This window comes from Calypte anna, chromosome 11 (genome assembly GCF_003957555.1).
Source record: "Calypte anna isolate BGI_N300 chromosome 11, bCalAnn1_v1.p, whole genome shotgun sequence".
Taxonomy (NCBI): Eukaryota; Metazoa; Chordata; class Aves; order Apodiformes; family Trochilidae; genus Calypte; species Calypte anna.
The window spans coordinates 10,112,522-10,184,610 of NC_044257.1; the positions used below are offsets into that span (position 1 = coordinate 10,112,522).

The 72,089-nt window shown below is 40.8% G+C and overlaps 1 protein-coding gene across 1 annotated transcript; it reads right to left on the reverse strand.

Moving 5' to 3' along the window:
- Nucleotides 1-5,744: 5,744 nt before the first annotated feature.
- On the reverse strand, nt 5,745-37,941 carry SLC7A10 (solute carrier family 7 member 10). The gene is made up of 11 exons (XM_030458011.1): nt 37,800-37,941; nt 17,978-18,182; nt 15,246-15,397; nt 14,417-14,542; nt 13,279-13,432; nt 11,654-11,777; nt 11,455-11,558; nt 10,268-10,364; nt 7,041-7,190; nt 6,514-6,691; nt 5,745-5,869 (listed from the first exon to the last, which is right to left on the reverse strand). The coding sequence occupies exons 1-11, from the start codon at nt 37,939-37,941 to the stop codon at nt 5,745-5,747; spliced, it is 1,557 nt and encodes a 518-aa protein (XP_030313871.1).
- Nucleotides 37,942-72,089: the final 34,148 nt, after the last annotated feature.

Sequence of the window (72,089 nt, forward strand, 5' to 3'; positions counted from 1 at the left end):
GGGTCTTGTTTTGTTAGCATTTGAAAACATTTTTGGTACATTCCACTCTGGAAGGCCATGTACTGTAGTCATTACACTGTCAGGGTTGTTTGCATCTAAGTTTGCACCTACTTGCTTAGGTCTATTTTTTTTAATTTTTCTTTTGCCTACAGGTAATTTTAAATGCATAGAATTCTGTGTAAAGTAGTTAATTGTAATTGAGAGGGAGATTATATTTTAAGGTTAATGTTGTGCAGATGTGAAGGACCTTAGAAATAAGTCTGTATTTAATTCTGTTACAGAAATTTATTTCTATAATAAAATGTTGATCATCTTATGCCTTAAACTAACACCACTGTAAGGCTCTTAAAGATGAAATGTGTACTTCAGGATACTGCCATATTTTGAGAATAACCCCAAACAGCTAGCACTGTATTTCATTTTAAGCTGTGGAACTTCATAATTTCTCATTTTGTGTACTCATCCACTTGGTAACTCAGTGGAAGTTTCACAGAGAAGGTTTTATTTTTTAGAAACTTTAAACATCCAGTCTAATGAAAATTTGCTGCTTGAAGTGTATGGAGATGTTCACATCTCTCACTGCAGGAGTTTGTAACCATGCATCGAGCTACACAAGTCTGGTGCTCTTTGTGAGTCTGCAAGACAATATTCTCTCAGCTCCCCTAGCTCATTCCTCGGAGGGGATGGTCACAAATATACTGTTAATTTTGCAGAAGAAATCTCTGTCTGCAGTTTGAGTGCAAATAAGTGCATTGCAGTGTCCTGGAATGTTAATACCTGAAAAAACCACAAAGTCTGCCTTATTATTCCATGTCTGCCCTTCCTTCAGGTCATGTTAATGTCCTCAAAGACACCTAAGTTCTGTTTCATGTAAGCTGCCTCCTTGTATTCAGAGCTTTGTAAAATTAAAAACAACACAAAACAAACAAACAGATGCCACAAGAAAGAAAGAAAGAAAAAAATAAAACCCAAACCTACCAAAACCCCCAAAACCAGGGAAACTGCTACTATGCCAGATGTGAACAGGAAAGTTTAGTTGTTACATTTGTTTGCTTAGTGGAAAGCATCATGTTTGAATTACTAATCATACTAAGGTTATCAGCTAACATGTTAATTTCTTGTTATTTTAATAATTCTTTTCTGCACTCCTTGAAGAATTTTGTAGACAGAAGAGAAACAAAATATGTAAGCTAGTTTTGTTTTTTGTTTGTTTGACTGCTTAAAACAGGAGAGCTCTGTATCTTAAGAAAAAAACCCTCCCTAAAAAAATTTCTGAAGAGAGAATACCTGCAGTGTTTAAAGAAGAATGCAAGATCATAGGTAGGATTAAGGAAAAAGCAATGCCTATAGGTTTTCTCTCACTGCTATGAAAACATGAGCTGTATTTCTGTTTGGAGTTCTGACACCTTCCAGCTTGTGTATGATTCTGTAACATTCCTTAACTGTACCTGGTTTTCTTTTCTGTTCTCCTATTTGGATTTTTTTCTTTTGTTCTTGTTTTTTAATTTTTATTTACATGTTGTATATATTCATTGAGATATACAATTTTTACAGTAAAATATGTACAGTTATATAGTTCAGGGATGGCTTCATGGTTGCCATGTCTGCTGGTTCCTGGACAATGATACGAAGTGAGTAAGATGCTGGGCATCATAATACTCTGCTCATGCTTTGGATCTCTTAATTTTTAATAAAATTTCATGTGCCCAGAGTCTATGGGTTTCTGACTGTCACTCTTAACACCAAAGTTCAAGTGTGTCTAAATTGTACTCCTGTGGCCTTTGTATGACCTTGTATATACCAATGCATGGCTCAATACATTGACATGAATATGTAGAGTTTATTCAGGTTTTTTTTGTTTGGGTGGGCTTTTTTTTTGTTTTGTTTTTAATTATCTGCTTTTTCTAGTAGCTGAAACTGTGGAGATGCATTACTTTTTTTTGTACATGTGAAATCTTTCCACTAGTAATTCAGTGTTGTATATAGCTGCCTTTAAAATGCATGTATCCATATACCCCAGGTAATGAAGCTCTGAAGTGTGTGGCACTTAAGGTAGTTTAAAACAATAATAATTTCTGAACTGCAGCTCTTTCCCATCAGTGAGAGCAGTGCTTGTTTTGCTGACATTTCCTCTTCTCAGGCTTTTTGGAGGGCTCTGTCCTGCTGTTTTTGAGTAGAAGGTGGAGGTCAAGTTATTCTGTGTTGAGAGGGATTTACTCTAGAGGCTTGGAAATTTTTATTTGCATTGAGAGAATTGGATAGACTTTATGGTTGTCCAGATTTATCTGTAGCCATGAAGGATGGGAGGATACAGCTTGATGCAGAGGGATAATACCTTCTAACCTAGTAGAGTGAGTGTTTGCTTTGCTTTGTCATGAAGTGATGATTCAGCTGCTATGATAGTGACAGAAGCAGGAACACTGCAAACCATATCCTAATGTAAGTGATGTTCCATAAAATGGAAATGGGCTAATAAATTATACCTTTGCACTTGCAGCAGAATTTGTTGTCAGCTCATCCAGGCCAACAGATATGGCGTGTGGCAAACCAAGGAACTAGCTTGAAAAGCCTTGAGGGAATTATTATTTTTTAATCAGGTTTTTCTCCATCAGGGAGAAGAACTGCTTTTACTTAGTTTTTTTCTGTTACCCTGGCAAACTGTTCAATAAGCCATCCTCCCCTTGCTGATTCTGTCTCTTGTGTTCCTGGCTACAGGGATTACATGATGACCAAGGCTGATGTAAGTGGTAGAGGTTTATGTTTTGTTCCCTCTTAATTTTGTTTCCTGCCTTGTGATGCCACCTAGGTCTCCTTTCTATCATTCTCTCTCACCTTAGGACTTTAAGATAAATTTCTATTTGGCCTCTTGGCATCTCGTGGCCACTTTCTAATCCTTTTCTTTGGATTTTCCTTTTTCATGTATCCAAGTGCAGAATTTTCTCACTGAAGTTGGAACACTGGTGAGAAGTGTCCAGGAATGATGAGGAGAGGTTTAGAAAGCCAAGGAGGCTTTGTCTGCGTTAACAAATGGAGCCAGGTCAAGTGCATCCTTCTGAGACAGGGCACACCCACCTGGACTATGAAGATTTAGAAAAAGATGGATTCCAGCAAGGTGCACTGTATTTTAATTTTTTTTTTTAATTTTTATTTGAGACATGCACTTCAGTATATCTCTTAAAACTCCTCAGCCTCTGAGTAAAGGCTGACTTCCTGTCATTTGGTGCTTGGTGCAAAGGGGCTAGAATGGAAACGAGGTTGGTTTTCAAGGTTTCAGGAATTCAAAAATAAGGGAGTGAAACATGAGAAATGGATGCTGCATATGAGTTTATCTTTCTAGTTAGAAACTGTACACATTAGAAACCTGCTTTTGCAAAGTCTTTGAAAAATAATAAACATAATATTGGGAGCACAGATGAAGCAGTTCCTGAAAATGAAATAAGACATCATGGGATAGCTTTTTGGGCTTGATATGTAATTTGAAGATGAGCTCTACTTAACTGTCCTGTTTTAAATTCAGCCTTCTCATTTAAGGCCAAATGTTGATTGTTTTGAAGCATGGCAGTATAATCAGGAGAAATTTGAACCAAACCTAATGGTTTAATGACTATGAGACAATTGGTCCTTTAATTTTGCTTTTGATTTCCTTAAACAACAGCCAAGGAAAGGCCTTGGTAGCAGTTACAGCACATTATTATTATTATTGTTGTTGTTATTATTACTCTTACTACTACTACCTTTCTCATTACCATACAGACTTGTTTTCTCAAGAGCTGCAAAGTTTCCATGGTGGCTGATTTCCATAACTTAATTATTTACAAACAAAAATAAAACCACACTAAATCATAGTAGTTCTGAAAACAATCATTATTGCTGGTGCTATAATGCATTTAATTTTCCCACTAGATAATGAGGTTATTGAAAAAAATTAATCTGTTGGAAATTATACCACAGAAAGTGGATTCTGAACCATGGAAATTAAGACTCAACCACAAGAGCCTCTGACATGGGTTAAATATTCAGGTGCTTCTTTGCCAGTAGAAATAAGGGAGGTGTGCTGTGATTTAAAAAACAAACAAACAAAAAAAAACCAAACCCAAGCTGAATATATATGATTTTCATTAGCAAACTTTATGTAGTCATAACATTTTTTAGAATATGGAATGTCTCTTTTCATGTGTGCATATGCACACACAAAACCACACCTTTTTCTTTAGCTAAATACATATTTTAATCTCTTATGATTAGCAGCTTTATACAAAGAGAAGAGTATAAGTTCTGTTTCTTTTTAGTGTCTACCATCTGGAAGTTCAGTGAGAGATAGATAGGTATTTAAAAATAAAAATGCTTCTGAATAATGTATTGTGGTGGAAAGATAGATTCCTTGAACTTGCTCCTCATTTTGAGTCTGTTCTCAAATCTTTGTAGTGTGTGTGTGGTACTTGATAATCTAAGAGATAACAAATCCTTCATTTTTGTACCAGGGCCTGTGACACATGGGAAGATGTTTTTAAAATTGGCTGTTACCAAGGCTACTGAGCATGATAGGTTTTGTTTTCAAAAGTTGCAAAAGAATTGCAATTCAAAATATTGCTAAAAGCTGTTCTCACATTTTGCATTTTCAAAAGATTCTTTGGTGTGAAAGTGGCCATATTGCTACTGCAGCAAATCTCTATATATTAATTAAATACACGACTAGATTTTTTTCTAGGGTTTGCCACAAATAAAATATGCAAAACACTTTCTAGAGAGCATCTGATGTGAGAACGATTTAGGCTTGCTACTTGGCTGAACATAGTTGAAATGGGGAATTTGTCTCTGAAGCAATGTGTGACATCATCTGGTACCTCAAGAAAAAGGAGAAATGTTGGGCTTGGTTCCACTGTTTCCCCAAGTTCCCACTGCTGAGCCCACTGAAAACCCTTCCCCATCTCTTGTCACCTGGGTGGTGCTGAGTTTCACTCCAGAGCTCCTGGTCAGTGAATGAGCTCCATCCCCACCTGGCACACAGAAACCCAGCTTTGCCTTTGCAAAAATGCTTTGAAAGTGAGAGACTTGTGATTTTATCTCAACTTCTGTATGGTTTTTTTCCTCTGTGTCACCAAATGATGTCTGAATAGGCAAGCAGCCTGTTGGTTTTGTGCCTTTATCCTGAGGTCAGCCCAGGCTGGTTGGTGGTCGGTGCAATGACCCTGCCCCGGCGAGGGGCGTTTTGCTCTTGCGGGTGTGTACAAGGAGGATCTTTTGGGTTGTAACTTTGAAGCCTCATGTGTTACATGCAGATTCACCCCACCCAGGGACAGCAACAGGAATTTTTCTGCTGGGATGGATGTCAGAGGGTCTAATTTTTCTTGATTTCTGCACTTTGATTTTGTCTTGGTAGCCGCCCTACTTCTGAAATGCCTCAATGTTTGTGTCTGATGGACCCTCATGGCAGCTGAAGCTGATATTTCAGAGCTGTATCTGTGCTGCTTTCCCTTGCTGAGCAAGTACACTGCCAGAAAAAAAACAATGAACAAACCAATATTTTTTTTTCCCCTATTTTTTCCTTTTTTTTTTTTTAGAGAAAAACCTAAAAGCTACAGATGTCATAAAGGACGTAGCTCATTTTCTGGTCTTCACTATAGGAGCACTAAAACTTTTTTTCTTTTTTTTTCCTTTGTTTTTTTTTCTTTTTTTTACAGAAAAACTTTTTGCAAAAATCAGCATGTAAACAAGAAGCCACTTCAGCCCCGGAGGCTGCATTGTTATTTCTTTGCTGTGGTCTCTCCTGCTGGTCCCAGAGAGCGGGCTGAGGGTGTCTCCTCCTCGGCAGCTCCCCCCTGAGGGTAGACCACAAAACACAGCTTCTGTCCCCAGAACGTCAAGGACTCTGTGAAGAGCAAACACACGGGTGGTTAACTGGGATCCTTAACACTTCTAAACAGAAGTGTGGTGCTGGGACCCTGCAATGTGAGAAGGAGCCTGCAGCCTCCCATAGTGCATCCTCAGAGCAAAACAATTAAAACCCAGACAAATAAAATAGAAGAGTTGGGTGCAGTTTTAATTTTACATAAGTAAGGCTTTCTTTATTATTTGGAAAAAATGCATTGTGCCATGCGGGGCTTGTGCAGCATGACTTGCTGGTGGCACAGTGACAGGAGGAAGGCAAAACTCTCGGCCATTTATTCATTTAATCTTCATATGCTTAAAATTATACCCCTGTGCATCTGCTCTGGGACAAGCTGCCGTGAGTGACCTGAGTGGGTGGGGAGATGCCCAGAGCCATGGAGGGAGGCAAATGTGCCCAGGAACAAAAGAAGCAGTTGCTCAAAGGCAAGTGCTGTCTGATCCCCAAAATGCCACTGAAGCCAGAGGTGCTTTGTGCCCAGGGATTGCTCAGGGCGATGGTTGGACTCGCATCCCAGAATCAGGTGATTCTGGGTTGTTCCAGTACTGATGCATCCATCAAATGTTAAGCAGATCCCTGTGGAGCCATGGACAACCAGTGGCCCCAGGAGCGCGGTGCTGCCTTACCTATTAGCTTATTTACACACTTTGGTTTATTTCTCCAGTAGACTCCAAGAAAAAACACTGGCACTCCAGTTAAAATGATGATGAGTCCAACTCCACAGACGATTGGCTCAGAGTATAAGCTGAAGATCAGCAGAAATGCCCAAAATGCCAGGTAGGTGATGGGGATGAGGAGGTTCACCTGCCAGGAGAGAGCAGAGCAGAGCACAACTGTGCAGAGCACCAGCAGTGGCCGACGGGCCACGGGGGCTCTGGGCAGTGCTGCAGCCTCAGGACCCCACCCTGGGTTGTGCCCTTCTTCCCTCCAGTCATCCTTTCTGCCCATCCCAGCAAATTTACAAGGGGCCTGCTTGTGTATTCTGTTTTTATACTGACGGCACTTTGGGACATGTTTTGGACCTTATAGTATTACCACTACATCAAAAAACCCCACAACTGTTCTTCAAAATGAGAGGATGGAGGGCTTGGTGTGCCTCTCCTGCTCTTTGTGCTGCTATGGTAACCATGAGATTTAGCTTTAACATTGTCACCTTGATAGGTCTGAAGATTTTGGGCTTCTTCCAGCGTAACACGATCAGGCCTATAATTGTCACTCCATAGCAGAGGTAGTTAATAAATGACACGTAGTTGATTAGTGTGTATGTGTCTCCAACCAGCATGATGATAAGAGTGGCCAAACACTGCAAAGAGAGAAGCATTGTCTTACTTGGGTAAAAAATGAGCTTAAAAGCTATAAAACCAAGCAAAGAACCCATAAAAGCAGTTAAACTTTTGTTTATGGCCCCTGCTAGGCATTTGCTCCCTTCTGCAATTTGATGAGCTATTCCTGAGCTGTGCCTGGGGCTGAATGGGGGTTTGGGGTTATCTGGAGCATGCCAAAGTCTGAGACCAGCAGGTCTGTTTATAAATACCCTGGGGTGCTGGCAGAGGTGGCTCTGCTGCCCGTGGCCAGGAAGGCAGGGCTGGCAGAGCTCCCTGTGGCCCTATTCACCCATTTCTGTTGCATGTTATTTTAAAATCTCTTGAACCTTATGGTGAGGACTTGTGATAAAAGAAAGATTTCTTGCAGACTGATGTGTTGTGGTCAGTGCAGTGCATTGTTGCAGGTTAGCTGTATATTATAAAGAATAAGAGCTTTGCCCTTTCCCCCTGCCAGCCCACATCTCATGCTGCGGATGATCAGCATCATTAATCTTTTGAGCATTATTGGAAATTGGCAGGGAGATGGGGACATTTCCATGCCTAGTCTTGCTTGTTCATGCTGTATTCTGCATAGTTCTGTAGAGACACTAGAGCTGGCTTGAGGAAGGGGTTGCTCCTCATGTCCCACACCCCTTCCCCTCCAACACCCAAGGAGCTGAGCCCCTGCCTGCACCATGGGTGCTACAAACCTTGTCTGCTGCTGGCGAGAGCCTGAGGGAAACTAAACATCTAGATCTCTCCATGTAGCTCTCAGGATTTGAGACTGTATTACTCCATGCTCTCTTTTTGCTTATATTCCTTTATTTTAATTAGCTGTTTCAACAGCAAAGTCCTCTCAGGAGGGAGGGCTTCAGCACCACCGGCAGCAGGAGTTATGCTCCACTGCAACCAAAAAACCCTTTGGTCCCTCTGTTCAAAGCATTGCTGGCTTGGCAGGGTTAGGGATTTCAACACCTTCAGCAGTCTGATCCCCAAACAGATATACTATAGGGACAGTGTTTTGTATTGTTGTGCTGTAATATGGCCCCTGCTTTCCTGTGGCCAGCACAGGGTGTTGTACACACACACGACCCTCTCCTGCCACTAACAGGTTTTGCAGCGATGCTGCTGGGAGCAGTGAGATTTCCTGTGTAGGTGACACTGATGTGTCAGATCTGCTCCCAGCGTGGGTGTGATCCCTGGCTGGTATGAGGCTGCTGAGGAGGTGCTGCTCCCCCCATCACCTGGCCACAGCCAGAGAGAGAGAGCCTGCTGCTCCCTGCTATCTCGCAAAAAAAATCCCAGTCTGTTTATTCTACATCTAATTTGCTCCCTTGGTTTTTGAAAAGATTAGTAAAAGTGTAGGTCTGACTGGTCACATTAAAAAGGCCTTTCTCTAGGTACAAAGAACCTTTCTGCATGCAAAGAGGTAGGTGTGGGATTCATTGGAAGGGAAAAAGGAACCTGATGTGTTAATTAGGTTTGCCTGAAGTCTGACCCAGTTTGCTATTGTAGCTGCCTACAGTACGTTTTTATATTTCTATTTGTTAAGAAATTAGTATTTCTTCACAGCATTTGATATACCCTGTGTTGCATTAAAATGCCTTTGGATGATGAATGGATGTGCAGTGTTGGCTCTGTGGTTGGTAACTCAAGGGGATGGTTTCAGCAGAGTGGGGGTTGGTGTACGTCTGATTGATCATGCCTGAGCAGCCTGCTCCTGTCAGGGCTGTTCCCCAGTGGAACAGCTTCTGCAACTCGACTTATTACTTCAGCTGATGCCCTTTTAAGGACAGAGGAGTTCTGCTTCCTCGGCACCAGCAGAGCTGAGCTGCCTGGCAGGATGGGCTCTCTGGATGCTCAGGACAGGGCAGATCTTGGGCACTTTACCCCAAAACCCTGCATGGGTAACATGTGAGATGTTTGTGGTCAGGCACTAAGCCAGGGAATGCCTCAGCTAGATAGGTACTTTCTCATAAAAGTGGAATGTGTAGGAGGATTCTTGGGTGAAATTCGGTCTGGGTGTATTGTGCCAGGATTACTCTTAGAGCCAGATGATACATAAGTGTGCACCTTCCTAGTGCATCTGGGGTCAAACCCTCACTGTTTTGGTATCAGTGCCAAATCTGCAGTTGGCAGCAGTTGATGTAGCCGAAGTTTCAAGCAAATGCCATCCAGGGAATTCCCTCACTTGGACCATGTAGTCAGGGATGGCAGCATAAGGAACAATTTCAGCATCTTCTATGCCACAGTAAAATGCATCATACATTCACTATTGGTAAAACTGTATAAAGCTCTTTGTTTTGAAGAAAAACTTCTTAAGTCATTAGTATAATTTATGCTGTATAAAAAGGTAGAGAAGTCTTCCTGCAGGGGCACACTGGCAACCTGAACAGTCCCAAGCCCACCAAACATTTGGGCCTGTTGGTTTCTGATGTTTGTAGGTGGCTTCTTGTCTGCCTGATGGATTATTCAGCAGAGGCTTTATTCAGGGCTATTGTAATCATTGTCCCCACTTGATTTTTTGGCGCACAGAAAATAAATACCCCTGGTCATCATCCCTCACAAGATGCTTTGTTTGTTTAGAGCACTTTTAGAACACTTTGCCCTCTTCCTGGGACCTACCATGTCTCTGCTTTTGCTGGTGGGATCTAAACCTGCTCTGCTTGAGTGGGATTAGCAGTGGTCATGGACATTTCCAGACGTGTGTGGAAAAGTGGACAAAGTTAATCACTAGAGCTCATATTTTCATAAATGAAGTATCTCTGTTTCAAAAACCAGTCTCTGTCTTTGCTGTGGGTAGGACAAGGGGTGATAGGCTTATATTGCAGCTCAAGTTAGGTGTGAGGGAAGCCCTCTAAGTGTTGGGAGGGACTAAGAGGGATGATTTTGGAGGCTGAAGGCTGCTCCTCTCTGGGGCTATCAGAGCTGCTCAGCCTGCACCCACCAGCAGGCCTTCAGGACAGCTCCCTTCTCCTCCTTTGGGGTAAGAATAACTTTTCCCACTCTTCTCTCTGGGATTCAGTATTTCTAAAAGCAGGTTAGAGGCCAGCAGAGCAGGAGCAGTCAGACTTACACAGACAAGCAGCGCAGGGATGGGTGTGCAGTTCTTGACATGGATCATGGCAAGCAAGCTTGGCAAGTGGCCTTCTCGGGCACCAGAGAAACATAACCTGGAAATAAGAACAGTAACACTGAATCCAATGAGTGTACAACAGCCTTTTTAACATCTAGTCATATAACATCTCTAATCTCAATGGCACCCCTTGGTCTTTTTGTGGAAGGTGGCTGTGGCCAGTGGGTTCTGGGCTGTGACTGGGAAAACCACTTGAGATTCTGTGCAACCTGGAGCAAGTTACTTTAACCAAACCCTTCAGTATATGAGGCCTTTAACAGCTAATGTCACCTGTGGAATGACTGCTCTGAGATGCTGAACTATCTCTGAGGAGGACAGAAATCTGCCCAGTGCCTGTCTGCTGGCCAGCATCACCTCCTTGCCCAGGGTGGGGTGAATATGTGAAGGGTGTGAGGTGATCAGTCATAAATAGTGCAGGCATACAGAATTCTCATAGATAATGTTTCCAATGTCAAAAGGTTTTTGGATAAGGTTTAACTTGCCTTAAGATTTAATTTTTAAGTGCATAATCTGTTATGTATGCACTCAGATTTGTTTCACCTCATTATACTCCTCAAAGTGCAGAGATAAATAACTGTTCCCAGGTACTTAAGACTTGGGCTCCTCAAAATTTTTTTACTATTTTAATTAAGTTCAAACAGGTCAATTAATATAAATAGTCTTTAGACATTCTGGTCCCCCTATCATCAATGTGCACACAAAGTATCTTGCCTGAAAGGATTTTTTACAGCATGGGAATGAAAACCTCTGTAACTGGGAACAGCACCAGGCCCCAAAACTTTTCTTGTAGGGAAGCACAGTTTAGATTGTACCTACTGGAGCTTTATTGATGTAAAATGACTTTGGTTCCATGCTAAAGCCACGTTTAGCTCTTACTATGAGTTATTGCACATTTGAAGATGCTTTCAGTAGTTTGTAAGGATTGTTTCGCAAGAGATTCCGGAATCCAATAGTACATTTGCTGATTCAAAACAGAGCAATTAATAACTGTATGTATCCAACACACCCAACAGTGACCTCATGCTCTACAACATTCAAAATGGCTAGCTAGTATTTCTTTAGCAAATTAGATTAAAACAATCCCTCCCCAAATTAGATAACATTCATAAAATTGTACTCCATCTAACCTTGATGAGGTAAAAAGGTATCCATTTATTCCTCCAAATGTAGATAGGGCCACTGAGACTGGCATAACCCAGGAAAAATAGCCCAGTAACTTTTCACCAAATGTCTAAAGCAACAGAAGGCAGAGAAACTGAAATACACTGCAAAGTACAGAACTGAAATAAAAGTTTGTTTTAGACTTCCAGGGAATGGTTTACTTACTACCGCCACAGCGTTGGAGGACAAGAGCTCTTGGGGTGACATGGCAGTGAAATATGCAATGTTGGTGAACGTATACACAAATGTCACCAATGGGATGGATATGAATATGGCACGAGGTAGGTTCCTAATAAAAGAATTAGGAGGGTAGATAAGAAATTACAGTCATGCACATCAAGAGCACAACAACTGTGTATGGCCCAGGGGGGGTCACCCAGCTGGGTGGGTTCCTGGGCTGCTTCTCTGGAGGGGAACCACACTTCCATCAATTCTTCAAGCTACTGCAGGTTGGAGAAAGCTAAAAGTTCTGTGACACATTGTGTCTGCAAAGGGGAGATCCCTGGGACCAAATCACCAGACCGACGAAAAACAAAATAGCCATTTCTGAATAGCCCTAGATGCAGGCACCAGTGGTGGAATAAAAAGCCTTGTTTTGCTTTACCCTCACCTGCTCTGGAAAAGAACAGGAGACCTCTTTAGAGGTGAACACCTGAACCATTCTGTATCTAACACAATAAAGCATTTTTCTCTTTGTGTCAGGTTTAGAAAAAGTTTTCTAAAAAAGTATTTGACCTTTGTGATTTTGAACAGATTTATTAAAAATGGGAAGGTTTTTTTGGTTCTCCAATTACTTCCTTATATTTTAATTTTCCCTAAGAGGCTGCAAAAATAATATATAAAATCCATCCTTTTTATTTGTCAACTGAGGTCACATTTGCCTTTTTTAATTAATAACTTTTCATTATTAAGCTTTGAAATTGTGCCGGTCCATTAAAATGTTGGTGTTTTATTAAGGGAGCACATTCCACGGTTTCTTTATTCCTGCCAAGATCTCTGGACATTCCCTTTACTACTCACTAATGTGGAGGCATGTACAGAGCCCCTCGGAAGACTGCAGCTGTAATTCATTGCCATTCAGTCTGTGTAATAGCTTAAACTACTTCTTGTTTAATTGCTGTGTGTATTGAATACCCAGAAATAACTCGCCCTCCAAGAGCTGCTCTAGGCCTTCATCGTTCTGCTTCATCAGATCAGAAATGCTGAGGAGTTTGAGCTTTGCTTTACTAAACTAAAATTCACTTTCCCTCCAGCTTTGTCAGCCTGCTCATGATAAATCCTTCCCCAGCCCCATCCTGCACCCAGACCAGCAGTGACCCAGCGTTGGTCACCCCAGCTGGGGCAGGGAGCACTGCCCTCACCACACAGTGACTCTCTAACCTTTCAGGTGTCTGTGGAAAAGCCCCTTTGGGTGAAGAAGCCAAGCAACTTCCCATGTAATTCAACATCTTTCTAATAGTGGTGATTCTTCCCATAGGTACCTGTGTGGCATCTCATCACTGGTTAATTTTCTGCTGTAGAAGCAGTGTGTGATTGGATAGTGCCACAGAGATAATACTTTGCTGATAAGCTGATGTGACAGCCTTGTGCAATATATCCTTAAATTTCAGTGTTTTTGAACTCCCCTGCTATCTTTTCTAAACAGAAGATATCTCTCACTCCTTTAGGGAGACCAGTCCCATAGACATGAAATGACATTGCTGAACCTTATGAAATTAATAATATTACCAGCTAGCTCCAATGTCTCTGCCCTTCAAGAAAATGCAGATGGGATGGAAATGGATACTTGCCTGCGGGGATCAACCAGTTCTTCTGTTACATAGTTCAAGAAGTTCCAACCACTGAAGGCAAATGACCCTTGAAGAAAAGCTAATGCTAAATGCCCCACTGTTGGAGTCATCCAAAAATTGAACGCGTTGCTGGGTGTCAGCTCTTTGTAGTTTCCTGCACAGAGAGCACAAGCAAGAGGTTAAAACACTCCTAGAGAAGTGTTACCTACTGGGGGTACCAGGAAATGGGTCAATTTTGAGGTTCTAGTCTTTTATTTTTGTCCTTTACTGGCTTTGGGACTTCATGCTCTAGAGGTCTCCATGGGCTGACATTGTGGAATGGTGTCTGGGGGAGGAGGTTGGGGCTGTGCACAGGGGTGTCCCTTGCTGCACTCTGACCCAGAGGTGGTGTCACAGTGCCACCCATGGGACCAACACACTGTCTGAGCATGGCTCCTTGACAGGGCTAATTCATACCTGTCTCTACTGCTGTTTTCTTTTACAGGAGTTTGGTGGTGTTTAGTAGAAATACTGAAAATCACAATGCCTGTGGGGCTGGAAGATTTGTCAAGATTATGGGACTGTTTCCACTGAGAAAACAAGTTCTACGGTCTCTGTAAGTTTCATATTTCATCTTCCTTTACATGACTCATCATATACACAATATAAACATTGTGAGCCTTTTGTGTTTTGTGCTTTCCATTATGTTGGTGAATCAGTGAGACCTTTTTTTTTTCTTTTTGCCTGTTTTTGACTTTATAAGTGACTTTTTTTTTGTAAGAAATTGGACCAATGCCCAAAATGAAGCAGGTACCTTCCTGCCCAGAATAACTTACTTATTTTACACCCAGAGCTCTTCAAATTTAAGGAACATGGAACAGATGGAAAAAATTCAGTAATTATTCTGAAACATTGATAGCTTTCCTTATTTATCCTATCAAAACTGACAGAGTGGCTGAAAAGAGACTCGTTTTAAGGGGACACAGCTGATTTCTCTGTGCCATACTTTTCCACAGCAGCGTGAGTATAGAGCCCCTCATCTTGGCATACCCCAGGGCCTCTGTTGGGTCAGTTTGTAAGGCGGGAACAGCAGAGTCAGTGGGGAAAATAAAGTCTACCAACAGTACCATACCCATGTTAGAGCTGTCTCACAGAGTACCTTTAAAGATCTGTATGAAGCCCACAATAATGATAAGGGCCAGGGCTAAGAGTTTTCCTGCTGTGAATATATCCTGAATGCGTGTTGCCCATCGAACACTGGAGCTGTTCACCCAGGTCAGGAGAACTGGAGAGCAAAAGATTGAATTCAGTGAAATTAAATGTTTATTTATTAACACACAGTCAAAGCTTTAAAAACAGACTAATGCATTTAATCCTGCATGGAGCTCTAGCATTGCTGGAAGCAAGGGTGAGGAGAAGCATTGCCTTTCCCTGGGAGCCACCCAGCTGCAGGGACATCCCTGGCAGATGAGGCACTGCTGGTTGGGGCTCAGCTTTGGTAACAGTGCCTCTGTGTGCAGGGATCTCCGCCATCTTATGGAAACAGTGAACATTCCCCATAGCTCTGGTTCACTTCTGCCAGCCCTGCAATTAAGGCAGAGTAGGTGTGTCTTGTGCTTTCTACATGCTTACATTTGTGAATGTAAAAGAAGATTAGGAAGGACTCAAATGGTGGTGGGTAACCCATGCTGATGGGACAGCTGTGCGGGGTGCCTGTGTCTCTGCAGGGAGCACAGCACTGTCTTATCCCATGAGCACCCCTGCTGCCACTTTCTCTGGGACCTGCAGGGATTCAGGCACTGCTGAGCCTTGCTGCAGGCAAGTGGGAAGGAACTGATTATCCCACAGCAGTCATAGTGCCTCCCCTGGGACTGCCCTGCTTGCCTTTGGGTGGTGGCCATGACCCCAGCCTGGCTGCAGCAGCCCCTTGAGTGCTCCCATGCAAACCCCAGGCAAGCTCTGTGTGTGCACAAGAAGCAAATACTCACGTAAACACACCATGGAGAGGATCCTGGAGGCATTATAGGGGGGGATACAGTTAGGGAAGACAGGCTGCAGGACATAGTTTGAGAAGGTCAGTGCAATGACAGCCAGACTGGTGGGGTACATGATAAGCACCGCGCTCCAGAGCAGCAGAAACCTGAAAAGACAAGAAAAGCACAAGAAATAATGCTGGGGTCTGGCAGAGGAGGTGATGCTTGGTTGGCTGTGCTGCACTTTGAGATGGCTCCTGAGGCACTGGGAACAAGCACCTTTGTCCCAGTCAAACCTAAGTCACTTACTTGTGCCTCTCTTCATCCCTTTTCCCAAGTTCCCAGCACAATCTACATTTTAAATTAAACATTTTAAAGTAAATCACAATTTAGAGAAGTATGGAAGAGTGAGGATTATGCCCAGTGAGCATGCCTTGATTCAGCTCTGTACATCATAGCAAAAGCATCTCTTTAGCTCCTGGGCTGATGTCACCAGAGTAGGCACCAACCTCTGCACTGGAGCCATCTGTGAAGGGTTTCAGCAGAACCCCCATCTGCAGGTCAGATGCACTCTTGGGGTTGCTACCAGCTCCCCAACACTCATTGGAGTGTTTCTTTTCACCATCCAGGTTGTCTCTGTGACCTGGGAAACTGAGTGTTGCAATATTCTACACTAACCCAGCCAGGGTCCTCCTGGACTGGTCACCAGCCTGCAGCTGCTGCTGAAGGTGACTGTACCCAATGAGATGCCCTTGCAAACTCTCTTGTAGAAAGGAATAAACAGCATGATTTTATTTGGGTCTCTAATAGCCTAGAGGACTTGGTGAAACTGATTGTTAGGCATGTATTTGGGATGTGTCTGTACTCCTAAGAGGATCTCACATTAGATATAAAATATCATGGAGTCAAGCAGCCTATGAAAATAAAAAAATCAGAGTGTAACCTGCTGGTGTGCCACTGACAAAAGAAAACAGTTTTAAGTAGATGCTGTAATACAGATCACCTTATCACAGGAAAAGATGAACTGGTTTAAGAAGTCTGAGCTAGTTTGAATTATCATTAGTATTATCCTAGAGTGTTGAAACAATTATTGCCTTTGGAAACTTCAAGTTTTTGCAACAACCAAAAGGAAATGTAGAAGTATATTTGAAGTATATTTTACTTGCAGTTTGGAGTGACACTTATGAAAGCTTTGGCTTAGAGGTCTCTGATTTCAATACTATTGATTTTTAGGAAGAATGCATGTTCATTTGTCAGTCACTGCTAGTGAAGCAGCTGCAACAGTTGCGGTGTTCTTGTTGAGCATTTAGAAGAAACTGCATTTACCAGAAATGCACTAGTGAGTTTTTCTTGAAGCTGAATCTATTAATTGTCTTCTGCAATAATAGATTTTAGGCCTATTACTTACTTTTTTGGGTGATGTTCTTTTAATGACCTCTCTAGCCATGCAAGCCTGTGTGCATGCCAGGTGAGCTGTGCTCAGATGGCTCCAGCAGCATGGGATGGGACACACTCCCTGCAGTCAGTGTGCTCACACACAGAAATGCTACCTAAAACAAAATGATTTCTGAATGAAGATGAAAGCAGGAGACTGCTCTCTGCCTGGTGGGACAGGAACCCTCTCTTGCCACCTCTTTCTCCTCTGGCTGGAACTGCTGGGTTCTGTCCCTTCTTGTAGAGACAGCTCCAGATGAGTGTTGCCTGCACTACTGCTTTCAGCAGCATTTCACACACTGTCCTTTAGCTGGACATGGAGCTGCAGTCAGAGCTCCTGCCAGCTCAGGAGATGGCCTTGTCCTACTTCTCTGTTATCCCATTTACCTGTTTACATCACACCTATCAGTATTATGATCATTTTTATTTATGCTGTCAATACTGCCAAGCACAGAAGCTGGGGCATGCAGTGCTCCAATGGTTGTTAGAAACAAACAGCACTGCTTTGTTCCTTTTGCTGAAAAACAACAAACAAGGAGGATTTTTTCAGGGCAGGGACAAGACAATAGAAGTGAAAATGTCCTGGTCTGGGTGTGTATAATACTTGCTCCTGTCCTAAACATCTCAGTGGGGGTAGACCAAACTATCCAGGTTTTTTGGGAAAATCCTTTGTCAGATGCACTAAAGCTTTGTGTGATGAATGTTGTTATTTGCTGTAGAAGGAATAACTCAGAATTAAAAACTGAGTTTAGGAGGAGAAGCAGTGCTTTTTGTCCTTCAGAGAGGTGCAGTGCAGGCTCCCAGAGTGCTGCTTTCAGCTGGGAGCCCCACATGTGAGTGCGGGCAGGGAATGGGGTTCTTCCCAAGTGGAAAACTGGAAGCACTTGTGAGAGCTCCCCACAGCTGCAGGTTTTTGGTGGTGGCTCAGCAAAGTGTAGCCTGAAGCAATGTCAGTTACAGGAGGACTTTGGTTTATACTAAGTAGCTCCAGTCTGGCTTCCCTGGTTCTTGAAGCTTCTCAAAACAAGGTTCTGATCAGTCATTACTGGCAGGCAGGAATGTCACTTGGACACAATGACATTTACAGCACTATTCCTTTCTGTCATAGATTTTATTGGGTCAGAGAGGAAAGTGAAAGGGTCTGAAGCTTTGCATAGGGCCAATTTGGTATTTCTACTGAGAACAGAAAGAATGGCTTTGCAAAAGCATTTTATTGACAAACGTTGCCTGACTATGCCAAGTTAGATGTCTTTTCCACACTTAATATACTTAATATAAACATGTGTTCAAATTTAGAGAGATAGAGTACTTACCCAGCTAAGCCACCAAAAATCTCTGTGACGTAGGAATAGTCCCCTCCTGATTTGGGGATAGTAACTCCCAGCTCAGCATAACAGAGCGAGCCCAGGGCAGCCACCCCACCGCCAAGCACCCAAACAATGAGAGCCAGTCCTACTGAGCCAGTGTGCTCCAAAACTCCTTTGGGTGAAATAAAGATCCCAGAACCAATGATATTACCTAGAAATGACAGAAGGTTTGCAGTGAGGTAAATGAAAGCAAGAAAAGAACTTTTCTTTTTAAAAAAAAAAAAAAAAAAAAAAAAAAAGCAAACAAACCCACAGCCCCCACCCAAGCAAACACCCCTCACAAAACCCTCTCTTCCAGATTTTGCTGAGTTGTGTTTTATCTGAGCTCAGCCTGGGGAAAGCATTGCTGTTTATCAGCAATCAAGGATGGAGAGTGTGTGCTCAGCTCTGCTGGAGTCCAGTAAGTCTCAAGTGTGCAGCTCCATTTGCTGCTGGTGGTTTTGTGGCATGAACTGGGACAGCTGCTGTCACCTGCCATGCCCAGTGTTTTACTGAAAGGAGTTAGAAGCTTCTTTGTAATGCAGATCTTCATCATCTCCTGAAAGGAATCCAGACAAAGCCCATCTTCACATGTAATGGGAAGTTGAAAAGCCCTCTGTTGTATTATCTATAATGTAGAGGCCAAGAGGCACTTTTGCCACCAGGGCAGGTTTAGGACTGTGCTTGAAATTACATCTCTAAGTCTCAAGTATTAGAAATGAATTAACATTTTATATTGCAATACCTGTGCTGCTTAGTCATTGCCCATAGATTTTAAGGGGATATTATGACTGAAATATTAAACAGTGTGGACTTTGTCTTACTAATTTTGTTTAATGAGTGTGCGAGCTGAGGCAGTGCTGGGTGTAGAAAGGGAGTGCTGGATGTCACAGATGCTCTTTGTTTGCACAGGGTCAGGGCACGGTTGGCCTCTCAGATCAGTGGGAACCATTCAGCAAGAGGTGCTTCAAAGCTGCTCAGGGTCTGGAAGGAGGTATTTTTTGTCAGTCTTGGGACTTTTTCAGCAAAACCTCATTTGGGAACACCTTTTGCTAAAAGGATGTGGAGTCCCTGCTGGTGTTTTTGTTTGTTTGTGTTTGTTTGTTTGTTTTTTTAATACCTAGAAAGTGCTTTTGATCCAGGGAACAAACATAAAGCAAACATGCTTTTCTGGTAGGCTGGTATTGCCCTTTTCTGAAGCTGTACTCAATCTTGAATTTCAGCTGTAAGGGAAATACTTGCCTTAGGAGTTTGAAAACTGTCTTGACAAAGTCTCTGGCACTGCTGCGTGCTGCGGTTGTAACTGCTGTACTTGTGCATATGGAGGAAGTCCTTACATTATAGAAGATCTGTAAAAATGATCCTTTACCTGCCAGCATAGATAGCTCTGCATTGCTATTTTTCACAATAAATGCACCTGGAAATACTGCAGCTTTGAGAGAAGCCAGTGATATTTTGGGGAGCATACTGAATTCAGCACATCCTGCTTTTCACCGTGACAGAACTGTGAGCTTTAATTTAATCTTTGAGATAATAGGACAGTATTCATTCCTGTTCTGGCAACATCAGTGCTGAACATACAGGGATTGCCCAGAGAGAGAATAACCCATAAATGAATCTCCTGGCTCCTCTCACACCCTCTCCTCCTGCTCAGTGCTCTTTTACCTTACCTCAGGTTTGCTGCTATTTTCAGCACCAAACAGCAGATACAAATACCCCTCTGTCAGCAGGCCCTTGGCAAGAGCTTCCACCCCCATGCTCTGTCACTGTTTTCTTGTGTCAGTACGTGGAGAATGGAGGATGCCATTTGGATTTTATCCTAACTGATAATGGACAAGAAATCTAGCAAATGTTCAAGCTGGTGTGCAGTGTTGTAGCAAGGTGTCTCTGCAGACCTGTGCTGTGTGGGGCTGCAGGGGTGACCCCCAGATGCTGCTGTGCCCACAGGCTGGCAAGGGGAGAGCTGACTGTGCCCTGGCTTTCTGTGCCTGCTCAGCTGCCCTGTTGTGAAGGGCAGAGCTGTGGATGGGCTGGGGAGGTGCAGGAATGGGGAGATAAGCAGTGGGAAGCAGTGTGACCCACACCATGCTGTGAGGGACGTGGGTAAGAGAGGGATGAGCCTCAGTGAGATGTAACCACAGAGATAAGGTGGTGGCAGTCATCTCACATGGCAATGATAAAGTGCAGTCTTGGTGCATAGACAGAAAGTCTGTGGTGTGCTTTTTAAAATGTTTGTATTTGGCTTTGTCAAAGCCCTGGATATGTCTGTGCTTTGGGTTTCTGCTGCTAGGAAAGGGCACTGCTTGTCCCTGGGTGCTGGGCATAAAGAGGCTGTCACTTAAACTTAAATTGCTGTGGGGAGGGGGTGTCTGTAGCACACTGGGCTTAGAGTAACAGCCTCCTGCTAGGGCATGACTGCCAAAGCAGTCCTCTGTGTGTGCAAGTCTGTATGGAGCTGGAAATATCTACTACTTTTGTTATTTACGGGTAAGGCTTTCTGGATGCAGCTACCTGAGGGAGCAGGACAAGAAGGAACAGGCAGCCTTCTGGATGGTCCTTTCATACAAACATTCACAGGGATGTTTTTATTAGATTTTTTTTTAAAATGTGATTAATTACTTCATCTAGTGCCCTTTATGAATGAATATGTGCTAAGGCAAAATTCTCTTCCAGCCTCCTTCTGGGTTTCCTATTATTTTGCTCTTTCAACATGTGCAAAAGCCGTATCGGCAGGAGTGGAAGTGCTACACCCCTTCTGGAAACAAAATGTTCTTATGGAAACCTGCCATGAATGTGGTAAATGTGCCTGGGAAGTACCTTTGCTTCATTTGATGTAAGACATGCTTAAAAATAGATAGAGTGGAGATGCTGAAATGCTCCAATGAGATATCAGTAAGTGCATGATGAGAAGCAGAGTTTTCAGGAGGTCTCATGTTCCTTATCAGAAGTTCCTTGGCCAGAAGACTTAGCAGTAAGGCACATGCTTTACCTACAGTAGGTATTTTAAAGCAAGCCTTGGTCAGCAGAAACAAGGGAATTTGATGAACAACTCTACAGCAAGAAAGAAATAGGCAGTACAGTTCAGGGAATCCCTGGTTGCTGTATCACCATGCCAGGGATAACTTGTTTCAGATTTACTAGCACTGGTACTCCTGATACTCACTGCATTTTTTTTTTCCTAAGATGTGAATAGATGGAAAAAAAAAACTCTCCTACTTGTAACACAGCCACTTTCTGTGCTCCTTCATGGCCTCTACTAGAGTTTCTTGCTACAAAGCTATCTCTTTGAACTGAAAGGAAACTAATGCCCACATTGCATATATATTCATGCCACAGACGTATCTTATAAATATAATAGATAAAACAAATCTGCCCATGTGCCATAATATCTATTGTTCATGGCAGGGAACTGGGTGTGAAATAAGCTCAGGCTGTGCTATCAGCCAAGCTCCATCTGTGAGCTGAGAATTAGGGAATGGGGCTTTACTGAAAAAACTGATGTTGTTGGTTTGCCTCTGGCTTTTGAACACTTTTGAATGTAACTATGGGAGCTGAAACTCATCTTTTAAATGAAAGCTAAATTCTTATTAAAACACTTCAAGGACTGCACTTTGAAGGAAAGCACTAAATATTGCTGTGCTTGTGAGAAAATAAAGGGACTTGGTAATACTTTGCATATTCACTTAGCATGCAAAATCCTTAGGGCACCTTTTATTTATCTCCAGCACAACCAACACAGACTGTAAAAATAATGGATCTTGTAGCCTGTAGAAAATATTTAGTAATTCTTCAGGAATGGCCTTACTGATCATATTTAGAGATCATGTTTCTGATAAAATGAAGCAATTTCCTGTGTGGTTAGCAAAGAAAAATATCACTCATGCTTTTTTTACTGCTTGTGCATGTCATTAAAGATCTCTGTTACACATCTGAAATTCTGAATGGGTCTGTATTATGGACTAGAAATTTGTCTAAGCAGCTCTTTCCCCTACAAAGGGGAACATTAACAACACAGAAATTTAATTTATTTTTTTTCCCTGCAGTAAGGTAAATGATTCTGTGACTGGTTGTTCAGTGAAGGACTACAGCAGGCACTGTTTCTGAAAAACTGTATGGTTTGTGGGCATAAATCCTACCAGACTCCTGCTTTCATTGAGTGCTGCTGGTACTCCAGAGCCCAAGGTGGGTCACCCAGCACTTGGTGGCTGATTGCAGGTACTGACATGGGGAGGACATGATGTTGGAAGGCAGAGGGAAAGCTTACATTACCCAGGCATCCTGCTTCCTTCAGCATTGCTGTGCAGGCATGTCCCATGTTTATAGAAGCAGAGCAGCAATTGGGAAGACAGCATTCAAACAGAAATCGGCATCATCAAGGATTGTATCTCCAGCCACATAGTGGGTGTTTCATTGATACAATTTAAGAGATGCTCTGTGTTTATGTCTGGGTATCTTGGCTATAAAGAGGAAGTCCAGCATCCTTTCTCAGTGCCAGTGTGGGGAATGTGAGCCATTATTTGTCATTTCTTTTAAATGAAGTGGTAGACAATGATATTTTTTTCTTTAAAAATGAAACGTTTGAGACCAATCTGGTTTCAGTTACAGCTTTCTTTTGGTACATTGGTATACTGCAGCCTAAACAGCAGATACAGTTTTCCCTGATAGCTGTGAATAGAAGAATAACCAAAAGTCCATCCATCCTCTCAGGACTCCCACATCTAAGTAGACATTGTTACAATGACAGTCTGTGTCCTGGCTTAAAATAGCTCTCTTATAAACAAGTGCTGAAGCTTTACATCCTGCTTGGGAATTAATAAACAAATATATCTTATTTGAGTATGAAATATTGTAAAGATTTCAGATTAAGCCAGCAGGAATAATGCTTTATGAATCAGTTAAATCCAAATTAAATATGACATAGATTACATTGATAATAGCAATGCTATAAATCACTGTGGGTATTTTTATATTTATTTAGCAGAAAACTAAACTAAGCAGCCTCCAGTCCAGCCAGTTGCCAGTTTCTAATTGGGTCTCAGGAGTTAATCACTCTTAATTGAGGACAGTAGTGACTGCTTTTGATTGTCACTGCCTTGTTTGGGAACTCAGGGCATGGCACAGCTACAAAACCAGCTGAGGAGTAACATGCATAGCTCATGATTTTGGTGCTAACCATAAATGTTGTGGCAGCACAGGCAGTCCTACAGGCTCTACTTATTTCCAGGAAATAAACTTGCTGCTCTCTGCTCTGGGTGACCTCAGGCTCTGCCCTGACCCCCTCACCAGCACGGTGGGACTGGCAGCACTGAAGGGGATGGACGGGCAGAGTGCTGCTTGGCCTTTGCCCAGCTCCTGTACAGATTATTAAGAGAAGTATAGCATTTAATACAAGAGATTCTAAGTGCCCACTCTGCCCCCTGCCTTTAAAATACGAAGGGTAAATCATCTCAATGAATCAAGCAGTTTGGCTTAAAAAACCCACCAGAATATAAGGACTCTCCCGAATTAAGATCAGCAAACACTCTAAATGTGGTTTGTTTTTTTTTTTAATCTCTAGTTAAGCATGAATTTAGGCTGTGTGGCAGTGTTTTAGATGTTTCATGTAATGGTCTTGAACTTTTTTGTACTTAAAATAGCAATCGGAAAACTCATAATGAAAGATGGATGATGAAGAAAATAACCTACAGGGCTTAGCATTAAAGTAATAGCCATTTAACTTCATATGTGAGTAGAAGAATATTACTATTGTACCACTGGAAGATGAATTACCTCTCCTCTGCTAACATACTTGTAAAGGAAAAACTGAAAAATGGCTACAAAATAAGGGTGATAATTTAATGTCTCTGGGGATTGGTGTTTAACAAAATTAAATTATCTTAAAGCCTGACTTAATTTCAAATATTTATGTTAAAATTCCTAGCAAGTAAGAACATGACCAGTCATTACAAACTAATTCCAGCATTCCAACTGGATTTTACTGGGTTAAGAATTTATAATCTGATTATGCTACACTCAACTTTAAAGATTGCAGAAATTAAGCTTCTTAAAATCCTGACAAAAGTGTTTTCTTTAACTTGTCGCAGATTTATAAACAAGATGTTTGCCTTTTAAGGACTAAAATACAGGTGAGGCTCAAGAGGACCCAAAGAACCAGGTTTCTCTAACAACGAAGGTGTGGTTAGCACAGAAAACTGGGTAAAGGAAAGTAAATATAACAGGAATAAATTTAATAATAACAAATGTGGTCTTACAGAGGGTGTGACTGTCTGCTTTTGTACTGGGGTTATATTTTGTTATAAGCATAAGTTACTATGAAGGTTTGAATTCACATTATATATTCAAATGTAATATCTCTATATTAAAATGAGCTGTAGCCTCCTCACAATCTTTTCACGAGTAGAACATTTAATCTGCCAACCTCGGTTTCCTGCAAAAATCTTTAATTTAGGAAAAAAAATTCTTTTGTGAACGGAAAACCCCAAAGAAACCTGGTCGGGTTCTCCAACCTTCCCCTTTTCTCCGGGGAGCAGCAGCGCGGGCGAGCGGGCAAGAGGGGTCCCCGGCCGCATCCCCTCGGGCCCCCCCGGCCGCATCCCCCGGTTTCCCCGGCCCGGTCTCCCCGGTCCCCGGGCGCCCTCTCCAGGCCGCGGGGGGCATCGCCCCGGCCCGCTGGCGGCCCTGCGGGTGAGCAGCGCTGCAGTGCCATCAACTGGGAAACTGGAGGGACTGGGAAGCGCCTGTTCCCTGAGCCGCTCGGGAAGAGGCGGTGCGGATGGAATAACCAGAATTGAAGGGAATGTTGTTGTGCCTGTCACATTTGGTTTGCTGTTTTCCCCTGTGTAACTTTAATCATTCTGTCCGCAAGGTGACTGCGTGTCTCTCCCCATTCAGAGAGGAGAAACTGTTTTCTTGAAACTTTAAAAACGAAAAAACTGATTAAATTGCAAAGAGAACCGATAGCAAGTGGATCCTGCTTGTATGTGAAGGCTGCTCTGAGGTGCTTCTGGGGGGTGTGCTAGCCAGGGCTGTCGCCATTAGCTGAAAAATTCATAATCTAGAGGAGAGAAAAACTTGTGAGAACTGCTAGCCTCAGTCTTCCTGGGACCTTTATAGCCTGGGTCCATTTGAAAAGCTTTTTTAAAGGCAGTAGGCTGCATATTTGGCTCTGGCTTAATGGTGTTTAAGCTGTTTAATAATGACTAATAGTTTGGAATGACTTTCTACCAGCAGTGGAAGGCAGCCTTGGAGAAAAGCTGTACTTGCAAAACCTGTGAGGTGTGTTCATGGGACTGTAGCATGTTGCTTCTTAGCTAAAGTTGCTGGTACCACATGAAGGTTGGGCCTCAGACCAGTCCAGCCTCTGCCAACATACCCCAGTAGCTTAAAAATAAAATGATGTGGTGATTTAAAAACTTCTACTTTTCTGAAAGGAGATTTTCTTATATATCTTCTTTGTAGAATTAGTAGTAATTTGTCAGTGTTTTTCTTCTACTCGAAGAAGGCTACACAGAGAAAATTTCATCATGAAAGCTTTTAAACCTGTGTTTTGATAACATGATCATCACAAAATAATCTGCTACTTGAAAAAACAGTCAAAGTTACATTGGCAGGTGCTTTAACTGTAAATCACTAAACTGAAAAAAGGTATGATGTGGGGATATTATCACTATACGTATTTAAGAGTCAAATGATTGCTTAACCAAAATCAGCAGCACTTGAAACTCTAATCCCATCTGCTGCTTGCAAGCACCCAGCTCTCCTGAGTATGCATGTGAGAATACACTGGGTATGACAGATTAATTCACAAATCTGTGTGTTCAAAATTTGCAGGGTGTAATTTTATCACCTGGAAGAAACATGATTATGGCCATCAGTCAGTGCTGGTGCCCACCTGCAAATGACTCCCTGTGGCCGGAGACCAAACATTCAGATGTTGTGTGTAAAAGACAGACCTGATCTATGGTAGGTAAAATAGTGAGATGATGAGGATCAGACCTCTTAGGAGCATGTGAAATAATAAAGGTAAAGACAGATGCCTGATAGTGCATGTTGGCTTTTTTTTTTTTTTTCTTGAGTAGTGGTGCTGCAGTGTGCTCATATCAAAAGAGAAGTTTAAGCCTGTATGATAGGGATTTTTGTTGTCCTAATTGAGAACTCCTTGAGAACTCCTTTATTCTGCTAATCCTTTCAGTGGCTGCAGGCTCTGTCTGCTCTTTTCAGGCACACAGACCACTGCTTTATTTCTCTGCTCCTCTGTTCTGACTCTTGTCACTTGGTCTGATTTCTCTACTTCCTTAACTTCTGACTTGTTCTCCTCTTCTCTTGCCAGTGTAGGATATGTGGGCTGCATTTCATTACCATGGAGAGCAAATTTCAGCCATCGTGCCTTCCTCTATACACTGCAATGATAAGGCAGAAATATTGGGGAAAACCTTCTCCCAGGGGACGTGTGGCATTTTCCTTGGGATGTTCTCAAAGGAGTAACACTGAGGCAAGCTCTGGCACACTGCCACACTGAAAGCAGCCCGTGTAGAAGTAGGACTGTGTGTCCTGGGTGGGGATTATTCCCAGCCACCTTTGCTGAGCTTTGTATTGCACCTTTCCTTTGCCTCCTTCTTACTTGAGTAGGGTCTAGAGCAGGGCAGTGCTGCCAGGAGAATATGAGGGGCTCCCATGGAGAGCTGCAGAGCAGATCTTTTGGGTGAGTCCAGCTGTATCACCACTGGCAGCACCTGCTTGATCGTGGGGAACCAGGGGGCTCAAGCTTTACCTGCTTGACTGTGGGGCCTCAGCATGTAAAGGGGTACTGTGACCCTTGAAGCCAAGCCAAGAGAAGGCTCCACCCTTCCACAGGTTCCAAAGAGAAACTGAATGCTAAACTGCCATTGAGGGATGCTGAATGAAACCACTCTAATGCTCTAAAATCCCTGGATTTCCCTGGTAAGAAAGTGCAGCACTGAACACTGCTTTCTATAAATAGTGCAGTTTTAGTATTAGCCCTTCTGAAGTTTCTGTGCTCTCTGAACCTCAATATCCCTCCTTACTTGAAGTTTTACTTGCAAACGGTGGAATGTCATTAAATCCACTGATGTAAAAAAAGGGCAGTTCCTGGTGCCCTGCCTGCATGCATACTAGAGGAGGTCAGGATCTTCTCTAGGATCCCATGTGACTGACTTCTTCCAGATATCCTGATTTAAGGAAAAGCAACTGATAGTGGGAGCTGAAGAACAGATGCCAGCCCATTGAAATAGATTTAATGTGTGTCCCCTTGGCTGAGAAATTCGCAAGAGCCAGTGGTGCTTCTTGGACACCTCTAACACTGCAAATCATTGCACCTGCAATGATTTTCAGTTTTCATCAAGGAGAAATTACAAAATGCTTCTCTAAATCTCCTTAGTTTAGCTTAAATTACAGCCAAAGAGTTCAGCTGTATCAGGGAGTGCTGTGGTTATACAAGGGCAGTAGATAAATACAACTTTTTGGCCAGCCCAGATTCTTCAGCCCCACTCATGCCAGTGGCAAGGGACCCTGGCTCCATATTTTTAAGCATAAGTTGATTCATTAAAAAGCTGCATATTTTTTTTCTCATTCTCCTAGCTGTATTCTTTTGCTCATTGTACTGAGAATTGCAAACAGATTATTCTAACAGTCTGGAATAATTTATCAGAAACTGCTGCCCAGTGGGAAAGCCTCTTCTGTCCACTCCTGAAGGCTGTCAGTCCTCATGGAACAAGTTCTCAAGTTTATATTCTGGTTGTAAACCTGTGTTAGGAATTCTGGTGTAGTTATTTTTACTTCTGTCAGCATGCTGTCATTACATCTCTATTGACTTGATTCAATTTTAGCAAGTACACAAAGATATGCTTATGTTTCTCCATGTTTAATGAACTGAGGTGGATTTAAAAGTGAAAATGGTATAGTTCCCTGCATAATATTTAATTTAAAGCTCACACCTAAATTTAAGTGCATTTAAATTATATCAACTTAAACTATCACCTGAGTTTAAATGAGATTCACCAAGACTTATCAGTTTAGTATACACTTCCACAGGGATCACTTACATGCATATTGCTGCCCTCATGTATTGAGAAACTAGTGCTGACTTGAATCTGACTTTATTTTTTAATCTTTCTTTTATTTAAAGAAAATATATTTAGATAATTTTACGCAAAAAGAACTAGGAACTCTTGATTCCAAAAGAAATGTCAGCTTTCCCTTTCTTGAAACCTAAATACTGTGATCTGGGCATTTAAAGGCAACGCCTAATCTGTTGTAATATGATCTCAAAAGTAAGCAGTATTACTATGAATTTCTTTTTCACATATGAAATCCTGTATTGCCAAATACTGAACTATCTTTTGAAATGAAGTTTTTTTCAGAATTGGTAGACTTCACAATGCTAACTGATTGTGATGTATCAAATTTGCCTAAAACGTTTGTTCAGCTGTATAAAATTTCATCCAAAAATGTCACTCCTTCCCCCTCAGATGGGAAAAACTTGGCTGTAGAATGTTTAGAATATGTAGAAACAAAGAATTAAATTAGGCGATCCTGAAAATACAGATTAATACAGCCCTGAACACCCCTGCTATCAACATAATATTGACACTGGTTATGATGAACATTCTGTTCTAAGTTCTGTCGCAGACTGGAGATGTTTGACTTGTTTAGGTAACTAGGAAAGAAGAAAAAAAGACAGTGGACCTCTGCTTGAAGTAGCTTCTTTAAAAATGTCACTTGACAGGAGTTTTGTCATTGTTGGTTTCTTTTGTTGTTGTTTTTCCAGTTATGGCTGTTTTTGAGCAGCAAAATCTCAGACAAGATGTCTTGGACTACCTCAGAGGGCTGCAAAGGGAAATGCAGATATTTCAATAGGTGGTGCTTTTAGAGATCTGTCTTCAGGGAGATCCTGTGAGTTGGTGATTGGAAGAGAATTTGCTCCTCTGGATCTTTGCATGCTACTTCCTCTGTCTTGGAATACAAGATGTTGATCCCTACCTGCTGCAAAGGGCAGCTGGTTGCCCTGACCATGCTTGGTCAATGACAAATGGTTTTAAGATAAGATTTGTAGTAAAAGAAGTATGCAAAACTAGTACTCTGTAACTTTAATTAACAGGAACAGATTATTCTTGGCCCCACTGCTCTCTGCTGTGCAACCTGAGCACAGTATGGTTCCCTAACACCCAACAGTACAGCACAATGGGTGGCCTCTCTCTCTGTCATATGTGGTGATATGTTGTATGGGTACAGTGGGATAATTGCTCCATATCCAGATGCTTTCATTTAATTTAGGGCCTCATCCTATGAGGCAGTGAAATCCTTGGCTCTCATTGACTTCTGTTGGATTTTAGGGACTCAGGACCTGTTCAGAAACGGGTCTTTAATCCCTTATTGGGAGCCTGAGCGTGCAAAGGGAGCTATTTCTTCTGCATGCACTCATAATATGTACAGGATTTGGGTACCTTTTGTAATAGTCTGCTTAAATCTTAATGCGTTGCTAGGGGAACTGGCTGTGGGCCACGACCAACAAACATGTAGACGTTGTGTCCTACTGCTCTTTGGCAGAGTTTACTGTAAGAAATGGCTTTATTACAACAGGATCTACTAGCAGTAGTACAAAAAAGTAGTTTGTCAGCTTTTTTTTTTTGGTTTTTTTTAATTACAAATATTTTAAGGCTGTCATACAAAAGAGAAATCCTTCCAAGCTGAAGGCTAGGTGTGTGTGGACACCAGCCAGAATCAAATACTTCTTTCCCTTATTCTTTCAAATTTGATTCTGCTATTTTTTAATTTACTTGAACCTAAGTACAGTGTTTGGAAGCTTAACAAGCTTGGATACTTTCTGCTGTCTTGTACTAATTAAGGCTATTACTATTTTCAAGATATTTATAAACACAGCTGATTATTTATGTTTCCAAAGTGTATCGCTTTTCAAGTTTTCAGACTGCATTTAAGAGTATCAGAAACAATGAAACTTGTGTGTTTATGGAGCCCTAGTATGGCAAGTTTTATTGTTTCATCTCCCTTTCCTGGACATCAGAACAGCCTGCACTGTTTTAAATTAGTGAAAAAATAAGGCTGGGAAGCTGAACTCCAAAGAGGTAAGTCTGCCATCAAAAAAGGACAAAATTTGGGGAGAGGGGAAAAAAAAAAAAAAAAAAAAGTTATGGAAATGAAATATAGTCTGAGATGACCTCCCCAAAATGAAGTCAGCAAACCCTGTCCTATAAAGCTCTCAGGAGAGCTGCAGAAGAATTTTTAAATAATCCAGAGAAGGAACTCAATGCTTTGTTTTCATTCTTATCTGTTCATTCCTTGCACTTCCTAAGAAAAGCTGATCCCTTGAGATTTTTGTGCAAAAGGATGGATTTTTATGATGTAAAAGCGCACATCTTAAAGGTTTAAGTCCTTGGCAGTCATTATCTTCAGGTTTGTGGAGAAGCAATAGTGATTCTTCCAGGGCCTGGGTTGGCAGGGAGACAAGGGAAAACTCTTCTGGATTCATCAGCCTTCATTTTGGGGCCCGAGCAGGAGGGATCTTACAGCACAATATGGCCCTGTAAAAAACCCTTTATGTATGACACATGCTAATAGGTTTTTTTCTCCTTATCTCATGGTCATTGCACAATGTGGCAGCAGAAAGATGGAAGACACTTAAGAACTACAAGAGATGAGCCAACTAACCATGCTTTTTTCTTATCAGACCTGTAGCATCACATATATGAATTCAAGTGCAATGACCTTTTGCCAAAAACTGCTTAAGGTATAGAGAAGGCATTTCAGTATTCAGAGCTCAACTTCTGTCCTCCATCATCTGAATGGATCTGTCTATTTGGAGAGAAACTTTTTTTTAGCCTGATGTCTCAGCCCTGTGTGGTTATCTGACCCAGAGTTAATATGGCATAATTAGGTTGCCCAGTGTCACAGGTGACCTAAAAGTATTGTGATGAGCAGTCTTGTGACATTAATTGTCAAAGATCACACAACACTGTGGATTTTAGTTCTTTGACCCATTGTATTCAATAGAATTAGATTCTTCCTTAACTTCATTTTTCCTGTTTTTATGACTCCAAATAAGGTCCTTATATTGTTCAAACATAATTTTTGTGGTGTATTATATTAAGATGTTTATCTTAATCCAAATTATCATCTAACTGATGAAAGAGCTATTGTTATTTGTGATAGAAAAACTGCCTCTCATCCAGATCACTGACCTGTTTCTTGGAGTCAGAAGTAACCTCTCAGAAGTCCTACTAAATGTAATGCTATGTTTTACATTACTGATCTGGAAGGTTCATATTGGAATTGTGATTACAACAATATTTAAGGATCAAATAAAAAGAATTCAACTTAACTTTCATATGCAGAAATATTTTATTTTTCCATAAATTTTGGTATTATTCTAAAGAAAGTGTTAAATAAATCAGAGCAATTCAGCCATGAGGGTAATTCCACTACTCCCTGGTAAGAAATTACTCAGGCTTAAACATCATAAGTATATTTCTCTCCACCTTTCTTTCTCTGAGATCCAATGGAATTTGCATCTGATGTCTGAAAGAGATGATTAACCATGTCCAGGAGCAAGAATTTAATCAGCTCACCCTAACATGAGATTGAGGTCATTCATTATGCTGAGATAAAAATCTCAGAATCTACAAGTTCCTGAAGATGGGAACAATTTGTAGACAACCACTCCTCTAATCTTGCTTTTCAGCCCTGACTTAGAGACCACTGCCAGAAGAGCACATCAGGAGAATGAACTAATGCTGCCTAAAGAGATTTTTGTGGAGGCTGGCATGTGAAGAAATGCATTTACCATTACAAATGGCCTTCCTCTGCAGGGGAACAGGGTTTGCATATTCTCTATGCTTTCCCACTATACAGAGAGGGATACAGGCTTTTAAAAAGGAATTAAGATGCTGAGATGCTCAGTCCATGCTGGCTTGCTAGTTCCCTGTTCCTCACTGTGGAACATCTGCTAAATAACTCTTTGGGAGATTTCTGGGTTTTTCAAGACCAGCAGAAAAAAACCAACACTGTTAGGGTGTTTTATATTTGGGGCACTTTGGTACTGACAACTTTGGTACTGACAAATGCCTTCTCATTTTATCATGCTGTAATCAAGATGACAAAAAAGTGTGGCAGTGAGTTGAAACTCCCCCCACAGCCCAACAAAAAACCGGGGTCTTAAAAGGAAAAGTTTGGCACACAGAAAGCTCCAAACACAAAAAAGCTAAACCTCTACCAAACCATTTCTGCTTGTTGTGAGCCTGCCAAAGCAGAACAGACTTTCTCAACAGAAAAGGCTACATTATGCTAGAAGGAAATGAGCTGCAAGGCACAGGAAAAGGGAACACGAGTGGAGATTTATGGCACTACTGAAAGCAGGCACTGTACTGCCAGATTAGGAGTAAGACACTACCAAAGGATGCTCCCTTTTTTTTTTTTTTAATCTATCAAGGAAGATGTTTTGTCTGTTGCAGGATATCTGAACTACTGACAGCCATTGCAGAAAGCCCATTGCTTCAGCCTTCTAATCAGTCATTGTGTTCCAGTAAGAATTTTCTACTTTTTTAGAAGAAGGGGAAAAAAAGCAGCTAGCAAAACCCACCCAAACCAAAATCACCAGTCAATGAATACCTGACACCTAATGACCTGAAAACACAATAGCATTACAAACGTTGCAATTTTTGTTCAAGTATCACTGCTTTTATAAAGTAAAAACTGTTTGGTTTTTTTGGTGTTGTTTTTTTTTTTTCTGCAAAACATGTTCATTATACCCTACTGCTGTTCTTGGAGATCATATGGGAAGGATTTGTTCATGCTGAGATTTATTTTTTTTTCCCTTTTTTTTTTTTTTTTTTTTTCCCCCTGCTGCTGTTTTAGTGTCGTGGTCTTTGTATTGTACATGAGGAACTTCACATGCTGAATTCTCCTGGATACAGACTGCAGCAGAAAGGCACATCTGTTGACAAACAAAACTGTCTTCTATGGCCAGAAAGTCTCAATTAAGAAAAATATAAAGTTATTACTTTTTTTTTTTCCCTGCTAGGAATTCCTAATTAGAGCTCCTTTTTGCCTCCTGTAAATTCAGTCTGAGAGGTAAGCTGCTAGGGAAGCTGCAGGATCTCCCTGGATTTTTACCAAGCTAATTTGAACTTTGCCATGTTTTTTACTTGCAAGCAAAACTGCAGCTTGTTTTCAGCTCCCCAAACTCAGATGAAAGGCTACCCTAAACAATCCTGATGGATTACTGCATGTTGCACAGCCTCAAAGAACATGAAAATATGGAATCACCCCCAAAAGGTAATGACCTGATGAATTTCTCACAATATGTTTTTAGAAACATTTTTGAGAGAGAGAACCACCAAAGTGATCTGTATTACTCTCACAAGTCAGTGAAGAAAAGTGTGTCCTGAAACTTCAGCTAGCTATAAAAGTGAAATGCTCCCACACAGATTCAGAAGGAGAGGACTCTTGCTGCAATGCCACTGATTTGTGTGGCCCTGGGCAGGACCACAGAAACTGGAAGTCACCTAGAGATGTGGGTGTTTTTCTTCTTCCTCCTCTATCTCTGTTTCTGGGGCAGTTCTGTACCCCGGGTACTACTCCAGTGAAGGCCATTTGGACTGCTTAGGAATGATTTGCTATGTTACTTGACAAAGAGATGGATCTGAGTTGGATTAGGTTCCAATTGATTGAATGACCAATAACCAGTCTCTTAAACAAATGGTGGCACATGAAACATGATTGGAGACAATTTGCCAAGTAGCTGGTACTAATACCTATGCATTTCCACTTACGTTGCTGGTGTTTTTTGTTTTTGTTTTAGTTACACATTTAATTACATTTTTTAAAATGAAAAGCATGAGTATGAAGGCTCTTCCAAGTCCCCTGTGTTCTCCTTCTCTGGTGTTAGCCTAGCATCTTGCTGAATCCTGTAGTAGATTTCTGTCTAAAAAGACTATCTGCTGGATTCAGGGCATGTTGGAATGGCAGGAGACATGGTGGCAAAGAAGGCTGGTAAATAGTTTTGTGTTAATGGAAAAGAGGAAAGATCACATCCAGTGCAATTATACTTCCAAACTTGGTGTTACCCCAGAGCTCTGCCCATGGAAGTGATACTCATGTAAATGAAAACTTCCCGGTGATGCAGGTGCAAATGTTAGTAAATAAATACAGTGCTAATGACAACCAAGGAAATTCCCTTGATGGATTATTATGATGTAGAATTTGCACTATGTTTTAGGATAATGCTGACATAAGGAAACCTCTCCAATGTAAAGGGGCTTTTCAGCTTGCTCACCTTCTGCTGAGAAAGCAAATGTGTGCTGTGTTCTGGGTGATGTGAACAGACAATTTCCAGAAAACTGCTTCCATAAGTAGCAATAACTCAATGTATTGCATGCTGACCATCAGGTCACAGGTTTGGTACTACCACTGGACTTGAATCAGGAACATGTTCACAGGGGATCTTACACCAAGCTTGTGAGTGAGTAGAATTAGCACTGCAAGCATTTTTTTAAGCAACCCAAAGTCAGCTGACACAGATAACTTGACTGCCTGTGCTCAGCAAAATAAGATGTATTTAGTTTTAGTTGACATTTTAATGTGGTTCAATTTGTAGGTCTTCTAATATGTCTTATAAATACTGACATAAAATTATTCGCCTTTATACAACAGACTTCATAATGTGAGTGCAGCACTATGGCCACTTTCATGCAGTTTACAAGCTGCATATACAAATATTTTAAGAGGTGTTTAACTGTTTATTTTATATTAAACTACTAGATCTGTATTGAAGAAAGTAAAGTATCTCTTGTTAAATGTCTTATCCATGCAATTTGTGTATACAGATGCATGTATGTATCCAATAGAAGAATGGTGAATATTATTATTCATACCTAAAGTATCTGGCTGGTATAAGACTTTAATCTGGCTATTTCTAATTCTTGTACTTCTCTAAAGAACAATGCTATGTGGCAGAAACCACACAAAGCCAAGTCATGGAGCTTCTTAGTTTTTCATTTTCTTAGGCAAAACTCTTTATTGAAGGCACTGAATAAAAATCTCTCTGTATAGCTAATATGCCTGTGCTTATATAAAAGATACATGTGCAGTAATCTTAGTTACACATGTAGCTCTACAGGTAGGATATAAAGCCAGCTTTGTAGAAAGTGCATAAAATAACTGTTGAATTAAATATGGCAGATTTATGCATCTGTGAGATAAATACTGAGTTTTCAAGCTATTAGGTAATATCTGTAAGTTCTTATTTAGTAGATAATAAAGCACGTTACTGCTTTTTAAGGTGTATCACTTCATCTGAGTACTGAAAAGCTTAATTTGCAGTGTAATTGAGTATATTAGGAGATTATTAATAGCCGAAGCCCATGAGAGATTTGTTTTCAAGGTATGTAACCATGTTTAAAACAGTGGTTTGGGTGCTCTGGCAGCAAGTCTCAGGCACTTTCCAAAGTTCTGTGGCAGAGATGAATTGCCATAAAGATTTGTTGCTACTACTAAATACTGTGTTCAGCTTTATATTCATTAAGTATCAGTCACTTTTTAGGATTAAACCAAAATGGATTTGTATTTAGTACCTGCATTTACATTAGGGTACCCCAAAGAGGTGTCTTTTTCCTCAACATGAAACAACCTTTCTTCCCTGAGTAGGCTTGTTTGTATGCAAAAAATAAAGAAATAAATAAAGTAATGAAAGGCAGTCTTATGTCCTGTGAAAAAGCTTGGCTGCTCAGAGAAATTGGGAGACTGTCCTATGGGATGAATATGAGACCAGCATATTATAATCCTAATTTGATGTACTTTGTTCTGCTATTTTTTTTTACTCATTTATATGAACTCATATTTCTTAGGGCAAATACTTTCAAACCTCTATAAAGACAGCATAAAATTTGAAGGGATGTTTTGTGTGGTTTAATATGGCATAGCAATTAATTACATTGATATATATTTCAGTTGTAGAAGTAATAAGAAATTTTCCTATAATTCAAAACATGGAAAGAAGAAAAAGGAACACCTGCTTTGCAGGGAATTAGCACAGGCCATGGGAGGTGCAGGGCAGCTGGCAGAAGAGCAGGATGAGGGCTGCCTCTGCCCTCCTGTAACACAGGCTCTGTGTTCACAGACAGACTGAGCATCTCCTTAGCTCTTACAGCCAGAACCCTGTGATGTTTAAGCTGGATGAAGTCACCTGCACCTAGAGGTAGTTTTTATCAGATGCAACTATGAAATTTCACAGTGTCCTTATGGACTGTGAACTATGGAGAAACCCTGACACTGTTGGAATACTCTCATATACACCATGTAACAGTGTTCCTACCTCCAACCTGTCCCTTTCATCTAATTTTATTATGCTAGGGAGAACAAAGATGACAATATTTTTTTTCCAGCTACAACTTTTATAATGCTTTATTTTAAACAAGCAGAATTAATGTATAGAAGGCAACCACAAGCTTATAAATCACATATTTATATGCTCATATTTATTTTCCAAATACTTCCTTGTGTTCCTCTTCCTGTTACTAATTACTAGAAGATCATAATTCTCTATATCATTCCTGTAGCTAATTAGAATTGTAGAGTGGTCAGCTAAAACAGGGTATTGGCTGTAATGCTGGCAGCTCACAGCATCAAACTTTGATAATACAAAAACATCCTCTTACATTTTCTGTATCTGCAGCAGAATGTATTTATTATATACATATAAATGCCACAGAGGGTATGCAGTAAACTCCTTTCTCAAGCTTGGGGACATCATTTGCATAGACAAAATGACATGTCCCAGACAATTCTGCTTCTGCACAGCATACTTCCACGGACGTGGCAGCTCTCATGCTCACTGCCACCTTCCTATCGTGCCACAGACCTCACCCCAGCTGTCACTGTCTTTCCGACAGCTCATGGTGGAGAAGTCAATGGCTGAGTCTTCTCACAGGCTTTTGAGTCTCACTGGGTTTGTACAGGCTGCTTGGATTTGTCTGGGAAACTGCTCCTTCCCCAGGTCTGCCCCCACTTCTGTAGCCTGAGCACGGAGGAGACAGAGCCGAGGGAAGATGCGGAGCCCAACCTGCCCCCACGCATCACTTCAGACTCTACCACGGGAGAAGCGTGAGGCGCAGGCTCAGTCCCGCTGGCAGATCCGAAACCTCAAGTTTTGTCCCAAAGAGGGCACGGCCGGGCAGCGGCTCTGCCAGACATCAGCAGGTGCGGGAAGCAGGAGAGCGAATCGCTCGCTGCCCATGGCCGCGTTGCCAGCTCCCGCACCCCTGTGGTGGGACGTGATGCTCGGTGGCTTCCTGAAAGCCCAAGCTGTCACCCTCACTTGGGAGAACTCCAATCTCAGATGAAAGAATCAACTTGTTTTAGCCTAAGATATAAGAGCTGCGTACTACTTAACAGCTCAAAAGACCATCGGGAAAACGCTTTGGAAAATCCCAAACGGAACGGCCGGGATTTTGTTGGTACTTCAAGAAGGACCCTGCGCTACAGGCGACAGCGAAACGCCGTCCCGACCGCCGCCCCCTCCTTCTACCCCGCTCCCAGCTGAGCCGAGACGCTCCGTCCCATGCAACAGCATCACCCGGGAACCTTCCCGGTACCGCTGACGGGGTGTGGGAGTGGAGCTGACTCCCCGCTACCCCCGCCCGCGGGTGCTGTCCGGCAGCCGAGCGGGGCTCAGCCCGGCGGGGCGTGTTGCGGGACGAGCTGCCCGCACGGACAGCGCAGCGGCGGGACACGCAGCCCCGCGGGGTCCCCGGTCCCTTACCGATGATGATGGCACAGGCGCTGATCAGCCCGATCTCCTTCTTCAGCGCCACCCGAGCGGGGCCGTCGCCCGCCCCGCTCTGCTCCCCGCCGGCCATCGCTGCCCGCGCGCTCTGCCCCGCTGCCACCGCCGCCGCGCGCATGCGCCGCCCCCCGGCCCGCGGAGGCTCTGGGGGGGGGTGGGTGTCCGCGTGGGGGGTGTCCTCGCGGGGGGCGCGGGGAGGAGGCGGGAAGGCGGTCGTCGCCTCACTGAGGGGAGGCAGCGGGAGAAGGGTCCCCCGGCTCCCTGTGGCGAATGCCCCTCGGTCTGAGGGGGCAGAAGTATGTTGTGCTGAGGTAAAAATCGTGCGTTGGCCGAGCCCCGTGCGTTCGGTGGAGCTGAACAGCATTTAGCAGTGGTTTGGCAAGGTGCGGTGTGTTTGACGGGAAGAAACACGCGAAGGAAAACTGAGTCTCTGCCTCGAGGAGCAGCCGGGAGAGGTGTCCCAGCCTTCGGGGAGATCCCCTCTGTGCACCCGGGCTGCTTAGCTGGGAGAGCTCAAAAAAGGCTCAGCTAGGCTGTCGTATTTATGGAATAAAGTGGGCAGATTACATACGGTGGGAAAGGTATGTATGACTCTGTATGCACAGCTTGCTTTGTTCTCTGACAAATGAGTCTTGGAAAAGCCACCCACTCTTTATGTGTCAATTGCATGGTCAGTTTCCCAAGCTCACAAGCATTGAAGACTTTACGCCTTTGTGGTCTTCAGAGAACAGATTGAAACAGGAGTTCTTGCTCCTGCTAGGACTCTGAGCTTTGCCTCTTTACACGCCTACACCACACTATTTTTAGTTTGGATGAGGTGTGCTATTTTTACACCCCGTCGTGGTCCCTCACAGGGTGGCAGAGCCCAGGAAGGGCTGTGGGTCCCAGGAGGTGTGTGTGCTGGGCATGGCAGCCACCTCTGAGAAACCTTCAAATGCGTCCTCCAAAGAGCTGGTGGGAGCTGCAGTAACACCAATGTGAGCACACTTTGATAAGTGCCCAGCCTCAAATGACAAATTTGGTAACTTGGTTTGTCAGGCAGCAGGGTCTGCTCCAATGCCCAAGTAACCTGCATGCTCACAACTTGTTTTGGATGGCTTTTATGACCAGCCAACCTAATGCTGTGTATGGCTTGCTTTCACAGACCTGTCTCCACATGGATCTTCTCAGTGGTGGTCCAAGCACTGTTGTGCTTTATTAGCTGTGGTAGTGCAATAATTTAAAGGGAAAAAAAAATCCCTTGTAATCAGAACTGACAGCATGAGGCTAAGCAAGTATGGTTAAAATCAAGAGGGCACTGCCCAAATTCTGTTTTTTTCTGTCTTTTACTTTTATGGTTAGTTTCTTATCTTATCCCTCCCCCTTTGTTTCAAACCTTTCTGGAAGGAGTGAAAAACCCCAACCCCCTGTGTTTACCAGCTCCATTTGCACCTGTTGGTGCTGAGGAACCTGCTGGAAGGTCCTTCCCCCTTCCCGAGGCCTCCCAGCTGCCCCAGGTGCCTTGCTGGGCAGGCAGCGGGTTCTGAAGCCATCATTAAGGAAGTGTATTTCCTTTCTTCGCTCCGCATAGAGCAGAAACATTAGGATACTTTATTACAGCAAGAATGGGAATATCAAGGTAAATGTAAGGAAATCTTTGCTCTGTTAACAAACTGCCTTCCTAAGAGTGTAAATGGATAATGTCTCCTCTGTTCTAAGATAAGATCAGAAAATTTTAGCTTGGGAGCTTGGGGTTTTCCCCTGAGCTATAACAGCCAAGGGTTTATTGATGCAAATCTCTAGTTTGGTCTCTGTGCAAGGAGTCAAAAGTAACATCTTTCTGAGAGCACTTCTGTGTTCAGAGGGGATCCCTATGTGAGTGACCTGTTCTGAATGTGTATAGGTTAGAAAATGTTCATGAGAGCATTATGTGGTATCTGATCTGGGAGTGGTGGGAAAGAGATAGCATGCATCAGTGGGGCAACCCTTAGAGTGGTGGAAATTGGACATGATAGCATTATATTGGTGGGAGAAAGAAGGTCTGGTCCCTCGCCTCAGTGAAGGAGGGTGGGAAGTTTCTGCGGTGACCTCAGTCCAATTTGGTTTGATTTCAGAATGAAAAGTATGATCTGAAAACTGGCAAGTTGTGTTAGGAAATCGTTGGACTATTCTGACAAAGCCGATAACTGTAAGTAATTTTACTTTATAAAGCTGGTTTATACAGCTATTGTTATAGAAAGATTTATTGATTTTCAGAGGCTGAGACTTGTTTCCTGCATTGATCTATAGCTCTATGGAATTGTTGTTTCTAAATGAGCTACCTCACTACTTCTAAAATGTTCTTTTGTTGATTTACTATGTACTTTTAATAAGGAAGCATATCATAAGAAGAATTACTTTCTGAACTATGTAAGCAATACCATTGTTTTCCTTTAAAAGAAAGGGAAATGTGAAGACTAGAAATGAAGTTTCAGATACTCAAAAGTAACCTGATCTCTTAGTTTGCTTTTTTTTCTCTAGGTGGTTTAGATGATTTTTTCAGAGTTTTCCATTGGTAGCAACTCAAGCAATTTCTAGTACCTCTGAAAGTCTCTACGTGCTAGTCTTACATGAAAGCTGCAATGAACTCTGTGGAAGTTGCCTGTAACAGTCTATTTTGTAAAAGCTAAAAAAATAGATTGAACTTCATCAAAACTTCACAAAAATCAAGAAATATGGTAATGAGCAGTGCTGCTAACTTTGTTACCAATTTTATTGCTGAGTTCCAGGAACCTAATGAAGTTTAGGTTCAATTAACCTTTACAGAACGGCCACAGAATCTGTTAAATGCATGACCACTTAGAAGGATAAAACTGTATGTGATTTCTTTTGCTGTGGTAGCAATGTTGGTTTGCTTTGAAATATGTGTATAATATTTGTGGTATTGTGTGGAAGATAAAAATCTCTGACAGCCCTCTTACACTGATTAGTGAGGAATCATTAAAACTGAGAAAAACAGAGGAACATTATGAGTGTTCTGTCTTCCTATCCAATTTCACATTGGGTGCATTTTCTACAGGGTTAAATGAACAGAGTTACCAGGTAGTATGGGTAACAAACAGGGTGGGAAAACAGGATTGGGTGCAGCTGTGCTGGTGATAGAGGAGGATGGTGACTGTTCAGTAGCAGCTGAGCCTTTTCCCTGCTGCATGAGACTGTGTATATGGTGTATGGGATAATGATTATGGGCAAGGGGATACAGCTGTGAAATCTATGCTGGTAACTTAATTTAGGATTGTTGCCCTGGACCTCTGTGGAGTACTTAATTTCCTTCATTTGTCCTTGGAAAGAGAAAAAATTATTTACCTAAATCAAGATAAAGAACACTGACTTACTGATTGTTTTCCTGATGTGTTCATAATAAACAACTCCCTTTTTCAAAGTTTAAAGTGTTTTACTTTTGCTGAACGAGTAACCAGGTGGCCTGTTTACAACACGTGCTTTTGATATGCCTACAGCCATAGCAATATACAGGAGTGTAGAACAGCAATGGGCCAGAAACCTGTTGGAAAAGACACCATTGACAAAGGTTGCCCACATTAACTGCCAAAAATGCTTGCTTTTTTTTTTTTTTTTTTTTTTTTCCTTCAGGCTGAGTGCCTGCCTGCTTCACTGTGTCTTTTGCATGAGGGTGAAGAGAGGACTTTTCTCTTTTTGTGGTAGTGTTGGCTGCTTATTTATGTTGTATATTCTGTCCTATTCCTAATATAGTTCCAAAATGAGCAAGTCAGAGGGCATGTACGTTCTAATTAGTAGTTATCTGAGACAGCTCTCAGAGCAAAGAGTTCTTTTAAACTGTTTTGGATCTGAACATACTGTATCTACTTGAATGACAAAATGTTAGTAAGCAAAAAAGCCAAAGTTCTTTGTAGGAAGGCAATTGCTGCATAGCAACTGCACAGAGAGGATGCAATGAAGCTTGCATGCGTTCTCTTGTGTTGCTATTTTTGTCCTCATTTTCTCCATGTTCTGAAATGTAGAGAAGTTATTAAAGTTGTTGGAACCAGTTATTTCATTCATTGCTACTTATATTCTAAATAAGTAGAAGCAAACAATGCAGGGTTGGTTTTTTTTTTTGTATTTTGCTAGCAATAATAAAGGGAATTTAATGTGCCACTTATGAAGGCATGCTGTGACTGAGTTTTCAAATGAATTTGGCCTCTAATGTATGTTAAGCATATAAGCATATAAGAAGAGAGCAAAGATAAAGAGATATAAAAAAATCTTCATGACAGTAGATATTTCCAGATTCACTTGATTTTTTTTTTTTAAGCCATCTAAACAAATTTCTATTGTCTTACGAGGTAACCAACCCTAAAACACCAAAACATACCATAGTTGTGAAATCGTAATTCAATTTTGAATTTAACCAAATCACCATCAAATCAATCACAATAAGCAACAGCTGGGAAATAGTTACTTGGAGGGATGAACTGCCTTGTTCTCTTTCTTGAAATAAAGCAGGGGGCTGATTGGTTTAGCAGAAGGAAATGTGGGGAGTAATAGAACTGTGAAATGATTCTTCATTGCTAAGGAAACATGTCTGTGGAAAGCCTGTTATGCTCAAACTATGGGAGATTATCTTCTGAACTGTCCTTATGGATGTACCCTGTACCACTTTAAAGCGATTTGGCCAGCCCCACATCAATGGTTGGCTTGGGATGGTGGGGTCCCCCTGCAATAGAATGCTGTTACTCTGTGCTTCATTGCCTTTCTGTTGTAGTACAAACACTTGTAGGGCTTTAGGATTAGGAGCAAGGATACAAGCAGGAAGAAGGGCCATTTACTGGGAGGTGACATCAGTGGGATGGAATCATGTGAAGCCTTTCCACTTTAATGTGAATGAGTCCCCCCAAGCAACCTTAAACATAGCCAGATGCAGGTGAATCAGTCACTTGTTGAAAGCACCCCATTCTCCATCACTTTGCTTGATCATGTTCAGTCGCTATATGATAAAGATGGAAAAAATGGTATTCTTTGTATTTCTAGTGACCTGATATTGGACCTCTGTTTTCAGAAAGCTCTGGTGGAGGAAACCACTTTAGTATGCGACTCCTCAGTACCTAAACAAGAACATGGGGCTGTACATTTTAAAAGGGAAGACAGAAATTTTCTTCTAGGCCAATGTAGGAGGAAATTTTTGGGAGTGCTGTTGTTCATTTGTTGTTGGGTGGGTTTTTTTTGTTTTTTTTTTTTTTTTTTTTTTTTTTTTTTTTTTTGGGGGGGGGGATTTTTGGGGGTTTGTTGTTGTGTTTTTTTTTTTTTTTTTGTGTGTGTGTGTGTAGCTACTCTTCTCTTCAATAATGGCAATATGAAAGAGGTTCCTCCAAGGGTGGAACAGTTCTGGAATAGGTCAAAGAAGCTAATTATCTTGTGCAAACTAGCTAAGCATCTGAATCAGGTAAATGTAATTCTTATGATTAAATATAAGCCTAATAATTGATTGCTTATATTTCTATCCTCCTGCTTGATTATTATAGATTTCATTTGCAACAAATATTATTCATAAGAAATATCCTTTTCTGTTTGTGCCTTGCCAAATGATAACATGAGAGCTGAGTAACCAGAATGTGTGAACCATTCTCTAGCAACAAAGACGAAGATCCTTCATGCTTTCCACTGCCTTGCCCTGCTAAAACATTGCCCTGCAGGACAAGTTAAGCACTGTGTGCCAAGGAGTAAGTGGAGTTCTCATTCACTGATCTGTAAGGGTTAGTGTGGGTTTTGGGAACACAGGATTATGGTATGAACTGTTTGGGTATGAACTATGAACACGTAGATATCTGTATAAAAACCTGTTTCTAAATTCTACATATATGAAGCATGTCGTGGACATGCTTGAAGTGTATCACTTCTTCAAAGATATTTCATGACAGCTCAGAAGTAGATGAGTGTAAGTAGATGATGTCAAGAGCTATTTGTAGGCTGTTGATGAATGGGGTTTCTAGAGTCAGAGTTATTGAAAGAAGCCAGTTTCAGTCAAGCACTGGTACCATCTCTGTGTTATCAGGGTACCCTGAAATGCAGTGGTGAAAGGGACTGGAAAGGATGATCAGTTCCAGGACAAGAATTTACTTTTAAAAGATCTGTGACAACACTGTGGTATTCCAGACATTTCTACCAGCTTGGGACTGTGGTTTTGGTTGTTGTTGTTGTTGTTTTTTTTTTTTTTTTTTTTTTTTTTTGGGGGGGGTTTGGTTTTTTGTTTGTTTTTTGTTTTTTTTTTCATTGTGGTTTAGTGTTTTTTTTGTCTTTTGTTTTTTCCTCATGCGATACCAGCTATTGACTTAGGCTTTTAGCACGAGGTTCAGCATAACCTGTTTCACATCCTATTCAAAAGGAAAAGGTCCTTTGCCTTCTGCATTGCTGCCCACCTTGTCCTTCCCTATTTCTTTCCCTTCTTTCTCATTTTTTCAGCTGAATATCAGCATCATGATTTTGCACTGTTTCACCAGTCAGATGAGATAATCCTGAATTTTATTCCTCACTTCTGCATTTGCTGTTTTTCTCAGCTCGGTGCATCTATTAATTCTTAGTCTCTGTTTGGTCACTCATACTGAACATTGTTGGTCCCTGTATAGATTCCAGGGAACCCACCTTGAAATTTCTTTCTTGATTTGTCAGTGCTTTGTGACTTAGTACCCTGTGAGGGAGAAGGATCTTTTATTTATGTTTTTTCAAAGCCAGTTCACAGGTGCATTTGACAATTTTTACTTGGCTCTTCTTTCGTATTATCTTTCTTATGACCATGATATGTTGGGCAGAGTTAAAATCTCTATTTTAAAGGAAATTAGTTCATATCACCACTTCCCCTTTGCTTACTGAAACAAGTTCCGTATCGGACCCGAGAACCACGACGCGAGCTGTCCTTCCTCTGTGCGAACTCCTGCCATCCTCGGGAAAGTCCAGTAGATGGCACTCTAGATCTTTAACTTAGTGTTCTAAAGTGTGTTTTAAACAAGTGATCGCAATGGCCTGTGCTGATTAAAGGCTTTTTTTCTCAAAGTTTAGCATCTAAGCTTGAGATTAAAAATACTGCAGTAGTAAAAGTCTTGCTGAATTAGGCTTGGGTTTACGTTGTCATAAAAAAAGAAATAATCTAATAATCCTTCGACATATATTTGCAAAGCACAATTCTATATAGTATGCCATTGAGGGAGTGCACCATCTCTCTGAAAGTGGCTGGAATTTACTCCTGTGTTGGCCGTGCAATATACTTGTATATCCACGCCTGGTGCATGAAGAAGCAAAATAAGATCAGAGGATGGGATTATTCTGCTGTGTGTTCCCTGAGTCTGAGTATGGCCCAGTTGCAGTACAGATGAAGGGATGCAAGTTGTTCCTGGGCCAGGCCAACCATTATCACCATGATGCACAGGTCATAGAAAAGGCATAGTCTGTTTTAAAGACTTCAAGTAAAATTAGTTCTGCTAATGGCATTTGCTCTGGTATTCTGATTGTGTTTAGTTTGCCTGAAACCATACCTAATGCTTCATTTGGATAGGATCATGTGGCAGCAGTTGGGATCTGCTGGCTGTGCTCTTGATGAGTGCTCTGCAGGCTCCTGCAATGATCTGGGGAGTGGATCCTGGACCTGGTTTTTCTGAGGTCCCAAGATATGGCTGTGTGACTGTGTCAGTGTGCTGTGGGCCTGCACTAAAGATGCAGGGGCAGCACAGCTCTCTGCTTATAGGTGTTAAGGCATCTGCCAGAGGAAATATGGAGGCTGCTAGTACAAAGATTTACCACTGAGACACAACGGAGCACACTGCTGCCTCCTGCCTTTTTGAACACTGTCTTCCTGGTAATTGATTGTGTCAAGAAAAAGTCAGCAGTGTTTAACCTAACCTGTCTTGGCTTTGCTTTCAAAGAGACTAATGCTTAGGATGCCAGTTAGCTCCATACATCCATGATTTTGGAACTCCTTCTCAACTCTTCCTGACCTGTGAGCACTCTCAAGTCTTCCAGGACAAAATAAAACAAGTTAGCTGAGCCACCTGGCAGTGGTTTGAACTAACTTGTTTGATTCTGCCCCAGAACTGACTAGAAATGCTTACACAGCCAGTTACTGGGTCTCAGCTGGAAGGTGTTAACTAACAGCTGAGAAACAGAAAGGAACAGCTTTCTAAATGGCCTCTGAATTATATGCCTTTGGTGAGAGGCTTTGCCTTAGTCTGCAAGAGGCCAGGTGTGCTCCTATGGCATGTTTCAGTGGAGGGGTGCTCTAAGAAGTAGTTGCATCTCACCTGCTAGCTGGTGTGTTTTCCCTGCAAATCTGTGTTCCCTGCCTGTGCAGCACAGATGGGATTGCTGTGGCTGAGGGTGTCCAACAGAGACACACAAAGCATTTTGCAGCAGTGCTGCAAGTAGCTTGGGGTGGAGACTCCATTGTAGAAGCTTTTTTTGTTGTGTACTTCAGAGAATGGGAAAGTCAGTTTGGGACACCAGGTTGTCTTTTAAATACAAAAAATCCCTTTCTTGTTAGTAAGCTGGTGCATCTAGTCTGTCACGGAATAGTAAGGAAACAATAATATTTCTTAGATGTACAGTATTATAATTTTTGAGAGGGGTAAAAATGTTGGTACATATATCATGACTTTCACTTAATATATTGGTGAATATTTGAACAGAGAACCACAAATAAAATGTTATCTTGTTATCCAGGAGCTCACCTGTATGCAAGGTGAAGGGCTGTCTTACAGGCAGAAATGCATATTTGCCTTAAGTGCATTGAGCTCAGAGTTCATACACATCCCCTCCAGTACTTACCTATTAAAAGAGTTCACAGAAACTACACTGTCAACCCTCTGGAGTAATTTTTATTAAATTATTTTCCCTGGCAAATGGGGAAAACAGAGCTGCAAGGAAGCTAAAATCTGGGCTTGGCTTCCCCACTAATGACAAACTCAGGACCCAAAATCTGCTGAGACAGAGATGACAGGCTCTCACAAGTACACCAGGCCACCTGTCCACCCCTTCTTTCTGCTTGCTGCAGGGTACAGGTGCACTCAAAGGACTGGTTTGCTTTTGAGCTTTGCTCACCTACAAGGCAGAGCAAGAGGGAGGTGTATATAATGTATGCACCTGTCTCACTCAAATGCACTAGTCCAGCAGCACCAAACTTTTCTTGCTTCACACTGCTTGAAGAGTATGGAGTGCTGCAGCACTGTTGGTGGTTTTCTTTTGTACTGGGTAGCCATTTATAACCTGCTAGCCTTGGATGGTTCCCAGTCAAAGCAATCTGTGTTACAGAAAAACTGCACAGGAGCAGGGATGCTGTGGATAGATAGGAATGCTGGTGATGCCATTCGTCTGCCATGTGCCCCAGCCCACAAAACTGAACCATGCTCAGACACTTGTGCTTAATGTGATCTTGGAAAAATTTCTTTCCTCTCTGGACTTGGTTGTCTATTTCTAAAACTGATGCTTCCTTCCAGTTGCAATCTGTCTGGAGATTTATAGTGTTACGTATTGTGTTATCTTTTGGTGGTATCACTGGTGGGCTTTTTCAAGTGAAGGAGGGACAGGATGCCTTTTTTTTTTCATTATTTTTTATTTTACATTAGGCTTTGACAGTATGTATCATCATGGGGCAGGGGATTTGCTGTGCAGTTCATAGTCCAAAATATTTTTGATGATAGATCAGATTTTTCTCCTGCTTGCCCTTTTCCCTAGAAAGGGGTTAGGCTTTTGGGGTGTTGCCTGACAAAATTCAGGAGGTGGGTGGGTGTGGTGAGATTTTCTGGCTGCATGTCTCTGTAGGGTTACTGAGAGTGCAGAGGGCCCTCAATCCAAACTGAGAGCAGCCTGCACAAGTGCAAGTAGAAGATTGTCCAAGGCAGCATGTTTCTTCTTTCTAGAGCAGCTTGCCAATAGAGAAGGAGATTATGTTGGAAAGCAGCTGGGCTGTTCTCTGTGTGTGTGCATTTGGCCAGTCATCCCTCATGTGAGCACATCAGCCTCTTGGAAAGATGGAGTTTAGGCCAGGTGTTGGTATTCACTTGCTGTCTGTACGTTACATTAAGGAACTGCAAGGGGACTTTTTAAGCTAGTGGAAGACTGTGTCTCTAGCAGAGAGGAGGACCAGAATCTAGAGCTTGCTTGTTGCTTGTAATCTCATTGATATCTCTTCCAGTATTACTATGTATGTTCACACAAGTGTTGCTGCAGGATGTCTTCATATACTGCAATTCACCCTAACTTTGGTGGCTTCCTTCTGCCTTCCTTCAGTACTTTGCCCAGTAGCCTTTCTTGACCCTCTGCATATGTGCTTATGTGCCTCCTGACCATCTTCATGTTTTTTCAAACTTGGAAGACATGGGCATACATACCTATAGCATGACTGCAAACCCTCATTTTCTTGGCAGATCTTGCTCAAAAGACAAAAGTGTCCAACAGCAGCCAGATCTAAAGCACTGATGTGCAGAAGTCCAGCACTACATGTCATGAAGTGTTGAAAATTGTTATAATCTAGACCTTGTATCACCTGTGGAACTACAGAACAGCAGGCTGTTTGGCAAGTGCTCTTAATGAAATGTGCTTAAGTGTTTTGTTGAACTGGAACCCCAGACAGCCTGTGGCACATGGAACATTTTCAGCTGGAAAATCTCAAATTGTTGAGTCAAGTCCTGTAGTGTTCCAGGGATAGCTCAGGGAGCTGCTGACAGCTCAGACAAATTGGTGTTTTTCTACCTGAATTGTTGGCCATTCAAGTTGAACTCAAAGCAAATCTTTGGGGCTTTGGGGAAGCCAGTGACAAATCAAAGAATCTTGTTTAACTTGGATATGGATGAACGCAGCACTTCCTTGTGAGGCTTGGTGTAGTCCTTTGTTTCACAAACAACATCTGCTTCTCTTCACTGACAATTCCTAAGATGACCTCTTGAAGGAAAAGGAACAAGAATCATTTTCTGAAATGATGGTGATTCTCACGGGAGCAATTGCAGGTGTGTGCAGAAGGCCAAAGCCAAGTGTGCTGGACGAACACCTTCATGGTGCCATGGCTGAACACATCTGCTTCACCAGTTTCTCTTTGTTAACCCAGCACTGATTGCTGGTGTCAGGCACCATGGGGTTCATGGATTTCAGGGTGCTCAGCCTCCTAAAGTCTAAAGGGCATGGTTAAATACTCTGTAACGACTAAGAACTAACATATCTAGGAGTTCTTTCTGGTACCTGATGTTAAGTACTACCAATACTTGACAGCACCTAAAAGCTAGAGCTTTCACTTCTGCTGGTCTCTAGGCACAGTATTTTCTGTCTTCATATACATGTCTCCTGTCTGTTCCTTCCCAGGTATCTCTTCACCATGCACATCTTATCTTATGTGGACCTGGCTAGTAGTTTTGTTTGACTAGGGGCTTCTGTAAATGGCAACCAGAGGGCCTAGCCCACCCCCGTGGCACAAGCTTTTAAAGTCCAATTATTGCTCTGAATCACACCTTTGTCTCCACACCCTGAGTCATATATTAAAATAAAACTGTGGGAAATAATAAAACCCAGTTATATGAATGTGTGTTTTATTATAAGAGTTCTTAAATTTTTTTTATTACTGCCTTGAGGCCAACTCATCATCTTTTGTTATGTTCATTACAAAAGGCTTTGCTTCAATCCCTGTTAACTTGAAGGGAAAGGAACACAGTGCACAGGGAGAAGAGTAGTTCCTCACTGGCATTCATTCCCTTGTCCTCAGCATGCCTCACAGTCTTTACCACAGCTGCTCTACAAGAGCCCTCTGGGGCAGGTGGCGTTACAGAGAAGGTTGACCAGGCAAGTTTGCAGAAGACTCACAGAACAGTGGGTCAGATTCAGTTCTTTTTAAGTCTCATACTTGGCAGTCTAGATCATGGCCTCTATTGTGTCCTCATATGAGGTACTGTCCTCATATACAAAACAGTTTTCAGCTTTGCCAATGCCATGTCCACTTTATCTCCAGAGGTATAAGATGAGAAGGGAGGGGGGGACAACAAAAAGAAAGTAGGAGGCAGAAGGCCTTCCCATTTAAAAAGGAATAATCTGTAAGACCATGTTTTTCCTAAATATTTAGGGTCTGCAGACTGGGGAATGGGTGGCACCCTTTTCTTCCTTGGGCTTTGTAAATTGAAGTGTTTGTATTTTGAATACAATATTTGAAATATTTGAATATTTGAAAATATTTTGAATATTTTGAATTAGATCATGCTTGTTGATAACAGCAATACCAGGGCTCCTTCCTCAAAACACAGCATGTCATTCATGCCATTTTCTCTCACCTTAGAAACGAGCTGGATCTACAAACTAACCTGCCCCCCTCTTTTTTTTTTTTTTTTTTTGGTCTTGTCTTTATCTCTGCTTTCTCAGAGGCACAAACCCTAGCCTGCTCTCTAGGACTAGTCTGATATTCAAGATCTTCCCCTATTGCAGGGCTTGCTACTTTCTGCTATCCCTGTCACATACTTATCTAGGAAACCTGAACTAATTTTGGCTTCTAGATGACCAGGTGGTTCTGAGCCTACAGCCTGAAGCTCTGTTAGAGCAGGTGGGTTAGTAGTTGGCCTCCTAGATACTCTATGGGAAGCCGGTGGTAAAGTCTTCATTACAGATTTACTGTAAATTTTTTCCTGAAGCTTCTCATACTTAAAAAGATGTGATGTGGATTTTTTTGTTTGTTTTTGCTTGTTTTTTTTTATGATGAAGGCATCTGACCATTTAAAATTCTGCTGCCACCAAGCTTACAGTTTATAAGATATTCAGACCAAGAAACTGGCTCTTGAAAGACACAATAGATCAACAGGATAGCCCCCTCTGGACCAAATGCCTGGAAATTTGGCATCATCTGAAAATAATGTGTAGAATGGTTGAGACCTCTGGGCACAGCTGTGAAATCTTTGCAGCCATTTTATTCCATGTTTCTCAGTAATTCAGGTGACTTTTGTAAGGCTAATGCCATGAAGAGCTCCCATGGAAACAAGAACAAATGATAGGTAGAACAGAGCCAAGAAGAAGCATGTTACAAAGGCTTCACAAAATCTCCTAATCCATGAGAGCTAGCATATACTGTTGAGGATACTGATTAATGGTTTTACTCTCTGTACAAATGTAAAGCCCATCACAGGCACCTTTCACGAACTGTGGCTTTCTGTTTATCCAGCTCAAATGTCCACTCCTTCTAGTACTTATTGTGCTAGGATATATTATCAAATTGAAATACTGGCTGCTTCACTTTTTCTGTTTCTGTGGTTTTTCAGAGCTTCTGCATTTCTGAATACAAGTGTATTTTTAAGGGAAGAAAACGATAGCTTTGACCTGAGTGTTTCCCCACAGGGTAGCTGTTCATGGTTCTTTTGGTTTTATGAGTAATCGGTCTGGTCCTGCAAACTCAGTATGCAAAATGTTAGATACAATGACATATCCATGGCATTTCCAACTGGAAAACTCACTTCTTATAAATCTATAAAAATAGCTAAGAGGTGTAATGTACTGTAAAGCTGCCACATTAACATAGACTGGCCTGTCTTTTTGTTGTTTTGATATGCAGCAACAGTTTTATGGATGTCTCAGAAGGTGTTATAAAGCTTTGTTTCAACATGGGTAATATTCCAATTCCAAATTTTGCTTAATTTTTATGTGGTTTCAGAAAACTAAAATTAACTAGAGTGCATTTGCATTTACCCTGCTTGTCACAATTACAAGGTAGGTACAGAAATAATGAGAGTTGATTTCATTAAATAGCAAGGATTCAGCAATATTTGTCCTATCCAACTATTCTGTTTTTTTTTCTTATAAGTGAATTGAGAACCAGAGCTTGAGATGCACAGTCACAGGCTTCAGTTGCATGGACAGTCTTTGCCTCTCTTTCCTCATTTCTCCATGAGGTCTCTCAGGAGAGGTAGTATAAGTCAACTAGCACTGAAAAACAAATATGCAAAAGTGTGTCAAACCAACTCCCAAAACAAATGGGAGCAAAGTGGCCAGATGTGTGCTGTAAGGTGACAAACACAAGTGCTGCTTTACTCCTGAGACAGCACTCCAAGAGATGTTTGATAGGCAGTGACATCTGTGTTCTGACTCTCCCCATTTAGTTTGTCTTTGTTTCACTGCAAAGAGGCTCTCAGGCTGCTCCATACATCTCCAGGCTGTATTTTCCTTCTTCCTCCCCCATCTCTTTCAATGGAAGGGACTCCCTTATTGACTTTGACCTATATGCAGTATTCTCTTCATGTTTTTCATCCTTTTCCTGGTGTGGGGAGGAGAAGGAGGTGGAAAAACCCTGGGGTGACTGAAGCCATGATAAATTCAGGTTCAATGTGAAAAGAGGCACAGCTTTTCCACTCCTAGTGGCCTCAGTGGGATGATTTCTGTTGCCTCACTTCTGTTGCTCTGCTATCCTCTGGTAGAGCAACATTTTCTTGCAACAGTTCCCAGGCAAGAGGTAGCTCAGAACCCAGCCCAGTCGGCTTAACATAATGCCTCTGTTTCCTGTCTTCATGTACTCACTTTATTGTCAAATATATTTCTGGTGCTTAAAACAATATTATGTCTAAGGTAGGAAGTTCCTTCTGAGGTACAGTTTTCAAATAACTGAAGTTGTTTGAGAACCAAATAAATTCAATGTCAAGCAAATCATGCTCATTGTTTTAGTTGCTAAGATGGAAAATGTTTACATGAGTTTGGGTCATGCTTTACCTTGTAAGAGAAATAAAACTGAGAAAGTTTGGATTTATATGCAACTGGCTGTTAAAGGGAATTGTTCTAATGATAGTAATGAAGTCCAAGAACTTTGGCCAATTTCTGCTTGTTCTCTTCCTGGTCAATTGAAATCTGCTCAGGTTTCTTTCTCAGCATTAAGATGGGGATGATATTATGGCATTCTTGTGGTGAATATGACATCTGTGCTAAGGTGATTCTGTAAAGATATCAAGATATCTGAAAGTGAGCAAACCACCTCGGAAATTATCACCTGCACTCGATGCAGGCAGATGTTCTGTCATTAATAGCTATTTTGTGCATCTGCAGAGTAAGAGATTGTTATATTGGAAAATACCAAACAAAATACTTCTGAGATTGATGAAGAAAATATTAGCTCACACCTTGTAACTGTCTCTGGTTTTGTGTTGGCACAGTGTGTATATAGCTAATAATTTTGCTTTAACACTTATCAGCCAGAGTTGTGTAATAATTAGCTGCTTAGTATCATCAAAACAGGGATGAGTTCTGAGCAGAGCTTTCAAGTGATGAGCATTAAAAATCATCTTAATTTACAGTATAGGTAGTCCTAATTAATAACTATGTTTCAGTTTTAACGGTTACAAATGTATCACCTGGATTATTTTGAGCGATAATGCATAAACAGGCATATTTTGCCAGAACTCTCGAACTATGATGAGAGAAACTATAAAAGCATCTTTGTAGATGGAGTGAATTTGAATCTGTGTGCTGGGTTCTGATTCTTACAGTGCTTCTGTGCATCTTCTCCTGGGATGGTGGGAGAAGGGCTGCTCTGTTCCTCTCTTCTGGCTGGGCTGCCTGTACTACAGACTGTAGACTGAAAATTAGTAGGAGAGGCAAAAGAGACTTTGCACACATTCTTTTCCCTCTACTCAGAAGTGTGTTAGGGTCCAGGCTTTTTTCTATTAAGCAGCTTGCCTTCTTTTCCTGCAGTCTCCTGAGGATGTATTTAAAAACAAACAAAGGCCCCCCCCAGAAGCCTTCCCCCCCAAACCTCACACATTTACCTAAAGCAGGCCTACTTTTATTTCCTTCGTGTATGAAACAGTGGTTTTGTTGTTGATAATGCAGCTTAATAAAGTCTACCTGCTTTCCATTAGGGTAATAAAGTATTTATTCCTTTCTGGTAACTCATAGTCCTAGTGGGATTTCATCTGCTTTTGCACTGATCTTCACTAAAATCAAACTTTCTCCTGTATTTCTCTTGGAGAGAAGATATTATAGGAAAAGAACATTAAAGGTTAGTATTTTCTATCTTTTTTTTTTTTTTCGTTTTTCTTCAACATTGTTTTAAATCTTATTCTCATACAGGGGCACACAATAGTCAGAAAATCAACTTCACTTACAAGGCAAATACAAAGTTTGCTTATAGGAGAACCATTTGATCTCTTCTAGTCCTGGCCCTGTTGCAAGATTTGTGGAGGAGAATATAGACCTTGAGTATCTTGATTTTTCAAAGCTTTAGTGTAGTGAAAGTTGCAAAAAATTTAATCTCACTCAGTTTGCTTTAAATTACTTTGACTTGTGGGATTTGTCAGTTATTATGGATCATGTGTGCTAATGAAGGCTTGAGGTTTGCTTTTTCCTTGTCAGTAGCACCTCTGAAGAAAAGTTCGGCACGTAAAACATTTTAGATGCTAGGAAAAAAATCCAGTAAAGAACAGGTAGGTGAATGTATACATTAATGGAAGAATTATTGCCAAGAATTTTGAAGAATAAAAGCCCCTAGATGTGATTAACTTGAAACTATTTTAAGACCAAAGAATGCCAGTGAAAGATTTGATTCAGTAAATGGTGCTTAATGCCATAAGATGATGGCAACCTAAGCATTAAACTCAGTAAAATGTGTTTGGAGTATTGGGCCCCAAATGTGATTCTCTAGTTTCATCTTGAGTTGTGGATGAGTAGGTGTATACTCTATGACAGCAAGGTTGCTGTAGTAATTATTCATTAACTTTAAATAACAGGGTAATTATGAAGGTAAAATTCATATACCCTAACACACCCTTTTTATGCTAGCTTTTCAATTTCTGAAGAATGCCTACAGCCCTCTGCTTCGTGTTGTAAAACAGGGCACTGCCCCTAGTTGTACATGGTTTTTTCTTTGCTTTTTGCATGCTCCTTGCAAGAACGTGAACTGGGGTGAAAAGGTAACATGAATTATTGAGGCAGGCAGTTGAAGAGAATAAAAACCCAGTTTCTCCTGTGCCTCCAAGGATAATGGAAGTCACTGGTGAAGGACACCATATATACTGCACATGTCTGTTTTCTCCATGGAAATTCTTGGATTTCTCTTGTTTTTCAGTATCTGTCCATTTCTTCACTGATGCAAAAATCAGCTAACAGAGCAGAGACAAAGAAGACGAGTGGCAATATTTTGGGAGGACAGGACCTACCTGATAATCTATATCCTAGATATTTAACTATCAGGCACTTCTGGCTAGCATGACCACTGAACTTATATTATGTAGGCAGAATAGGCAGAGTTTGAATGCTTCTGTATAATAGTTCAGATCCAGGAATCAGTTTATCATATGTGGATTGAACCTAATTTACTATATTCAGAATCTTGGAATGAAGTCCACCAAAATTACTGTGCCCTCTTACCTGTAACTGGGGACTGCTGCACACAAAATGCTGTAGTTGTGCTCTGCATGTCCTGTGTAGCAGCTCTTAGTCACTGCATTTGTGAAGGGCTGCTGCAATGCCCAGTGTAGGGAGCCTGGCATGTGTAATGTGCTGGTCAGCACAGGACAGGAATGCACAGCAAGGGGAAAGGGCCTCTGCACCCTTGTGCTCCTGTGCATAACCACAGACTAACACATCTTCAATCCACACTTTCCGTGCTATAAGTCCTGTAACCCAGCATTGCACACTGAGGCCCTCAGCTAGTGAAACAATTGTCAGTGCAATGGACTGGGATGGGCAGGTAACAAACAGTATCATACTTACAGTGCCTTCAGATGTACCTTCTTCAGCCTCCAATCTGATAGATGTGTGCCAGGATCTGAGAGTGAGCTTTCCAAATGGAATTAACAACAGGAGGCTGAGTTTGTGGTCCCAGGTATATCTTAGATGTGAAACTAAGCCTAACACTTGGTGCTCCTGCAAACTGAGATTTTTTTTCACCGCCTGATGCTATTGATGACTTGGTAGCAGTAGGGAGGAGCAAAGTACTAGTAACAAAAAAGTGATGTGTTGAAGTTTTGGAGGCAGTCACTTGATGTTTTAGGCAAGCACCTAAGATCTTTTGTGGAAATTACCTCTCATTTGTCTATTTTAGTGGAGACAATGTGAGCAAAGAGTGTAGTCTAAAAAGACCCATGTGTACCAGGATTCTGGTGTGTTCTGAACTTGAGAGTTGAAACAGTACTTGCGTGGTAAAAGGTTGGTGCAATTTGTGTAGCAGCTGGAATGCTAAGGACAGGCTTGTGGGAAGGGAAGAAATAACTTTTCAGAAACTTTGGAAGAAAGCTGTTGCTGTCTTTGGAAGTATGGAGTTTAGAGTGCAAATCTGTGAGACCAGCCATTTGGAGGCAAAATAGTTATTAGAACACTAATTCTTGGAGTCCAGTGGAGGTCTTTAAACAGTGATCTTTATTGCTGTACTGTCTGGGTCCTCAAGTCCTGCACTATGGGCCCCTTTTATTGTTCCAAGATATCCTGTTTTGTTGTAAAATCTGTTTTTAACAAAAAGCTGAAAAAGAGTGATGTGTAAGCTGCTGGATATCTTAATCATTTGTACCTCCTCTTGTTTATTGTCCTCAGAGCAACACTGTTATTTTTAAACACACTGGCAGCTTGAAAAAAAAACTTACTAGGCTCTTCCAGTAACTATCCCACTCTGCCCACCTGCTCCCCTCTGCCCTCCAGCAGAAATGGAGCACACTCAGCCATGCAGTGACGTGTAGCTGTGTGGAGGGCTGGAGAATGACTCATGTTTGATGTTACAAGAGTATTTCAGACATTGCTGAAATACTGTTAGGATCTCTGTAAGAAATACACTAAACAAACTGGTTTACTTGATAGGAAAATGGAAACTGGTTCAGAATTAATTTATGAACTGACAATCTGTGGTAGTGGAGTTGTTTGCATTAGATCAAATATAGTAGGTAAGCTGTATGCAAAATGCTATAAGGAAAAACACAAGGTCAGAAACATACACCCTTTTATTGCACAATACTGTATGCTTATGTGTATGTGAGATATGTATATAATATAGACATTGTTCTCTTATGCATATTCCTTGGATTCACAATGTATCATTTCATAAATAAAATCTGTAAATGCCTATTTTATTGAGCTTTTGGTTACTTTTATTTCATAACACTAATGTGTTGCTGGTTTTATTTTTTTAATTGTTTGTTTGTTTATTTTTTCAAAAGTCATCATCTTAAAACACCTGAGAGCCACACAGCTCTTTAAGGGAAGCATGTTGATCTTTATAAGTGGATTACTTAGCCAATGGCCTCTGGTCCAATCACAAATTTTTCATCCTAACATCACAGAAAAATGAAATAATTTTGACAAGCATGTAAACAGTTCAAATACAACTTCTGAGTCTGAGAGAGTGGGGCATTATCAAAATTTGGATGCCCAGCTTTTGATGCTGATAACCATAGTGGACAATGACAAATGCTGTCGTCTTCACAGGAAGACATTGATAGAGGCACTCTGAACAGCAGCACTTCTATGGATCATAATCTCACATGGATCAAATTTAGCCCTTATTCTTACAGGCTGTTGATGTATCAGGCAGGAACAGGACCTTTTCTCATTGCTTTTCTGTGTTCTACGTTAACCACAGAGTCATTCTTCTTGTGTCACTCTAATGAAATGGTTGACAGTCAATCTATTACTTCAGAGGTTAATGACTCCATGGAAAATAGTATAACAGGCCCTTGTGGCAAAACAGAAACCTTATCATGATATTTTCTTTCTGATTTCCCCAGTTTTGACAGCTGTCATGGAAATTATTAAAAAAAAAAAGAAAATAAAAGCTTTTGGGTTTTTTGGCTTTGTGGGTTTTTTTCTTCTTTTTAATTTATTTCTCTCTGTGCTATTATTTAATGAACCCAGAATTTTTCCAGTGGGGGAAATAAAATTTAGTTGTTCCTTTTACGTTTCCCTCATCTCTTAATTTTTAAAAAACAATCAGAATGTGAATTTTGCATTATTTTGTAGATGGAAATGAATAAAAATTGGATTACAGTCTCTGAGAAGACTAGGACTGTAAAAGCAAGACTCTCATAAAATGAGTGTCTGCTTATTAAACAGGATTAATTTGACACTTGAGTGTCGGACAAGTGTTCAGGTGTAGCAAGTACAAGCACAAACCAAGTAATTTTCTCACCTTTAGAGAATTACATACTATCCTTTTCCTTATGGTGTCCTGTACTACCATAACATTACAGTTTCAGTTAAAAGCACTATGCTTAAACATAAAAAATAAAGCCTTTATCCCCTCCTCCCCTGCCTTTGTGTAGAGGCTGAACAAAATTGCAAAATGTTTTAAACAGGAAAAGCTGCTGTTAGAGTGAAAAAAAGAGGAAGGTTTTATTGCTAAATTAGGAAGTGGAAGTTCATATGAACGATGTTTTCCTGAGGAAAAGATTGGTAAATGTGAGGCAAGGTGATCTATTGCAACATAGCAGGTCTCAGCACTCTGCTCTCCCCAACACTCAATTCTTCCAGTGTCATGTTTTATCTGTGTCCATCATGTACCTGGTACCCTAACAATAGCAAAGAGTAACATTTTACATGATGGTCTGGGTAGTAAGTAACAATTTGAACTTTTTTTAATCTGCTTTCTCTTCTCAGGGGACCAGAAACAATAAATAGGAATCTGAATCACATTTAGCAGTCAAGATGTATTCTATGAAGAAATGAATTTATTATTAATATACCAATCTTAATTGTAGTAGTTTTTTGCTAATATTTTGGGTAAACAGCAATGGTATAAAATGATATAATTTCTGTTCTGTTTCTTTATAATTTCACAATGTGACTTAGAGTTAGAAAACATGTTTCCCCAGATCAGGTCTTACATGTTTATCATAAAGCTTAACAGCTCTTTTGGGTTGTTCTTATAGTGGTTTGTCACCTGTTGCTGTGTGGGTGTTGGTGTTTTGTTTTTTTTTTTCATTAGTTTACTTGTTCATTCCAGGATGTGTTCTAAGGTTTTTGTGTTGATGATTCCAGCTACTTTGTTTAATTAATTACAGTTTGCTCAAAACCCACATGAAATAGCTCGTCTCCAACCCAAAAAAACTTAGGAAGAAATAAAAAAACAAACATCCTTGTGCTTGTGGGTTATATGGACGGGATCCAAAAATTCAGATAGCAAATGCTAAGAGACATTTCTTTGTGGAAAAGGAGGCTCAGCAAGGAATTACTTTGTACTCGTCCATTCTTTCTTCCCCGAGGCATGCAACAAACAGACAGGGTCAGTGGTCACACATTATAACATGAGACATTTCAACTATATATGAGGAATTTTTCTTTTTTTTTAATACCAGGATTGTGGTCAAGCACTGGAACAGGTTGCCCAAAGAGACTTCAAAGTCCCCATTCTTGTGGCTCTTCAAAACCTTGACCAATTATAGGGCTGTAATTGGCCCTGTGCTGATTTGGGATTCGGACTAAGGGCCTTAAAAGGTCCCTTCCAGTCTCAGCTGTTATCTATGTGTGGTTCTGTATATCTTAGTTCCATAAACAACTTATTATTTGCCACATTTTTCAATACTGCAGCACTAAAGGAGATGTGTTTTCTGCTGAGTAGAATAAGTAATTTCTCTAGGAAAAAATGAGCAAATTCTGCATACATAGTTTTAAATAGATTCAGTCCTGTGTGTTTTAGGTATTATTTTAAGCATAACAATTTGTCCTGTCAATTGTTACTCCCTTGATCTTGTCCTTTTAGGGGTGGTTACAATCAGATTTACAATTTTCTGTTCTGTATTTCTCTGTATAGGAATTGCACTTAAAGCCTGTCAGTTTCAGTCATTTGGCCAGTGGGTATTATGTATGATATAAGACTGTGAAATTTGAATTTTCTTTGTGAATTGGTAACAGTTTTCTCCTCATTTCCCAAATGTCCACAACCGTGTACAACATTCTTTATGAAAATCAATTACATTTTGAATGACACTGTTGAAACAGACATATCTGCATTCAGAATGTTTGGTTATTGCATATGATGTCTTTTCCTTGATGACTTGAAAAATATTGATGTGATTATTGTGTTTACTAGTAATTTTCAAATAATAGATCAGAGGTATATTTAACAAATTTCACTGGCTGACAGAAGATCTTTTTCCTGCATTATAATTATTTAATAAGCCAAGAATAGAATGAAAAAAATCGTCTCTTTCACAGATGTTCCATCTCTTGCAGTGTGAACTGTTACCCTTAGATGCTACCCCTTGAAAGTGTTTATCTTTGGTCTAAGCAATTATCTGATTGGCACCTTCTCTCTTTTTCATCCATGACTCTGTTTCTCTTGTCTGGCTTCTTCAGTTTCTCTCCTTTCTCAAGAATTGAACAATAATTACAAGGAAAGTCTCATTAAAATATAGTTAAATATGTATGTTCTTACCATTAGTTCCAATGGAACACTATACCTGTGATGGCTGCTACTATTACATGGATTTTGAAATCAGTCTAGATTTGGAAAATCTGGTGTGAACAGACAACCTTTGCCTTTCAGAGGTAACTTTTATCCTGACAATGCCTGAATCAATGAGTTTAGACTTTGTATGAGATGGAAAACAAAGGAATGGAGAAGCATATGTAGAGCCTGAAGAAAATAGTTATTAAAACAATTTAGTTTGTCATTAAATCTTGCATTTTTTGAATATAAATTGGTTGTTCTTCCCTTTGCCTCATCTGCCATTTTATAGTAGCAGAAAACATGATGCTGAACAATACAGGCAGGGTAGGCTAGCAGATAAAACAGAACTAGAAACCAGGATTTTGATTTTTTTGGTCTGACTCTACCAATGAGAAGCTGTATCATCCTGTGCAACTTACCAAACCTCTGAGTCTTGCTAACCACTCTGTAAACGCCATGTAACTACCTAGGATGCTGAGAGGTTTAATTAGAATTAATTTTAGTCTTTCAAGTACTTTGTGTTTCTCAGATGAAACGTGCTGTGCAAGTGTGAAGGATAATTATTATGTTGCGTCTGTGTTTTTCTGATACATTATTACTATTCTTTTATTAACTTAGTTTTGAAAAAACCCCCACGGTAGTTACTGGTTTTGAGTTTTGTTTGTATGGTTTAAAGTTACTACCAAGGAGCACAGTAAGCAATTAAACTAATATTGGCATTGAGATGTGGGTTTTTTTCTTTTGAGAATGTTAATGGCTATTAGTAGATTGTCACAAAAGTCTGACTGTTTTGATACTTCGGGCACCTTGAATCATGCACTTAAGTGTAAGATGGATCATATTGCTTTTAAATGCAGTGAAGTAGTCAGGCAATAACAACCTGCAAAGTCTCTGCAGATAGCTTCCTGGTAGCTGGTCAGGCTTGACCCAGACAGCATTACAGAGCAATCGTTCAGAAAATTGTCCAAGCAATTAGTGCCTGGTGCCTCCTTAACTGCTTGCCAGTTTTGTCAGGAGCTGAGCATACCTTATGCAACAGGCCACTGCCTGTTCTCCGTTTTTTTTTTTTGTTTTTTTTTTTTTTTTTTTTTTTTTTTTTTTTTTTTCCCTGAAACGCTGAAGTCCGTGGAAAGCCAAGATACAAGGGGATGACACGTAGCAGATGGAAGTGTGCTGTCCCATTAGATAGGAGGTAACTGTGTTGCTTCCAGATGGAATCACTGCTACATGAGATATAAAAATAACTGATTGTAGAAGAAACTCCATGTCCCAAGGACATAATAACTCAAAGTGTTGAGTTATAAACTGTGTTTGTACTTCAACATGGATTTGAGCATGTGAATGGGCTTTTCTTGTAGCTGAGCATTCCTGAGCCTTAAATAGAAAGGCAGTATTAAATAAATAAGAGCAGATCTTTTTGGGATAATCAACTTCTTTCAATAAGGTTATTGTTATATAGGCAGGTCACACTCTCTTTTTGTCCTCACTTGCCATGTACCTTGAAGTGCAACTGTACAATAATTCAAATGCACAGGACTCCTGTGTGAATTGAGATAAATGTGAGACAGATGTGACCAGAGAGACAGTCTCTTTCAGTCAAGGTCACAGATGTGATGGAGCTGACTTACCTTGCTGTTAGACATACATGTCTTGGAAAACTGTATGCACCCTCTATTCTAAAGTGTGCTAGATCATAAAAATGAAAAGGAGATGAATGGGTTTCTGCCATTCTTACATTTTATAGGTACACCATGCAGATGGTTGTACATGCACCACAATGCTACCTAAGCAATACACATACACAGCTCATCCACTAAAGCTGCATTTTGGCCCTGCTCTAGTAAAACTGATCTTGAGCCAAGTCTTCAATAGCAGCTGTCTTCAGGTTTAGTTGTCTCTGCTGGCTCTGTCTGAAAAACTAAGTACCATTTCATGACCCTCATCATGATGTAGGGTAGGGTTGGCCAGTGTGAGCTTTAACTTCATGCAGTATCATGTTTCATTAGTATAGACCAGATACCAATTTAAAGATTCCAAAATTACACAAAGTATTTCTTAAGTGCTAATCCAGCACTGATTAAGATCTGTTAACATGGGCACTTCAGACAGCAAAGTGCCATGTGCTAGCTGTTCTTTTGCAAGTAGGCATCCTGTCTTTGGCTTATCTGCCAACTTGTGTATTTGTAGGATAGAATGTCAAACAAAAATGTGCACACATTTAGTAAGTCTTATTAGCTAAAAAAAATGTTTTTTGACATACTTTGCTATTATCAGAAGGGGGTGTATGGTTCTAGAATATTTTCAGAGTAGCATATTGACACAGATACATTTGCTGACCCCAGCAACTCCTTGGTTTTCTCCCTTGCTACGATGCCTGAGTTAACGTGTGGAGTTAAGATCTGAAATCATGTCACAAACTAAATATTGCTTGTGCCATAATGTCCTATGGCCCCTCAGTTGCCTGAGGTCTGATGATTCTTGCATCCTACTGGGCACACAGTTTGCTGCCCTGCACATCTCTGCCCTTTGAGGAATAACTCATTGATGTGAATGTAGAGGAGCCATTAACAAAGAGACTACCAGGTCTATGAAGAGACTACTGGGTCTATGAGGAGACTGAGACTGAAAGGCAATGCAGATGGGTGCTACACATTTTCAAGTGGTTATTATTTAAAGCCTGTGACTGGAAAATATATAGAATGAAAGGGTCAGAGAAAGACAGTGTGCCTTGCTGGCTTTGCCGTTAAGATTTTAGGATCAAAAAGAAAGGAAGGAGGAATATGTCACATTACAGGTAATTAAGGATTCATCAGGAAATAAAGAACACTTGGTCCCTCTCATAGCTTTGAGGACAAAAGGTGAAGGGTATCTGGTATAATATCTTCCATATGTGGCGTGCTAATTGGAGAGATAGAAATAAGGTATTTATAAAGCTGAATTTAAGCTCTTATAAATGGAAATTGCTTTTGCTTAATGAGTTTGCTGGTAAACGGAGTGTTTTACACTTGGAAAATAGGAAGAGATTTTTGATTATATGCCTGTAAATCAGGGCTAGGCTACTTGTTGAGTTAGCTCTAAAGATTTAACAACATATGAATGAAGAATTATGTTTTTTTGCTCCCTATAAATATTGGGGATTTGAGTGATTATTTCTAGGCATTGCAGTATCTTTTCATCACAAGTGCCTAAGAGTTGCTGTAACTGAAGTCTAAGCTATTGTCATTTTAGTACAAATCTTTCCAGAGTTTTGAAAACCTCACATTGGGAATAGTAATTAGAAATTATTTTTTTCCTAGACCTTAGAGGAATGTGGGGATTATTCTTACTAGGTACTGTTTTTGAGGACGGAAAGGCATCACCACCACTTGGTTTTGTTGGACATTCCCTGCCTCAGACAAAATGGGTCAATGTGTCCAGGTGAGCTGAGCCAGAACCAAGCACCATCTGGGTAGTCATGTCCTGCTAATTTACAAGTTTGTCTGGAATGGAGAGGACAGGATCCTTCTCTCTGAAGGGGTATAACTTGAGAAATGCAGAGAGACGGAGTTGCACGTTTTTCCCGCTAGATGGCAATTAAAACACATCAGATAAATTCGGCTGGTAAACTTTGCCAAGACTTTCGACTCCTGTAGCTTACTTCAAAGTGTTAAAAGCTGGGCTTTTGAGTAAGACTTTGGGGTATCTGTATTTTTCTTGGAGTAGAATATGCAATAATTTCCATATGACAAAGGAAATATTGTTAAAGCTGAACCAAATTTTTGATTGCACATTTGGATTCATACATGTCTTGGCAGTTTTGGAAAGGATGTATTTGGTTTCTGTGCTGTAGAACCCCCACCTCCTTGGGGAGGGGGAGTAGTAGAGTCAGCAGCAAGTAGGAGAGTCTTGGCAGGGTGGCCTCTTGGAAATGCACAGCCAGGGAGCCAGAAGAGCCTTAATTAGGCAGGCAAGTAGAGCCTGATCCAAAGGCTGCTGAAATTAAAGGGAGTATCTTGGGTTTGTGCATTTTTTTTCTATTTCCAGGTAAATCTACCAAATGAGTCTCTCCTCTTCAGTGTTCTGCTTTATATACATTACATCATCTACTGCAATTGCTAGCATGCTAGGTAGGAATGCATGGCTGTATTACTTATAATGAATATATGACATTCCCGTGCTCTGTATGGATAATTTATGGGAATATGTGAAATAATGGAACTTTTTTCTTTTTTTTTTCTCCTAATTAGAGTTTGAAACAATATAATTTCCTCACATGTGTGTAGAGGAGTAGAATTCATTTGGAATGAATATCCTGACTTTTGTCTCAATGTGTTTCAGTTGAAGTTCTAATTGAATGCAGAATGTTGCATGTTGGGCTGCCACAGCATACACCCAGAGACCTTAATAACAACTGGTTCTGGACTTACAAAATATCACAGCTCACAGAATTCAGGCAAAAGCTACTACAGTGGTAGTGCTGCTCCTCTATTTAGAGTTGCTCCAGTACTGACAATAATAATCTCAGAAATGACTGGTGTAAAATACTGGAAATGACTGTGTTTTATAATCAGGAAAAAATTCCCCATAGATTCAGTGGGAATTCTGCCTGAGTAAACCCACAGGTATTGTGTGCATCATGAGATTGCATGCAAAGGAAGATCATCCCTATAAACCAACTTTATGGCCTGATTTAGAAAAAAAATTCTAAATAAAGATTAATGGAAATAACTTCTCTGATTACACCAGTACTTTATGCTTATTTGAGCAACTTTAAATAGATAAGGAAATATGAGTTTTAATCTGTGCCTGGTGCCCCAGAGTAATTGAAACTCCCCTCTGTTGCAGAAGTGCTGGCTATAAGCACTGTAAAGCAGCAAAACATTTGTCAGATAGAATTCTTGCAGAATTCTGCTTTTGTCTGTCAAAGTTTATTCTTCCTATTTACACAATGCTAGTGTAATTTTTTTTACACAATTTAAAAAGTACACTTAATCCTTTCATTACAGAGATACAGTGTATGAAAAATGGATGATTAGCGCTTTCTGGATTTTCATATTGGTACATCACAGTTGGATTCAGATATCTTTACACTGGGTTTTGTACAAAGCTGAGATATTTATGATTGGAAAAGGACACTGGATTCCTAATGGTTGACAATGACTGCTACACATTGCACACAGACAAAGGTTTTCATGTTTTTCAGTTGAGTTTATGTTTCACCCCTGAAAAGCTCAGTTTACTTCCACAAGATGTTGCATTGCACCTCTGAGGAAGTGAAGAATGTTTATAAGAATGGGTGACATAGGTGTCTTTTATCTTAAAGACAAATGGGTTTGTCCCCATATTTTCTCAGCCAACTTTATGCTCCAGGTAGACACTTTCTTATTCTAGGCTAGGGCTCTCCCTTACCCTTTCACTTCTGTCATCCTCTGACTGAAGTCCCATGAGACCTTTTTTTCAGCAAAAGATCAAGGAATTGATCAGTTTGTATAGGATCATAACTGAATGTATTTGGGAGAGAAATGCAAGCCTTGGTGTTCATGTAGGTACTTGGTGAGTTGGGGGAAACTATTGGTTTGAGTCCTTTGACAAGAGCTTTCGGACTAGGAGGGTAGATTAAGGTAGGAATTTAGTTCTTGGGTAGTGATGGCTCAACACTGCAGAGCAGTGCAGTGCTGTACCCTGGTACCGAGACAACTGCTGAAAAAGATAATTTGAGTATTGGAAACAGTATCATTGTGCATCCTTTCTGTAAGGCAGCCTGCCATTCTTCTAATGAGGATAAAACCGCCCTGGGCAGAGGGTGGACTTAATACATTTGTATCATGTCTGGTACCTTATCCGTCACTGAGAGCTTTTGTCTTTCCAAGTGGTTTTACTCCTTGCCTTATTGGCGTATCCTCCATTGTATGGCCTGTGGAGAGAGCAGAGCCCTGTGGAGGATATGTAGTCAGGTGATTCAGTGAGCCCATGCAGAGCAGAAGCTGTGGAATGATAACTCAGATTGGCTTCCTGAGGATAGGTGCTCCTGTTCTTTCAAAGAATTAAGCAGAAATAATTTGTCTTGAAAGATAATTTTACCCACCTTGATATATAATAGTCTACCAGATTAATAAGGAAGCTGATGTTCAGAGCCTCCTCAGGTAGGTGAATGTCCAGTCTAGATATTCTTCCTTCTAGGAGAGTTATTTCAGCTACTTGTAACAAGGAATACAAGACTATGTGAGAGGGACTTAGCACAAGGGAGGGAATCAATCTGTCAGCTAAAAAAATTCACCAGAAAGAATTCACTAAAGAATTCACCAGAAATCAGGGTCCAGTCCCAATTCCAAACAGTTACCAGGTGAGCTGTTTGTCTGGTTAGGGAGACAAGTTCGTGTTGGCTTCTCATTCTTTTTTCTGGTCCAGTGGATGCCAAATTCCTTTCTGCACGAGTACTTCAATAGAGTGTGTGGTGCTCTCTGTGTTTGGAAGTAATAGAGTCTTCTGATTGCTGTCAGGTGTGGCTGAGACCACCTGGCAAGTCAAGAGGCTTTGGTGGGCATGATAGGTGCTGAGCAGAACTCAAGAAACAAGATAATATGGTAAAAATGAAGGATTCCTCTGGAATTAGTGCATATGCAGATGAGACAGAATGCTTGTATCCACTCCTTTGATTTACTTCAGTTGCACTGGATAGAGAATACTTTATACTTTCAGCTTGGATATTGCAAAGCCTTGAGTGACAGGCTATTGGTAGACTTGTTCCATGTCAAAATGGAAGTGTGAAAAAATACAAGATGATGACAGTGTTGACAGAACCCTAGAGAAGCATATGTTCAATTACAGAACATGACAGCATGTTAACATTGTTCTAGTGGTGCTTAAGGATAAATTTTATAGGATTTTTTGTAGTGTCTAAGCTGATTTGAGACTCTACAGAGCTGAAATATGCAGAATAAGTTAGTGTGAGACTTCTTTACCCTGAATGAGGTGCTATGACAGATCCTACAAATAAAACATGGAAGGTTTCATTTGCTGGCAACAGAAGATCTGAGCAGAGCAAAGGCCTTACAGAATAGTGTGATAACCACTGGAGACTCCTTGGTCAGAGAGGACCAATGTGCTGATTCATGCTCTGGCACTCAGAGCAATTGTGCTGTTTGTTGGGAATCACTTCATTGTATCAGTGGAACTGAGGTGGAAAAAGTCTAGGAATTCATTCTGGCTCTTCATTAGACTTCATGACTCCTGGCTGTATTTTACATTGCAGTATCTTTCTGCTGCCAGAGAAGGTTTGAAAGAACCATGTGCCAATGCTCTCTGCCAGGAATGAGCCTGATATTAGATTGCTGGTGGGCTTCTCTCCCATCTCCTCAAAAAACACAGATGACCTTCAGTTCCCCTTTCTTTAGTAATTCCAGGCAAGTTAATGGTTGCTACTGAAGGTTAATTAGAAGGTGGAAAGATGCCCAGAGAATGGAAGGAATGTAGTCCTGGTGAACAAGTCATGGAACAGGAAATGTGAGAAGGCCTGGGTTCCAGTACCAGCTCTACTGCAGAGTTGGTATCTGCTGTCTTCCTCTTTGCTTGTCTGTGAAATAAAGCTAGTTTTGCCTCTTCTTTGGAGTGTTTGATGTTTATGGATGAAAAGGTCTATGTAATTTCTAAGCAGAATTTATAAATTGCTTTTTATATTATGCCACCATCTTACTTATGGTATAAGCTCTGAAAGTCCATTAAAAAAAAATCTTCCCAGAGAGAGAGTTGCAGGTTTTCAGATGCAGTGACGCTATCTATAACAATATTACAATGCTGTAGTGTTACAACTCCTCAATCATTGTATGAAGAGAGGACTTAATTTTGAAAATTGCCAGGGGTTGCCAGACAGCAGAAACAAATAGAAACATTATTATAATTAATGGAGGTAACATTATTAAAAGTAATGGGCAACATGATTGTACAACAATATTTATCCTAAGTTGTGTCTTTTTTTTTTGAGGAGTAGTTACGGAAGGTGTAATGGCAGCTGGTAAGAAAGTTGTTTTTCTTGGAGTTTTCTATTATAGCAAAAGCCATGCATAACACACAGTGAGAGGACAAGTTCCAAGCTGATCTGATGTATTGCCATGTTCCAGCAGTAGTTAATTGCTATCTGCTATAGTTCTGTTAGGAAAGTGCTCCAGTTTTGCTCAAATTATATATATATATTGAAGGTGTATTTTAGTAATCTCATCTTCTGTTTTTTGAAGCACAGATATGAGTTACTTTTGCTTTGGAGAGTCATCTGTTATCTTTGCCAACAGATTTATCCCATTTGAGATATATTTATCCCATTTGTTTGAATTTTTTCATTGTTTAGTTTGTTTAGCTTTATGATAGTTTATAGTCAAGATACCTTAAAGAAAGCCCTAAGATAGGAAGTAAATAAACCCCAAATGCTATGAATTCTGTGTTGAACCCTTCAAATCCCAGATGGGAATGTGTCATAAGGAAGGGATCAGCCATAGATGTTTGTATATGAGTATTCAAATAGACAAATTTGTGTCTTTTTCCTGTTAGCTTCATTGTCTTCTGGTTAAAGGCTTTCTATTTTGTATCCTGGAGTAGATAAAGAGCTAAATATGAGAAGGAAAGCAGACAATTACTTCTCAGCAGCATGGAGCTGCTGTGTTGCGTCAGTCCAGTGACTGCCAAGGAGTTGTTTCTGGAGATCTGGTGCTAGCATGTCCCATACTGTATGAGTGCTGTTTTATCTTTTCCCTTCTGTGAAGATTTTCTGTCACATCTGACAGGACACAAATCTATTGAAGTTGCATTTGGGGACCAAGGTGAGACTAATATCCTTTGAGAACTGTGCTACTAGGTTTCTTAGGACAGCTGCAATTCAGTGTTACTTCTTACCATCTTTCACCTCCACCTTGAAAAGAGTGTGCCTTAGTGTTTAGATTTTTTTTTTGAGCTTTCAAGACTTGCCTAAATTGAAAGGTGATAAGAACTGTGTTGCTAAGTCAGTGTCCACTGATTTAAATGCTCATTTTCCTCTTTCATGTACTTTCTTGGAAACCCAGTTTTACATTAGACTGAAGAAACACATTAATATTCAGTAGTTCAGTAGAACATGCAATGAATTAAAGCAGATATACCTCTGAATTTCTTATGCAAAGATAGTGTGACAGTAGATGAATTGGGTACTGTAAACATCTTTGTGTACCTGTCTATGCAAGTACCTTTATGGTGCCTGTCCCTGCAAGTAATCTTATCCACATGCAGTATTTGCGTATGCCAATCTGTTCTTAGCACAGAAAGCATTCTTCACTGTCTGGAAATTTTGCCCAAATTGTGCTCTCACTTTTAATACTTTCATTGAAGATTGCTGAAGAGGGAAAGGTAAAGAATTGCTCCAGGAATTCATATTCAGAAAATGCATTAAGATACAGAGAGAAAACCCTTGAATTTTTCTGGATGTGTTAAGAGAAAAGAAAATCTTAACTGTAAAAATCCGAGGGCAAAGAAGCATATGTATCCAGGAGGATAGTGCTGATCTGCTGTGGAAGATACACATCTAGCCAGCTGGAGAATGAAACTGTACCCAGTGCCAGCAGTGTGAGGACAGGGGACAGATCTCAGCTAGCAGAGCTGTACTGTTCCAACATGTTCAGCATGTCTGCACCTCCTCCAGTAACACAGCACTTGCCTTTGCTGGCTTCCTTCTCAGTTTGTACGATACCCTCCAGGCCAGTCCCTGACAGACAGACAGCCAGACTGAGCTGGACTGTCAGCTGCAGAAAGCATCAGCAGAAAGGATCTTATTCTGCAGAGCAGACAATAGCACTTGTGATGTTGCAGAAGGTGACCCAAAAGTGTTTCATGGCTTCTGTCTTCATGAGATTTACCTGCCCTTATTTAAAAATCACTACTTAAAAAAATTCCAAAAGGGATGATGATGAAAATCTCATGACTGGTATTCTTGTAGGGGTGATGTGTATGACCTGATCTACTTGTATATATATTATGCATTACTTATGCCAGCATGATGAGTGATTTCTGTGGTATTGGCAAGAGGGGTTAATGTCATCCTTTGGCAATTGTATGGTTCTTAAATTCCACATAAGGTCTATTTAAGAGAGTTTCACTGAGACTTCAGCAGTGCGTGAGACCTGCCAAGAGTTTTTGTGCTGGAGGAGTATGGGTTGGCAGGATCAGCCCTAACACGTTAAGTGCTGTTTATGATATTATTATTGCTTTGTGAATTCATTTCCCGCAGAGACAGACTGGAGATGCAATGCTCAGATTCAAACTTCCTCTATGCTCTGGGGTGTCAGCTCCATGGTTTAGATTTGGGCCCATGTCAAACTTCTACTTATAAACAGCAATAATCAGTATTGTATTTGACTATACTATACACTGCATGAAGAATACTAAGAGTTGATTTTCATTAAAAGGATAGGAAGAACTTATTTTCAAGAACAAAGAGAACATAATCACCCTTCATAGGTAAGATTTTTTATTTACACCGTGGGGATTCATGTCAGTACATTTTAAGTAAGTTGCTTGGCTGAACTTGTTATCTAGCTGCCAAGAACGGAAGTGAGAGAGAAGAGCCAGTGAGAATTATTGGACTCTACAGTCCAAACTTACATCATGTAAACATTTATAACATGGTCAATGCTGAAAATAAAAATCATTTTGGTGGGCCTCCTTGTTGCTTTATTGCTGGCACACTGCTTTTGATGGCACTTTTTGGGTTATTTGTGAGAATGCAGCAAGCCAACCTGGAACAATACGGTACTTGCAGCATGTACAATAAAAACTTCTAGTCAGCCCTTTCTTCCTCCAGGTTCCCAGCCACAGCCAGCTGCTTGGGTTTAAACACTTCCTTATGCCCCTGCTGTTAACACTGACTTGCAGTGACGGATGGTCCCACCCTGCTTTCTCAGCATATAGTGGTGAAATCAATAATCATGCATGAGAGAGAGAGAAAGAGGCTGGGTTTTAATTTCTTCTTAGTCTCACCCTTACAAAAAAGGCTGTAAACTCTAAGCAAGTTATTTTCCATTGAAGAGTAGCAAGAGATGATAATCTGCAGTATACCTGGCTAGACATTTACCTTGGGACAGGAAACAATCTTTCACTACAGTCCATCCTTCCTGCTGGTATAAGCTGTGCTTTCTCATTCGTGATGTCTTCCTAAAGCACATAAGTTTATGCTGAGCATGAAATGCATAATTCAGACAAGTTACAGGTTTCTTTCAGATGTACATTTTCTGTAAAACAACATGGAGCAATGCAGAGCTGTCAGGAAGAGAAGAATAATTCGGGCTTCTTTCTTCATGCAGTTTTTAGATTTCTGATGACGCTACAAGTATCTGACCCAGTGCAATTATGGGGGCAAACTCCCTAAGTTTTTCTTAGCATTTGTTGCAGTTCATCAGTTTGTACTATTTAAGCTGTAGCCACAGCTCAGTTTATATGCAAGTTTTGTTTGTTGTTGTTTTCAGAACCCCTTAATGCTCCTCACTGACCCTTTTATAAGCTATAACTTTTGCTCACACTCCATAAGTCAGGGAGTCTTAGTAAAAGAGCCTATCAAGAAAAAAATCTGGGATGCTTTCCAGGGAAAGGCATGTATAATAGAGAATTCTGGCAGTTTTTCATCTGGCACTAATTTATTATTTCAAGCTGGCTTGCTCTTTAGACTATAATAAACAGTATTTTACATCTAACAAATCACTTTTAATATCTCTGACCTTGACAATGGGTATCTAGTAGGGGTTTAAAGAAAAAAACCTCAAACCAGAAATACAGTGGGTCACAAACTGATGTAATCATGGTGGTTCTTTCAGTTTCAGCATTTCTAACAAAACTAAAGATATGTGGAAGAATACGTTGTTTTAATGGAGACATCTACTATTTTCAGCTATGTCATCTAGTCTAAGTTTTGGAGAGTACAGTCTTTATGTTTAGACTAA

Coding starts and splice junctions, on each gene's coding strand:
- SLC7A10 (XM_030458011.1), bottom strand. CDS start 37,941: ATGCGCGCGGCGGCGGTGGCAGCGGGGCAGAGCGCGCGGGCAGCGATG. Junction 14,543..15,245: donor CCTCTCCATGGTGTGTTTAC/GTGAGTATTTGC, acceptor TTTGCTCTCCAG/TTCTCCTGACCTGGGTGAAC. Junction 10,365..11,454: donor TACCTTTTTACCTCATCAAG/GTTAGATGGAGT, acceptor TCTTATTTCCAG/GTTATGTTTCTCTGGTGCCC.